Source organism: Myzus persicae, unplaced genomic scaffold (assembly GCF_001856785.1).
Source record: "Myzus persicae strain clone G006 unplaced genomic scaffold, MPER_G0061.0, whole genome shotgun sequence".
In the NCBI taxonomy this organism is placed as follows: Eukaryota; Metazoa; Arthropoda; class Insecta; order Hemiptera; family Aphididae; genus Myzus; species Myzus persicae.
In genome coordinates, this window is record NW_019102045.1 from 240288 (window position 1) to 312376 (window position 72089).

Here is a 72089-nt window from a genome sequence, read left to right on the forward strand (position 1 = left end):
CGGAACAAACAGCGTTGGTATTATGTAATATATATTTTTGTCTTGTTTCACTCTCGGGAATAATTTTTGCACAATACACTGCTGTAACCATCAAAATATTCGGGATATTAAACCATAATTTACGAATACTAGCTGAATGAATAATTCCAAGACTGCAGCCCGGGCTCTATATTTATATACAATATAGCTGAATATTGAAACACCGAGGCGCAAACATAAATCCACTTACACGTACTCAGCATATATATATATATATATATATACACCGGGGTCCGATCAAAGTTGTAATTTCATATTGTGTATCGCAGAAAACACGGACTACGCGTGTGTATTATTTGTGGGCGAGCATACATAGAGAGCCGGAAAGAGGGTTTGAAAATCCACTACGTGATACATTATATATATTAATGCACCCTGTCCGCTGATGATGGACGAGTCGTCGACTCTTTTGTTTGGACAAACTATATATATATATATATTATATCCATGATTTTTTTTTATCATCCGCCTCACACTAATATACACATGAAACACTGTCAAAATTAAATAAAAAATAAACTAAAAAGCGATTTTTCACCCAGGTAATTCGTCTCGGAGTTTCCATAACGACGAGAATATTGAAAGCTCGGTTTGGCGAATCATCGTGTGCACAATAGAGATCAATCGATGTTGTGGTTTTGTCTCTAGCTCAAGTGCTTTCGTCTTTGAACCATACTAGAGACATTTTTTATAGTCATTATTATTATTCTACCCGAGAGGTCGATTAGTGCAAGTCGTCATCACCCTCGTTGAGTGTATGTTTTTTTTTCTATCTTTTTTCCCCTATCTGCTATTGAACGATTGTCAAAACAGAATCTTTAACCAAACAAAAGACTTTTTCAACGAATCATTTTAAATTCAAAAACAACATAAATATTTTTAATTCTGTTTTGTATTTCGGTTTTATTGTCGTTTTATAACAGTGGCTCAGTTTTTAATTACACTAGAAAACCATTAGACTTTAGACATCAAGTGGATCAAAATATATTATATCATCAAATGTAACAAGCACATCGCGCATGCATGGTCAATTTATAGGCGATTTTGCTACACCCGAGTATTGAGAATTACATTGGTTCTAAACTGTTGATTATGAATGCTTCTACAAATAATGTTTAATATAATACTATTTTAACTTCGCAAAAATATGGTCAGTACAAAATCCCAATTCAAAATTTAATCTTTAGTCATAGTTATTATTCTGATATTAAAAAATACAATTGTTAAAACTTAATAATCTAAAATGTAAGACAACCATCGATTTATATTATAGTACAATATATAAGAATAATATTAAGTATTGTTTATTTGAAACATATTAATCTACAAATTCCCTATATTCTCTTAATGAAACTTGGGTTGAGTTTAAATCTATAATTGACCGTGATAGTTTGAATCTATTGTAATTTTACTACAAACCACGGGTTTATAATAAGGTATGTATTGTGGTACCCATAAGACATAAGTACACTTGTTATTTCAACAATTTTAACTATTTGAAAATATTATTTTCATAATTTGATTTAATTACAAATCATCATTTATTACCAACCTTATAAACTATATTTTTACAATTTTTAGAACTATAATTTTTAAGTTTTTACTTGTTTGATTGACGGCTTATATTTTTCATATTCCAAAACAGAATATTTTGCGCAGTACTTCGGTACATAAAAATCTAATTTTGAAAGAGTAGTTAATTAGTTGTAACTTATAACTTATAAATTATAAGTATTTAACGTGTATACATGAGTGGAGTAGTAGACCAACATTACAATATCCCTTGGTTTTGGGCCACCCATACTTCGCTCATTAAAACTTTAAATACTTATAAGTTATAATTAATTAACTGATCGTTTGAAGCTCGAGTCTTATGTATAACAGTCTGTACAAAATACAAGGTATTACAATTTATACTTTATTTAGGTGCGTTAGTAAATAATTGATTAGTATTTAAAAAAAGATTTGATTGAAATTAATTTTTCTATTTAAAACATTTAAGGAAATTAAGAAATAACAATATGTATTAGTTATAGAAAGACTGTAAATGAGTGTGCCAAAAGTGGCAAAACAAAATTATTTCTGTATTTCAAAACATCGGCTTTATATGAATAGAAGAAGAAACCAAGACATGCTTCCAGAAACCCCACTAGTTACCCATCTGGCATCCCACATCGTTTGTTGTGTCTTAACTTCTATACAAACGTCTGATTAGAAAATCCACTACATTAAGTTAACCACTAAAATTTGTTAACAGAAAAATTTAAATAATAGTTTTTACTACCGACACATTTTTTAAGATATACCAAACAAGGTTTAATTAACAAAATAAATTACATCAATCACATAAATTTTAAATACCTGTATAATATAACGGTCTTGTCAATAGTAAGTAATAAATAAAACATTTGATAATGAACTTAAATAATATTTTAATCTTTTACTCACTACCTCATTAATAATATGATATAATTCTTTCTAAATAATAATATGGTAAGACTAACCAAAAAAGAACAACCTAATAAAAAAATCATAGAAAATTAAAAACAATAATTTTATTTAGTAGCTCAAATAACTAAAAAAGACATTTTTGAAACTATTGAAGTACTGTACTTTTTTATGTACCATCATTAACCCCTACGTAAATAATAATTGTATTATTTATTCATAACTTTTTTAAATTCAATATATTGACTAATCATAATAAAATTTGACAGTAATACTTAAAAACCTTTATTTTACTGTACCTACTCAAGAACCCTACCTAACATATTATTATTTTAAACTTTGAAATTGTACAGTACCATTAAGGTTTATTTATTTATTAATTATTAACTTCCAAGGAAAAAAAATGTTTTTACAGTTAATGTCGTCTAGTTTAATTATAATATGTAGATCGTAATGAAGATAAATATTGAAAATACATTCGAACCAATCAAATTATTGTATTATGTAATGTTCCAAAACAATTAATTAGTCAGTGTTGATTTAATTAGTATTAAGTACATTCATTTTTAACAATGCTATTTTCCCTTAACACTAATTAGAATTTATAAGTTTTCATATTTATAATTAATTATTATTACTTTTTTTTTTAAATTATAATATATTTTCTAATTTAACATACAACACGCAAATTAAAATATTCTTATAGTGCCAATAGATTACACACTCAAATACATTTTTTTTTTTCATAAATAAAGTTAAAATATTAATTATGATATTGTATTATTATTATTTGTTGTTTTTTTTTTAATATTTCAATATTGTTTTTATTTAACATACATCAAAGTTAAATATGATAATATAATATAGTATATTTAATATTTATTTTTGATACTCAAATGTATAATATTCATAACAAAGAGTATAGCAATTTTGTTTCTTTAATAAGTTATTTATATAGCTATTAAATCGTATAGTAAATAAATTTTTATAAACATTGAATAGTATTTTAATAAACAGGTACCTAGGCATTAGAAAAATAATACATAAATATATGTTTAATATATATTTATAAATATTTAGCTCAACAACGTATTCTATTTTATTTTATTTAGTTTTTAACCTTCAAAAAAAATATTAAATTTTAAGATGTTTCTTAAATTACATAATGGAGGTTTATAAAATACATTTTTATTACGAACCGTATGAATATAATCCGGTGTTACGTATAATGCATAGGCGTTTTACTAAGTTACAAAAACCACCAGTTACCTTGTTTAAATTATAGCATATAGCCATAAAGGTAATCATATTTACAAAGCATTATAAATAATACCCAACGCTAATCACGCCTACCTATGTATACAAATTAAACGATAAAAAAATAAATCAATATGGATTTGGTGTTATGGGGCATCTTCATCAAAACAGCCAACATGGGCAGGTGGGAATTAAATTCAAACTAGAAAATCAGAGTTAGGTCGGGTCATTAATTTCACATTAAAAGCATATTTAGGAGGCGAGAAACACGATTTATATTTCCAAAAAATAAACAGTTTTTGCTCAGCATTTTTGGTGCAAAATCTAATGTTTTCAATTTAGGAAAATATCTGTTATTTAGAACAAAACGATTAACGAGTAATAAAGTTAGGCTTGTTGCTATAAAATAAATATTAGTTCATTTAGTAGGTGAAAACTATACTAAAATTATACTCAAGTTGTAATTTACGCTATATTAGTTGACTATTGTAATATTACCATGACTATAAAAATTGAACTTTGGAAGTGGCATTTTATTCTTATTTTTTATAATGCTATATTATGTAAGTAATCAAGGCTCCGCCCAAAATTATACTAAATAATTGCATTCTACTTAGTACTTAGGATTTAAATCATAATTTAAAATATTTTACTTTGTTATAATTTATAAATAAATATTACTACAAGATTTTTAAAAGTATATATAAACAAGGTTTCAATAAATTTATTACTTCTTACATTACAATATAAAAAGGTGTTTTGAGAAGACATTTTTTAATACACCTTGTTTTTTTCTCACTAAATTCATAGGTACCTATTTAATACGAAAAATATCATTTTTATATTATTATTTTGTACATGATATTATATTTTATAACAAACAACATATCAATATATCATACAATCATTCATCATATCAAAACTATAACAACTAAATGAATTATTATGTGTTTTTGTATTTTTTCAAAAAAAAAATATATATTAGAATAATAAATTATCATTTTTACAGATTTATTTTTTTATCTTAGTACTATTATACGACCACTTGATTGAGTTCTTAAACTTTGGTGTAAATTGAAAAATATGTGAATATTTAATCAATTGTTTTCAGCTAATTAATCGGAATTCAAGGATGAGATATTTTTAAATGACATTGAGTGCACTTGATGGTTAAGGATCTGCAAAAGGTGAATGAGAAATTTTCGTTTAACGACTTTTCTAAGTGCACTTCAGATTGTCTGCCTTACGTGTTGTCATAATCCAGAAAACGATTTTTATTGGCCCTCAAAATAACTTGAAACATTGGAGAAATTAATAATACATTTAAAGTTTTAGAGAATATTATTCATTATTTTTATTAGAACGTTTTTAAAAGAAACTTAAGAGAGAAAAACAAAAGAAGCCGTTCTATTATATATTATATGCTTTGAGTGTATTTCGACATTATATATGCCACTGTAATTATATATGTAATCATTGCATAGCCGCATAGGTACGAAAAATGGTACTGAACGGTGGTGGTATTATAAAAGTTAATTATATAAATTAATTTAATTATATTAATTTATCAGAAACAAACTTGAGAGGTAGGAATAATTGTTTAGTTTGTATAGTATTAAGTTACTAAAAATAAGACATAGAGACTAGATAAGTAAATAGGTTAATATTATAAAACCAAAATAATAAATATTAAAAAGACATACTTTTTAGTTTGTATAGACCTGCAACTTTTTAGTTTCCAGTTGAGTTTATTTATTTATTTCTCTCCGTTTCTTCTTTTACAACCTGCAGTCCATTTCTACGCCACAAATGATATGAAGGGTAGAAATTAAATTTTATATCATGGGAAACTATAACTTTTCAACATCGGGAAAAATCTATAAAAAGTAATGATCACTTTTTCTACTTATTTATTTGTATCATACAATTTCCAACTAGTTAAGCATCAGCCGTGTTTTTACACTAAAAAATAAATATTTAAACAATTTGATATTTTTCAAACACAAAATCGGTCATGTATGGTTGTAAGAGATCGTTGTCACACGTTGTACATCGTCAAAAACTATTGCATCTACGCATGGTGATATTATTATAATAAGATATTATAAGGCACTATCAAATTACGTTTATGCTTAAAACATTTCAATAATTTTATATTAAAAAAATTTGTTTATCAAAGATATCGATTTGTCGAAATTGTATATGCTTAAACTTGATAATTTAAGTGTTAAATAATAACTAGGTACATATAAATTGAATTCAAATGGTCGGTAACGTTTAAAATAAAATTAGATCTAGTTTAAAACTTATAAAATAGTATAAACTACCTATATATATGAATGAGTTATTATTCAAATAAAGCTTACCACACAAAATGTTTGTAAAATATTTAACTTAAATATTTTTAAGCCAAAAAATATTTTCTCTTATAATACACTTTTGTATATTTTACAAGTCATATGGATGTGAACATATTAAATTAAACCTTTAAAAAAGATTAATCGAGAATTCGAGAACTTTTTACTTATTACTACTATATAGTATTCATATATTTTAAACATATTGAAACGGTTATTGGTAATGATAATTTTACTTGAAATTCATTTTAAAAATAATTAAAATGTATGGCTAAGATTGCAATATATATATAGGTATGTAACATATTTATTCTCGGATAATTTCAACAGCTTATATTTATTATAGGTCATTAAAGGGCAATACAAAAACACTATGGCTTTTGTTTAGGCTGAATTTTAACAAGTATAAAAATCTATTGTGTACCCACGCTCTATTGTATGCTTAATTCTTATAATATCAAAACTTTTTCTAACAAAATGTATTTAAAATGCGGTTAACTAAAAATGTATATCACTGTTCAAGAAGTTTTACTATAGTACAAATAAATCTTTAAAGCAATACTTTGGGAAAACAAACAAATTCTTGTTGACTGTTACTACAGTACGTCAGTACCTATATAATATTTCACTCACAAAATTATATTTCAATAAAAAATGTAAGTGTTAAATACATGTTCACAAAAAATATATATATATATATATAAACTTATGAAATTTCTATAACTAAATTTTTGATAAAATTAATGATAATAAAACAAAACTATTATAACATATTTAGTACAGAAAAAACTGTAAGAATATGCTAATTATAATATATTATATAATCATACATTTTTATTAATATACCTAGGTATTATATGACCTATACAATTAATAATTTAAGTACTAGTCCAAATATCCATTTTATGTTACAATGCACTTTTATTGTCGCACATTACGAAAAATATTTCTTCCGCTTCCCGTGATAAAACCAAAATAATGTATGTGCACTGTCCTATTGATGGCATGTTCTGATAACCCGGCAAACGATATACGAAAACAAAATTATGAAATACCAATGTGGCAATGTATGCATAATATATAATTGTAATGTACATATTAACATTTATATTACCTTTATAGCTTTATGTGATATAAATTATATATACACTAGGCATTACATATAAATATTGCTGTTATTTTAGAAAAAAAATCTCAAAGCCCGTCGAACAACGCCACTGCTAAAACTGCAAATCGACCACTTTTACATTGATTACGGTTCGCAATACATATAATATATATAATTATCAATGGGGACGGGAAAGGTTTCATTTCGATTTTTTTTTTATTTGTTATATTTTCTTTTTCTTTGGGTGGACTTGCGGTGAACGCCTTTTATGCAGTAACCTTATAATAATAGTAACAATAATATACCAATTACATTTCACAGCATGCTTGCCTAAATAATTTTATATGATATTAATACACCGCGGTGGCGGTCAATGGGTTAAGAATAAAAGGGGTGGCAATGTAATATGTATTATTATTGTTAAGCCCAATTGTACGTGGTCCACTCTTAGGTTCCATTGATATGACATCGGTCTGTACTTAACCTCGAATATAACTGTACCACATACTATATGATAACCAACCGAATGATAGGCTTCGTTCTAATAATCTAACGATTCATATTATACTCTTATAATTATACAATATTAAAATAAAAATTACTCATTATATCTAACACGATAAATATTTCTACTCGTTAAAATATTAATTATTACCACAGTAGCAACGTGATAAGAGATGGTTAACTTTGAAACATTTGAAAATATAGGTATCTCATTACAATTTGTTGTTAAAATGTATGTATATTATTAGTGAAAACGTTGTGTAAGTCTATCATTGGCAAATTATAAAATAAGTCTAGTTTTACGTAGACGTTTGGACAAATTTTCGAATCAACCATCATGCCGCATTAATATTTTCACAATATAGAATATCAATTCCTGATAGTCTATACAAAGATGTACGAACTATATAGATATTAGATATACATGCGAATGTATTGTATTTTATAGAATATCGTGTGTATAAGACGAACCAGGGGTCCAAATGCGAAAAAATACGGTGAATCGATACGGTTTATATACCCAGTGATATATATAGGGCCGTAGAACGTAATAGTATAAGTAATGCGTGACGGGAATCAGCAAAGTTTGCTGTAGATAGCCATGATGTGAGCGTATGCATGAACATAGGCACGGTCAAAACGTATTATTTTAGGAAAATAATATTATATAGCCATCGTGCCGGTAGCTACTCAAAACGTACGCAATATTAGGTATTGTGTGCATTAAATTATGACGATATTATATTTCTTTAATATATAAGATTATTATACCGTAGTTTTTACCTAAGCGAGCATAGAGTACTCGTCGGACGAGACGTCGGCGGCTCCTTTGCTCCGGTGGCGGAGACGACGACGACGACGACGGCGGCGACGGCAGCAGCGGCGGTGGCGGCGTCGACCACGACTACCGCGGGGACGACCGATGTCCGTCGCACGATATTGTACGATAATATGTGACGATATTATGTCCGTTACCCGTGCGTTAACTGTCCGTCTCTCTTTGGCCACCAACCGCGGCGGCGGACGATCGAAATTCGCACGTGCAATTTATGCGATACACATAACGATCATAGCGGGCGCGTACGCGAACTGCACCGGCGTCCGCGAGTGTACATACGGCGTCAGAGTCGGATGCGGACGCCGCGAGGGCTATCGGTGGCACACGCCGCGCCGGGGAGGGAGAAATAGATAACGCTCGCGAACGGTTTATTACTGTGTTGAAACAATATGTGTTACGCGCACATGCACGCCTATAATACGCGTGTGTGCCGATGTTGTGTGAATTGTATCGTATTATCACTGCAATTTAAAAAAAAAAAAAATGATTTTTAAAATTTGAAAAAAAAAAACAAACGAAAAACCGGCGTTTACGATAACATAGATTAATATATTATATTATAACATGTGTAATATTATTTTTCTTGTATAGCGTACGTCATGCAGATGCGTGTTATTTACGTTTTGTGTGTATGTGCGTGTGCGTGTGTGAGTCTGATTGTGTGTTTGTGTGTGTGTGTGGTGTGTGTGTGTGTGTATGTGTATGCGTGCGAGTGTGTGTGTGTTGGTATATGTGTGTGTGTGTGTGGGTGAGTGTGGGTGTGTGTATGTGTGTGAGAGAGCGTGTGTGAATGTCGTGTGTGGGAGGGTAACGGGCACAACGCGCGTACACGGGACGCCGGGATCCGGGTATGCGTCGTCGGTTGGCCGACGGCTCGGACAGAGAGACTACCGCGGCGGCAGGAATCCGCGGAGAGAAACGCGGCGGTCGGCGCAGCGCCGCCGTACCAGAATCAATATTTCCCCTCTCGCGCGCGACACATCCCGTTTGTTCCAGTGACGTCATCTCCGGTCGTGCACATGGTCTTTGACGGTAACCTCCTCTTTCTCCTCCTGTTCATCCTACCGCTCATCTACCTACCACTTCTACACCCTCTTCTCGTCCACCACTTATACTCATTCTCCTCTGCCCGACCTCACCCCACTCACGCGCACACACCGACCACCCCTCAGTATCGACCACCTCCCCTCCAGTCGCCGCGACGTCTAAGCTCCCCAACTCTATACTATACGTACGTAACGTATAATACACCCTCCGTGGCAGCTTTTTTCAAATTTATACTCGTAAAAGTTGGCTAAAAGTGTGAAATATTTTTTTTCACCCATGTTTTTGAACAATTTACCCAGTTACGCAAATTGTTAAGCCAATGTTTATAATTGATGTAAATAAATGTACGAATAAACTGTTTTACAAAAAAAAAATTCTTACTTTTGAGCTTCGGTTTAAGCTTTCACTTTATTAACAATTAATATAAAACCATTACCCAGGTGCCCCCAAGAATCCCTTTTCGTTGATAATTTAAATGGGGTACAAAATAATCTATATACTTGGTGTGCCGTTTATTTAAGCTACCCACGTTTGCCACTATAATTTGGTTATAACTAAATACCCATGTTAACACAAATGTTATTTTTAGTTAATTTATACTCAAGCGTTATGCTTAAATTAATTTAAGCAGAGTATAGACTCATCAAAGCTAATAATGAAGTATAAAAATTGCAATTAAGCGTTAACAAATTAATCAACATAAAACGAACCCGTCGTTATCCTGTATCAAACAATAGTTGCTACCAATAAAAAAACATACCTAGAAGCAATAATTTTTTAAGTATGATTTTTTTATTTAAAAATAATTTAGTTTAGATCTCTATATTATGGCATTTTGAAAACATTGAGAACGACGATATTTTTTTTTATATTTATAAAGAGACTCACATTATATTGGACAATTGTTTTAAAAGTAATTATTTGTTTTCTGGATAAATTTCACAACCGAATTTCAATACACTGTTATCATTATCCCTCCTAATTTTATTTTCCACAATTGTTTTAGATAGCTACAACACTGGTTCCAAAACCTCCATTAGCTGAAGTCGTTCCTTCTAGATAAAATAATATTTGAACGGATGGAGAAACACATGGCACCATATAATATAAACCTGAAGGCTGAAATATAGTTCGACTCTTAATTTTCAGACAAAAAGAAAAATCACAGTTATCTAATTAACGTTTTACTCTAATAAGTACCATTCACTTTTTATTACTTTGATAATATAGGTAGGTATGTCTATTGTCTATATTCGTTAACGTTGTTTACGCGAAAATGCACTTTGATGAGAGTGCTAGTGACTTATTGTTTGAAACATGTTCACCAACACCATCTTAACGGTTGTAAAAATTAATTTTGGAAATTTCCGATTATGCGTACCTGCCAGCTAAACCATACACAATCATTATTCTTATCGTCACTTGACTAACTTGATCATTTTGACTTCTGCCTTGGTAGGTACCTTTCGGACATCGTTCGAGCAGTCGATCTAGTTTCAATATGATCTACTTGTGAGGAACCATATGTTAAATTTTCTTTGCAGCTGTAAAAATTGAATGTTTTATACATTTTTATCTACAAAATAGTTTGCAAATTTTCACGATTGAGATACCTACACTAAAAAAACAAAATCTAAAACTGGTATTGCATAAAGATGTGTTGTTTTTTTTTTTTTTTCTCGATGCTTTTGAAAATTACTAATTTTTTACATTTGATCGGCGGAGAGGGGCCTTCCCAAACTATACCAACTAGATTCACTTTTCTACCAAAGAAGATGGTGGAGATGAAAATCAAAGCATTTATACAGCCCCAAAACGTAATGACAAACAAAAAAATAAAAAACACATTGTATCATTGTAAAATCAATACATTCATCGATCCACTTAAAATCTAAAATAATATTTAATTTTTATAAAATAATACTTAATTATAATTTTTTTTGACTATTGTCTTTTGTAAAACACCCCCCTCCTCCCCACTCCTATTATGCACATTAATTAATATTACGGGACTTGAGACCTCTGCGACGTAAACATATACGACAAAAATATTATGTGCTAGAGAAAAGGTTGAGTATATAGTCCATTACCATTCCAAGAATTCGAAATATATTATAGTCTCCCACCAGATTACCTACTGCTATTAAACCACGTGTAGTATCTAGCCTAACCACCCAAATCTTTTTGGCTGTCAAATCACTATTCAAAGAATAGTTTATTCAGTTAAAAAGGCTTAGGTACGAATTAAGACTTTATTAGCAGCTAGATGTCGTATACTAGTATTATATCACTAAACTCTAATCAACATTCACACTTGAAACTTTCAATTGATTCGATTTCAAAAATAGAGACTAATAAATAAAATAATAAAGTATAAATAATATATTAATATACTCTTATTGATTATTATTATCTATAATTTATATTAAAAATAACTCTGCAGTCTGCACTGGATATCACTATATCAGTTTGAACTAATGGTACTAGGCTATTAGGTATAAAAATATAAAATATATAAAATATACACTATACTTACTATTACTTAATAAGTAATAACTATTAAAGCTGTATTTAATATACCTAAGTATAGTGTATATTTTGTTTTTAAATAAGTTGCAATTTGTTTTGTAAGTATAGTATTATAATGTGTTTAAAGTAAAAAGCTTAAAGAAATATGTATACCACGTAATGAAAACAATTTACACATAAAATAAGTGAAAGTAATGTTGTAGGTATGTAAGCGATAATTATTTACTTTGATATGAACCAGCCTCAGCTTTCATAAAAGCTTTTACGTATAACAGACTAAGTTATTAAGCCCCACGTTTGGCAATATATTTTGGATTTCTCGATCATTTTAATTCAAAATAATTGAATAATAAGTTATAACACGGTTCACTAAAGAAGATTCACAAAAAAAAAATCAAAGTAACGCAAACAATAACATTACTAAGCAGTTTTTTGAATTACAATTTTTTTATTGAACACTATGTTGCGAACTTTTCCCATTTTAAATCATATTGCATAAGATCACATTTAAATCTCATGTCATACGAAAAATAATCACCCAACTTTACACACGTCCTGATTCATATTGTAAACTTTAAATAATTTTTAGTAAAGTTATATTTTTAATGTAATTTACTAATACCACCATTATGCATGCGTTATAGATTAGATTGTCATTCAATAGTAATATAATCTGTAAGTGTTCATTAATTATCAAAAGCTTTAATAATCCAGACACTTTTAATACTGATTAATTTAAGATGCTATTTATCATTTTCATTGGATCAATAATCAAAATCAAACATGCTAAATATAAGTACTGTGGTATGTACTACCTTTGTCCTATTTTTCAAATCAGTATGTATTGAAAATCAGATATAGTTTAAGTTTTTCATAACATCTTCTTCAGTATGTTTTGAAAACTACTTAAAATTTCTTACAGAAAAGTACGTTTATCACAATGGTTTTCTTATTGTTCAAGTCTTCCTTCAAGAGCTCCAATTATGCAAAATATGGATAAGAATAATATAATTCAACTTAAACATTTTATTTTAAGCCTTAAACTTTAACAAAACGAATAAATATTATTACAATCAATTTCTATGCTAGTGAGTTTAGACTAACAATAAGAAGAACATTTATTGAAAGGAATTAGTATACATTATTTTTACAGGTAGTGAACACTTCGAGTAGGTAATTTAAAAAGATTTTTTTAATATGTTTCAACTGTCATTTTTAAATGAAAAGACTCATTGTAAAGCTTATAGAAATTGTAAACAATATCAAGGTAAATAATAATTATATTATATTGATATCTAGCATTGCCGTGTACATTAATATTTTATTAAAATTAAATATATTTTCCAACCAAACCGTATGATGGAAATGCATAGGCAATGTATGATGTCAATTTATTCCTTATGCAATTATTCTTATTATTATTTTGATTTAAAATTAAACTGTTATTGAACGAAAAGGATTGTAAAACCTTTGAGTTAGTCGTAACAATAGTAATTACCTTGGAAATTTCGGTGATAATATATAATTATAATATAAGCCTCTCAAATATATGTTAAATTTAATACCTCAAATTACATCGTATTACGTAGAGTATGGGGTCGTGTGTTTAGTGAAGTGATTAAAATCACGGAGTTTAATTAATTATTTAGAATCAGGTGAAGTCGGTTAGAACTATATATACTATAATAATAGGCCAATAAATAACAAATGTATTGTTATTGAACAAAACCATGTAAATCAATGTTATATGTTCCGGAAGTGCGTTAATAATTTTTTTAACTCAAGAACTTAATATCTCAGCTTAGTTTTGTGTTTTTACTAGGTGACAGTAATGATACCGGAACTTTGATTATTCGAGCACCAGTAGTCTCCACAACTCCAGAAACCATGATATAAAAAAAAACTATTTATTTCTGTATCAAAATAAATTGTTATGGACTATTGGTTTTAAAATGTAGCAGTTTTTATTTTTAAACTATATTTTGGAACCATAAAGAGTAGATTTATTTCAATTTCAAGTATTTGAGTATTTTCCTAATAACCTGACAGAAGGCTAAAGGATTGGCTATAATCTTGATCGACAGAATTTAATGAGGATCGTATTAAAAGAACGCTACCCAATCATATTATATTATATTAATTGAAAGGTAACTCTCAGGCGTAAACTGTATTGTTCTATAATGAAATGTCTCACCTACTCACCACTCAATTGTTGACGTTTAAAATAATTATCAAGGTTTGCGTGTACAACAACTCTGTGAGTTAAGTCTTACACTGACCGTCTTGGTGGTCGTTCTGTGATGTCCACAGTCCGTCAATACCGTTCTAGACTTATAGTCTACATAGAAGTTGACTTGAACACTAACAAACCAATGCAAGGTAAGAATAATTTATGTTTCAATCATAAATGTAGACATATTATTTTAAATTAAAAAGAGGTATAGCCAATAATATTATTAAATCACGCTCGGTTATACTGAAAACTGTGTTTAATCATTACAGACAAATTGTATATAATATATATATATATATTATATACAATTTATATATATATATTATGTTATATTACAACAACTCGCTTGGAAAATATTACATTGATGTATTTTAAGTTTTCACAAAATAATAATATATTATAATTTAAAATCAATATTATAATAATTAAGATACACAGAAAATGAACCAGCAAGGCCGTACACGGTATACATTTGTAGCTCAGATGCATATCCACAACGCCATGTTACAGTGGTAATATAATTGAAACGAGATAACAAAAAATATATATACATATATATATCATACGTATTGTCTTAGAACTATGTAAGTCACCTATAATATTAAAATGGCAGTATCGGGACAAAAAAAAATTATATACACATGTAGGACAGGTATAACTGTACAGGAAGCGTTTTATTATACGAAGACTTCCTATAGTATTATATTTCAATTAAAAGTAGGTATAATGCATTACTGATTACTAAGACTAAATACTAAAGCCTAAAGGTCAGTACGTACTCGTGCCGATAACGTATAATCGGGAGTACACGTCCAAATTATTAAATTGACCATCCCCGTGATTGTAGATGTTTTTGGGATGCCTTTAAAGTTTATAGTTTATTTTGCTACTCACGACAGTTATTAATATTTACTACTTCAATACCTACCTATACGGCTATACGAATATATTGTTATGGAACGTGGAACAATATTTACAGACAATTTAATACTTAGGGGGGATATAAATAGGACCATTCGAAGGATTCTATACGGTAGTAGGCGTCCCGTACCTATTATCATAATAACCAGTTCAATAAGCTTACAATTTTTATAGTAAAAGGATGTACAGCTAATTCAATTAATTTATTCGATTGCCTAGGTATTATGTATACTATTTAACGACCACAGTCGTAGTTCTACTTCGAAAATGTTGATTATCACATTGCCCTCCAATTAAGTAGTTTGAATAATGGTCGTTGTACAAAGTACTTATATGTATTATATAAATGGTATAATTACATTTTTGCAAAAGAAAACATTTGCTGTGTACGTTTTAACCAGACATTTTTTTTATATATATATTAATGTTGGCCATTTTTGTAATTTTATTTCTTAAAAAAATTTGATGTTATCATTTTGGATGTTCAAATAATCGAATATTAAATCAACATATAGTTTATTGTTTTTATGATGTAAGTACCTATTTAGAGTTAGAATAAGTGTAGTAAATAATAAACAACTCATGACATATATATGTCAACAACATAGGCGGAGATCTTGTGAAATATTGAGGGGGGCTCAAATATTGAATGACAAACAGACCCGTGGGGGCATTGCCCCCACACCCCCAACAAACTAATTTTTACATTAAATCACTCATAAAAAGTTGTTCTCATTGACTCGTTATTATAACAACTTAAATAGTTACAAACATAAAAAAAAGAATAATTAATAAACGATTTAAATTTAAATATTTTAAACATATTTGAACTAAATTATTTAAAATCTAAATCACGATCTCAAAAGAAATGTATTCCCAAGAACATCAAACAATAAGTAAAATATAATTTAGTATAAAATGGTCAATACGGTTAACGATTCATTCAATCACAATAAACTTTACGATAGGTTTAATATAGCTAAAGCGATAGTCCTATAATAGCTATCGCTTCTCGAGAATTAACAAAAATTAGGAAAAGAAATAATATTTTTCCCATCTAAAATAGAACAGTATAATATGTTATTCAATATAGATGGCCAATTGGTACAAAACTACAAAATGTGTACAATATTAGGTATATAAACGCAATTTAATATTATTGTGAATTGTGACTTAATTGTTCGGTATGTTACCGTTAATAATAAATTAATAAATTGGTAAATACTAAATAGTGTGTATGTTATGTACTAGGTACACTTATATAATTGTGGATATAAGAATATAAAATAATGAAAAAAATTCTGCAAACTGTACAAAATTACGGTATTGTTTGTTTAACATTCTTAGGGGGAATTTAACTTCAAATCACTTATTTTGGGGGACTAAGCCCCCGTAAGCCCCTCCCCGATCTCCGCCTATGGTCAACAACTACCTCTTACAAATTTTAAAAAAAACTGTGCAAATTTAACTTTATGTATTTTCTATGTTCTTTATACTTCGTACACCATAATTTTTAGAAAAATATTTTTCTTCGGAATACTAAATTAATATAAAACTCCTCGAACTAATGATATAATATAAATTGAATAGTATTTAATATAAAAAAGTATATTTATTTGTTATCGCGACAATGTAGAATGGTGTTAATAATAATTCCTATAAGTACTGTAACAAAACCCCGATAAAAATATAAAATGATTAAAATTCACTTACGTAAAAAAACATTCTTGTATTATACAACATTTCAGATACCTATGGTTTACAAAAATTAAAAAAATTAAATTCAGCAAAAAGCCAAAAATGTAATAGGTATTTTATTCTCTAATGTACTTGCCTAAATGTTATTTATGTAAAACATTTTAATCATTCAATTACCTATAAGTAATAATAAATTATTGGCACTTGTTCATCAATTGTGAAACACAAAATTGTAATACTTGTGCGGCTTCCAAAACTTTGAACCTTAAGAAGTTACCAATTTGAATGAACGGATTTGTTGAGGTTAGCTAGGTGAAGGTAGGTACCTCATAGTCATAGACCATAACATATTACTAGATAAGAACTGTGTATAACAATAGCATTACAAACGGCGTAACAACATAACATCTCGCAGTGATGTGGGCTTTCAAAATACAATATTAAAATTCCATTTATCTTACCCTACTACCCCGCACTACCGTTCGTACGAGTAATCGAGAAATCAAAAAGCGTCCTTTGTGTTGTTACGCTTTCCATGCACTCCTTAGTCCTTATTAATTTTCTAGTAGTTTGAGGTCTATAAGGTCCCTATAAGTTATAACTACGGAATGACTTTACTTGAACAATGCATTAATGCCCTAGTCGGGTAGTAACGATGAATGGTAAAGTATGGTAGATGGTATACCGTATGGTAGTATGGTACGGTACCCACTACCCACAGATATATGATGCAACAACAAAATATACAAAATATTGTATTATATATCCGTGAAGGTACCTATCTATCATGGTTTAATTGCTGATATTATTCGAAGAATAAAAGTTAAAACAATAAATTTTAACATTAAATACAAAAAAAACATATAGGATGCTTACATATTGACTTCAATGGCTTAAGAACCTAATCATTTTTAATTTTTGATAGTAGGTTAGAACCTACCTATTTATAATTTGAGTTCAAATACTGAAATACCTAATAGGAATTCGTATTTCGTAGCGCTAAAAAGATTATTAATTATATAGTAATTACCTACTCACATGGTTATGTATTAAAATCAATGATATTATATGAATTCCTCACAGATATGAATAATAATAATTCAAAAATTATTATGATTTATGCATAACAAGATTAATCCATATCTGGGGAATTTGTTTAGTTTATTATCAAACGTGGACTATAGAAAATTCCAAAATAATCTTGTTATCGTCACTTAACACTTACGTCATATGAATGATAATACTTATCAATATGCTGTTATCATAACGACATACTCTCATATTTTTTATTTATTATTATAATTTATTGGTGAATACGTGTAATATACTATTATGAAACTAATATTTCTGAGTTAAATTATTTTATTCAGTATTTAAGTCTGTAATATAAATCAAATTAATTATTTTAAATGAAAAATAAAGGCTGTGAAAATAATTACCAATTTATCAAATTCGTGTGAACTTCAGAACAACGTACCTAACTATTTAGGAATAAAATAATATGCAACGACATAATGGTTTGTCTTTTTAATTATTTGAAATAAATCATACACGGGTTCTGTACCGTAAAAATGGAAAATTCTAATACTTCTTCAGATGCACAAATGCAATCTAATGATTTGGATACACAACAGAACACTGAGAATGAAGTAGTTAAACCAAACCAGATATTAAATGGAAATAAAGTATTACCTAATGACAGGCAATTTCATCCTAGTAAAACTATGCACGAAATGACACCAGGCCCAAAAAAATATCAAAATATTAAAAAGTCACCTGATAAAGAACCAAAATTTGTTCCCTATGAGCCGTACAAGGCAGCAGTACGTTCAATAGTGCCTGAGTTAGGTCAACCTTCAGTAGCCATATTTAAAAGAAGACTATCAACAGCATCTAATTGCAGTAAAGTATCCAATGTAACTGAAGACAAAGAAGATGTGATAACAATGCTGACTCAAGAAAAACAGGTAAAAAAATTAATATTACTGAGTATATATTTTCAGCTATTAATTAATAATACATATCTTAACATTTTATTCTAGAATTTAGAAGAAGAGATTGATAAACTTAACATACAGTTAGCTAATATGGATCTCCAAATGGGCTCGCAGGCACAAGTTAATAATGAACTTAAAAGTATGCTTGTTGCATCTATTGGTGAGGATATCGAAGCCAAAATACAAATGCTGACCGAGGATAAAGTATTATTGGCACACAAATTGCTCAATTTTACAGGAGCATTAGCTGGTCGACAAGATCAATTAGAAACAGTAGCTGGAGAACGAGATGTGTTACGGAGTAAATTTTTAGCTGGCAGGTACTATAAAATATCACCTTTTTATGAAACATACCTATATATTTATTTAATTTAAAAAATATTTTTATAGTTTAATAATAGAAGATTTATCTAAATGGAAGTCATTTCTATGTGATAGAGTAGATAAATTAGAAGCTTCATTACAAACCGTACTGGACGAAAATCGAAAAAATAGACATCTATTAAAATCAGCACATGAGTAAGTAAAAAATAAAATGTATGAAGGATTTAGTATCTTAATCGAATTATTATGATTTAGGAATTTGAAGATATTGCAGAATTACTATAAACTTGAAGTATCGAATAGACCAAAACTGCTAGATAGTACAATAATAGCCGAAGATATCAACAGAATTTCATTATTACTTAGAAAACATTTATTAACTTCGCAAATTCAAGATCTCCAAGTACATGCTGCTATCCACCAGACACAAGCTGAATCCCAAGCTCAACAAGTATGAGTTTCTAATTTAAATTTTCACAAAACATCAATGGACATTAGGATAATAGTATTGGGTTAAAAAGATTCGAAAAATACACAAATTGTTTGAAAAAAATTGAATTATTTACTTATAATCAAAAAATAGAATAAAAGATAAAAACTGTATTGAATTACTATTGGCATAAGATACCTTAAAAAAAAGTTATTTATTTATAAAGTATCGAAAGATTTGACAAATATCATAAATCAAGACCTTATAAGAAATATGTACAATGTTGTGAAATAATATTTTGATAGCATTATTGGATATTTCTTTAGGAAGTTTTCAGAAGTAATTATTAATATCTAGTGCTTTTTCTAAAAAAAAAAGTTAAAAATTAAGAAGCTCTCGTATATGTTATCAATTTATAGTCAACCGCTAGTAATTTTTTTTCTTCATTGAATAAACATTCAATTGTTTAAATATATATACACATTTTTAAACATTAAATCAAAGGTAAGATTAGCATTAGTCTCAAAATTGCACAACGTGAGATCAAAAATCTCAGCAAAACAAATTTAAATATATTTTCAGATTTTTTATAGTATTAATAGTTTTTATTGGTACAATGAAAACAATATACTTATGATTAAGTAATTATTACATTAAAATATTTGTTATTTAATATAAACTAATAATCTGTCTTATAAATAATATTGTTAATATAGGTAGGTACTAATGTAAATTGTGTTCAATGACAATTAACAGTTAACTAGAGGTAATTAACATATTTAAATATTAATGGCAAAGTATTGTTCAAATCATGTTCAGAAAATAAATTATATGAGACTGTGAGTTTGTATGATTTTACACGAGACAATGATTTTGATTAAGTTAAGTAAAGTTAATTTTTGACCCAAAACATTTTGTCAAGTGTGCATCTATTTTTCAAACTCCGCAAAATATGCCCAAATGTTCTTTAGTCTTTAGAATAAGTCCTGCCAGTAATATTTTAATTAATTTTATTTTTAAAAATTATTAAATAATTTTGTTTTTTCAATCATAATGTTTTCAGACTTTTGTACTTTTTTATGTTTACCACATAAACATGCCGTGTTATATATTTTTTATGTAAATTGGTATTCTGGACATTTTTCTTCTGAGATATTTTGAATGATGTGTTTTGTTTTTATTAAATACTCAAATATGTAAAAAAGTTTTTACATTAAGTGTACTTTTGAAATTAATAAATAGCTTGTAAAGTTTGAAAAAAGAAACCACCCAGTTTTATATAAATAATTTTACTAATTTTATATTTGTAATCAATTTATAGCAAGATGTATGGTATACTTATTACTTACTATATAATATATATTTATTTTAATTATATTATACAAGGTGATTTTTTAAGCATGCCCATCCCCATTTTTCTCTTTAATAGTACATTTATTCAAATTATGATTTTTAGAATCTTTAAGTAGACCTAAAGACTTTTGTACTACTGAAAGAGCATCCTGTGGTGATACAAACTTTTATTTTTTTATTCTTTTTTACTTAAAATTATTGAGCAGTTGATTTTTTTTGAAAATGTTAAAGCATCATTTGAATCAAAATGTTTATACTAAAGATAATAATCTTTAAAAATGGTTTTATAAAAATAAAAACTACATGTAATGTTAGATGTAGTATTTATTATACCTAATTGGATAATTTTTACAAATTATTAATATTAATAAATCAAGATTGATTGCTAACTTTTTAAAATTGTCTAATCCCCCTATCTACTTAACCCATAGACATATTATACTTAAAATGCTAAGTTATATTACTCAACAATTACTAGCTTGAATTTTGATTTAGATGTATCTAAATTCTCAAAAAAATATATCTGCTTAGTAATTAAAAATTAAGGTTCGTGTTTGAAAAACTGAAGATTGCATTATCATTGGATCATCCTTAAGTGATTCAAAAAAATTTCAATGATTCAAAATATAGACTTGAAGTGTATTTAGAAATTCCAAAATTCTGAGTTTTAATACATGCATAATTTAATCATAAAAATAGGTTGATGAGCATGCTTAAAAAATCAAGAGACTAACTGTCTTGCCTGGCATTGCTCTTGCCAATAAAAAAAAAACTATCATTATATGCTGGATTGAACATTAAAATAGTTATTTTTGTGTGAAAATAGTTTTAATTAAATAATATACTAATATCGCCATCAGATAATTAATTATGCAACTAAAACTCATTTGTTTCAAACTGAAAATGCTCACTATAAATAATTGTTTGTGTGAATAATTTAAATATTAAAAAATTTTTCAAGTGGCTACCTATATGCTAATAGTTATAATTTATCTAAATTGTATTTAACATGATATCCTAACCGCAAAAATGAGTAGATTAAAGTTATTCTTTTTTTTTTAGAGATATTGTTTTCAACAGTTAAACTTAACTGTTGAAAGTTGCCCTTATAATTTATAAATATATACAAAATTTTTTTTGTTTTAATACAATTGAAAAATGTAAATGCATGTCCATAGATGTTATCATTTTAAGCTTTTGAATATAATATGATGGTTTATTCACATTCAAGTAGAGATGATTTTCCCTACCTACATAAAATATACTTAAATTGGTTAAAAAAATGTGTGAAACTTTAAATCAATTACAAATATCTTTAATAATAATAACAATAATAATAATATATTGTATGTCTATTAATACAACATTTCATTTTTTTGTTTTAGATATTGACACAAAAAATGCCTAGAGAAAAAATGAATAATGTAGATGCAACATGTAATGCCATAATGGAAGCATCACAAGCATTAGAATCTAATATTCAGTTATGTTGTGGTCATTGCACCGGAACTGTTAAACTTATTTAAAAAAGGTTATTGTTTACCAAATTTGAAGAAAAAAAATGTTTAATATTTTATTACTTGTTTTATAAGCTAGAATAATAATTTAATAATTTATGTTGATGTTTAAAATTAAATTAACTTTTATACGCATAATATCTTGTTTGGCCAAATAGGCTATGGAACAAATATAATATTAATTATTATTATAACATAACTTGAAAACTGTTAAAATATAAATATTTGTTATGAATTTTTCTGCACAGTGATTGACTATAATCAATTAAAAAATACCAACAAAATATATTTATAATTTCTAAATTGAAAAATATTTAGGTTTACTCAACCTTTTTACTGCTACACTATTTATGCTCTGCAACCTGTGTGTACTTCATTAAATACAATATTTTTAATATCTTAAGTTTCTATCTAAATTTTAATTTTAAGATTTACATGATCTAATTATTTAAATTTAAAATAATTCAAGACAGAGTTCCCTAAAGTTGCACGGTTAACGGCAAACGTATTATAAAATAGAGGGAAGTAATATTACGTATGGAGCAGTGAAAGGGTTAACCCATATTAAAGCAATTTCTGGAGTACCATGTAGCGATGCAAACAAAAATGTTTACACAAAGCCACTTTTTGACAAAATCGATATAATTACAAATGAATAACTTATAGAAACATGGAATTTTCAGAAAATCATAAATCATATTCTGTTTTACATCATTTAAAAGCAATAAATCTATTAGCTACTCGCAAGCCTGTTTATTGGAAACACTGCATTATGACAGCAACTTGACAAAAACAATGATTTAGTAATTAGGAAGAACAACTTTGTACTGTACATTTTTTAGTTGTAGTGCAATCACCAATCTTGTAAACCCAAATGGTTTTATATTATATACATTTAAAAAAAATGGTTATACCATCCCTGAGGTATGAATAAAAATTAGTACAAAGGAAATCAAAGAAAAACTTATAATCTTAACACAATATTAACATACTAAATAGTTAAAAGTATTGAATTGTGGATGATTGTAACAAAATGATACTTGTAGATCATAAAGCTTATCCATAATACATTTACATAAAATCAAATTTTAAAAACAATAAAAACATCATTTATTATTGACACTTAAATACTTAAAGTTAAAAGCATTGGACATAGTAAAAATATTCATATTTTATTATATAGGTACCTATATACTAAATTAGCATACAATATGAGTTGAGTAAAAATGGAACACAATATTTATCACAGACCAGTATTAAAGAAAAAATATATCTACAACAGTAAATAAAAAAATGTTATATGTTTAAAAGTTCAAGTAGTTCTGATACATTTTTTGAAATGTTCGATTTTTTAAATATTGATGAACAGCAAACCTGAAAATTATACATCAATATAGAATGTTTATTTGTGATAATGTAAAATGAGAATAAATACAACAATATTGATATAATGATATATGTACCTTAATCGTAGGAAGTCGTACATGCTCAGATTTAAACTCGTATTCGTCTAATATCAATGATTGTAAATAAATCCATACAAAATCGGAATGTTTTTCATACAGTTTTCTGTAGAATTCTTTAGACTTATTCTATCATACATGCATAATATTTTTAATATTCAGTTCTTAAATTTTAAAAATAAAATATATTAAATACCTGCAATTCAATTGGCTGGTCTTTTTTTAAATAATGTGCAACTGAATTGGACACATCATACATATCTTTCTCTAAAAAATTCAAATTTAATACAAAATCTGCTAAACCACTCAATATGGTATGCTGCATTTTATATTTATGACTAGTTAAGTAAACACTTCCTTTTAGAATATTATTACTTTGCTTTGCACTAGATGCCAAGCGGTCTATTATGGTTGGCAAAACTTGCCTAGAAATTTGTAAAAATCACCTTTTAATATTTATTTTGTATTTATTTTTCTAACCTACTTAAGTGAACGGGAACGAATAAAATCCTTAGCTGTGGATGCCATTGTGGTCAACACGTTGAACGCTTCACGAAACACTATATCATCAGTATTGTTATTGAATTTAGTACACAGTGGTGACCATATTTTATGAACCATTGGCAACAATTGGTTTTCATAGTTTGATATTACATTTAGACCTTCATTTAGAATCTACAAGAAAAATGATATGCATTATCTCACAAAATCTATAAATTGATTAATGAATAAAATACTTGTAAAGGAAGAGAATTGTGTTTTGATGGTAAATAATGCAATACACGTTTCATTATAGAGAGGACCATTTGAATATATGGTGGTAATGATTTTTTGTTATCTTCATCATCTTCATCAACGTTTTCACTGTTTTCACTGAAATGAAAATTCTTTAAGCTTATTTTAAGAGTTATTAATGAATAACAATGTAAATAATTGTACCATGGTGCATTGCTATCGGCTTCATTTTTCCAATATTCATCATCCAAATTATTTTCCAAATCCAAGGTCATCATTTTGTGATACCCCAAAATATTTTCTATTACACAGTTATTTGAAGATTTTGGTTTTTCTACACAATCAGTTAATGATGTACATTTTTGTTCCCGTTTTCTCACACACATCACGAATATATGAAACACTTTCATAAAAGAATACATATTTTCTGTACGATGAACATCACAACTCTGAACAAGGACCTTTAAATTATGGAATTTAATAAACATTTAAACTTTATTGAAACAAACATTTGTCCAACTCACATCAGTAACCATCGTGTGGAAGGATTGTAGTAGATCATCACTGTTGTTTAGATTCATAACCACTTTTAAAGCATTTAATACTTCAGGATGTTTACTGAGTGACCATAGCTTGTTAGTGAAATGATGAGATAAATAATCAGAATTTTTTATAACAAGATCGATTGGATTGCTATATCCTCCAGAATGAGCAAGTAATGCTATTGCTCCTTGACCTTAAGTATGAAAATTGTGTAAATAATCTAGTTAGTTTAAAAGGTATCAAAATATTACCAGCTAATGAAATAGGGCCATGTTCGGAGCCAACACGTTCTAGTATTGGATATAAACAGTGAATTAGGCACAAATGTTGTCGAGTCACAGGTAGTGATGAAACCAACTTAGCTAATCCCTCAGTCATGAGACAAATTTGTACAACATTTTTTTGTGCATCAGCTATATTTGTTGTAGAATCATTTTCAATACTAGTAGGCAAATACCAAAAATCACATTCTAAATACAAATCTATTACATCCCTCACAATACTGTAATGACACTCTCCACTGTCTAAAACCAAATAAAATAATTATTAAGATTATAATAAAATAATAAAATATATCATTTAAGATAGATACCTACTTTCTGAAAGAATCATATTCATTAATAGTGTTATCTCTTTTCGATACATTATTTTTGATTCAAATAAATCCATTAAATATCGACCAATAAAATTACAGTCACCATACAACCCAATTAATTTACAAATACATTCTATCTTATATAACGCTGAAGTATCGTTAAAATGTATCAGTTGTTTCCAAGGTGCATTTATAAACATATCAGTAGTTATATTTTGTATGCAATTTAGATCTGATTGAAAAAAAACACAATAATCAATTAAATATAATTTTTATGGAATTAAAATAAAACAAATATTTGCACGATTCATTATTAGCAGTAGTAGTATTTAAACAAGTACTGCAATGTGGAATAATTAATCATAATAAATTAACAGATTTCATTTGGGCATATTACACGGTAATTGGAATAAAAATCCCTAGACTACAATATTACTCACAAACACATGCAAATTATTGAACAAGTATTTCTTTAAACGATAATTAATGTACTTAACAATACTAATTATCATAATTATTAAAATTTAATAACAAATATATACTTTATATATATAATAATAATATTTTCTTTTAAACTGCAATATTATATATAATTCTGTAAAATTAAATCTCAAAAATAATTTTTTTTTTACTTTTCCTATATTATATCTGATATAAGAATTAAGAACTTCAAATGTTACCTATTGTCATTTACGGTGTAGTATTGTAGAATGTACCTATGATAATCCTTAATATAAGGTAATTATTTATATTATTTGACATATATCGATTATTCAAAATATTTTTATATGCTATATTTTGAACTTTGAATACCTACATTCATTAACTGTTGTTTGATAGTTATTTTAATTTTATAATTTTTTTATTGCATCTATATAAAGTAAAAGTTATAAAAACCCCTACTAATAATATTATATTTATAATTATCGTCAAAATATTTCAAGAAATGTAATATTTTCAACTTTCAATCCTTAGGTATACAAATTGAACATTTTCTACATTTTAAGTTTATATTACTACACTATACTGTCCCCTCCGCGCATTTAAAGGATCAATGCAGGAACTTCACTACGCTAAGGACAAAGCTATTAATTGGATTAAAATCCTCAACATTATACTCTAAAGAAGAACACAACACTATATTTTACCAATTCACAGTTACCAAAAACCATTCACATTATTTATTTATTTTTATTTTTATATATGTATTTATTCTGAATATTACTAATTTTATTTGCTTGCTTGTACTTATATACCATACAATAATAATAACTACACTATAAGTATATATTTGTAATTAAATATTAATAATGTTGGTAACTACACTGATATTAGAATTTAAAATAATATTTGTTCAATAATTTGCATGTGTTTGTGAGTAAAATTGTAGTCTGGGGATTTTTTTCCTGCNGAGTTGTATTAAACTATTGATTATAAATACATTTAACAATGATTAAACAAAACAAATTGGTTTAAATTCTTCCATCTATTTATTTAAAATATATTGAAATAATATTTAAGAAACTATAAATATTTTAATTAATAATATATGATCAAGATTAAACAGCACATTATAATTACCTCTAATTGATGATTCTTCTAATAAGGTAATTGTTTTATATTCTAGCTCTAATATTTGAATTAGGACTGTTGTTAAACGATCTAGATGAACATATGAATTGAGCACTCGTGATAAATGAGTCTTACCAAAAAGTTTTATATATCCAGACAATAAAGATAATTCGGTTTTTTGTTTAATATAATCTAAAAAAAAATATAACAATTAACTATAGAACAATGTTTAAGGTTTATGTTGAAGCAAATATCTTACTGGATGTTCTAATAAACCGTGGGATTCTAGATAATAAAATATAAAAACTTTCCTCTAATAATTCTAAAAGAGTCTTCTTATTTTGTCCATCAAATATTTTATGTAATTTATCCACAGACTCATTAGCTAGTTTTTCAACTTCTGGTTGTTCATCATCGGACAAAACAATTAATGTCTCAATTAAATTTGTTATTGAAGATTTCATAGAACTAATAAAATACATAAAATAAATAATGACCACAAGAAAATACCACAAGAATTAATAAAAATATCATGGATACTATTAAGTTTACAAGCTAAAAAATCTGAGACTAGGAAAAGCTGATTGTTTTATAGTAGTGATTTTTCTAATTTTTTTATTGAATAAAAAAACGTCAACACTTTTGTTGGTATAAATTTAAAACTTGTTTAATTTGTTTTAGTTTAATCAGCAGTAAAAGAAATAAGAACAGAATAACATAATTTATAAAAAGTAAAACTATGAATGACAATAATTTATTAAAATGTCAATGCTGAACAAATAGATTAAATTTTTTATTATGTTATTGCTTACCTTGCACATTTGCTCAGCAGCTCATCACAAGAACGAACCAATTGAAGTCTAACTCTCCAGTGTTGATGCTCTCTTGTTTTAATCATATGTGTGGCTACTAGATTAAAATTTGTACGGTTTTCCTGAATCCAATCATTTATTATTTTCTTGTCATCCTTTTTCACACTACTAATTGATTCTCCTAAATATGGATTGCAATCTTCTATCACATGATCGTCACAAATTATTAGAGAAGTAATTGTACTCCACAAATTTAAAGCAGCCTTGAAAATATTTATAAGATATATAGAATACTGAGAGAAGTTAACTTATGGTAATTATCTTACCACCGTTATTGAATGGTGCTGGATATCTGTAGCATTAACTATGATACTACTAACAGACAAAACACCCGGTACAAATTTAATTAATCTTTGAATAATTTGAAAACGACTATTAGAATCAATGTTTTTATCCCAAATAGATGATAGCAATCCAATGCATTTTAAGGCTTCCACTCTATAAAATTTAAAAAAATAAGTAACTTAGTTAATACATTTACAAAAGATTTAATCAGGATATCTAAAAACAATTTATTTTAAATCAAAATTAAGCCAATAAGTAGTTACATATATACTTTTATTAGTTTTAATATTGTTAATAAAATTACAAGTTATATCTAAGATAATAATTCAGATGTTAGTTACATTTATTAATATTAATATTTACAAACAGACAGATCATAAATATGTATCTTACTTTATTGAACTAGACCAGGAATGGCGAACCTTTTTGTACCAGCGTGTCAAATAAAAATTTTGGTTGGATTTTGTTTTCCCTGAGTGTCAACTAGTTCAATGACCCTTCAATTTTTTTTCAAAAACTTTAATATTATCAAACTTTTACACATTTGTGTGTATCACTAAAATAGTGTGCACGTGTCATAGAGTGACAAGCATGTCATAGGTTCGCCATCTCTGAACTAGACTATCAGAATAAATTATTAGGCTATTATATAAATGCATTCAATACATTTTTAGTTTATGTATAATTAAACGTACAAACCTAAGAGTATTCATTTTTTCCTTTTTTATAACTGTTGTGCATAAGTATATCAAATATCCAACATGTTTGCAATCTGCTTCACTATACATTTGATTCAATACAACAATATCAGCTTTTTCAACCAATAAGTTAAGAGCAATAATGATTGACAGTTTGATATCTTCATTCAAATTCATCGCTATAATATAATTGACTAATAACAATTAACAAATTAATACACATGTAAAAAATTCATACAAACCTATATCTGGTTTTTTTTCAACAGACAACTTTTCTACCAACATTTTATATATTCGCATAAACGTAGGCCACAAACTAATAGATGTTTTTTTCAACAAAGTTGTCAGCACATCCAACACATTTAACGTACAGTTAGATCTAGAAAACATATTGTGCGTGATCTTTTAATTGAAACAGACTCAAATAGAATATAATCATACGCACTTGTTGGTTTTTAAATGAATTTCCAGTGGGATTAGAACGTACGGCTGAAGTTGTGTAAGAGCATATTCTGGAACCATTAACAATGCATTCTTTAAGAGCTTGGTGTTTACATCATTGGGTTCAGTTATGAAAGCGTCACAGGCCGGTTTTAATGTGCTGAATGCTTTTTGAAAATGTGCCTTTTCCGTAGACATTGTATTGACAAGTCTGTCCATTTGACGAAATGAAACACATACGCTACCTAGGATAAAAATGTATACTAATATTTTTTACCTTGACATTGTAGTCTGTAGATAACTAAACCGACAACCACAATATTAAAATAAAAATATTTTACCTGTCCAAAAGTGTAGATAAACCCGAATTTGTTAATATCAATTTCACTTAAAAAATATGTAATGACTAATCTGAGTAATAAGTAATGACACCGATTTCGGGCGGTTTGATTTGAATTTCATGATATTACTATTTACCCAATTTTCCAGTCGCGGCTTGCGCTATCAGCATGGACTAATATACCTGAGGTAAATAGCCGTGGTCACGATTTGAGATGGTACTGTATTAATCCGTGGCCGTGGTATATTCTTATCTACCTCAGTGACAATCACAGATTGAATCGCCGCATGATAACGATTTTTCAGTTTGGATTTTTTGAAAATGTTCCGTATTGGAACTTTTGGTCGTTTTCAAAATCTTTTGATCTAATAAGTCATAAAAGTTAATGTAAATCATTTACAGTATGTATTATGTTGATATTTTTAAATGTCTAAGATTTACTGTTGTTACAATTCATTGTCGACGAGAGATTTGACAAGTATTTCGACAAACGACGGTGAATTTATCATAATACCTACCAATATATTATTATTGGCGTCGAATATTATTATATTCTCCACCCGATTATATGATGGACCTAATAAAGTGTTACAGTGGAGACAGCGGGGAAAGCGATGGCGAGCATGAGTAACTATATTAATAATATTATATAGTAATATTCTCACTGATTTGAAATTAAATGAAACAGATAATATGTGTCTTTATTTTAAGTTTAACTTAATCTGTGGTATTATAATTAAACTATCCTTATTTTATTATTGTGCCTGTGACTTGGGCGTTACAGACTAAAAATTTTGGTTGATGATAATAATTGAGTATAGACAATTGTTGTTTTACACCTTAGTGAACCTGTTCAAAAAGTGTTACCAGTACCTGAAGCCATTGCCTTAATGTTTGACGGTAGACTCTATCATCCAAAGCCAAAAGATGAACCTGATTCCCACCAAGGACGTGCTCGGTTGTTTGAACATGAACGTGGTAATTGGGCTACTTACGTTTATGTACCTTGTGAGTCTGTAGTTTTATATCTTGTATCTACTGTTGAGTAGTTCTTGAGTCGTTTCTAATAATTACGTACCTTATATATTTTGTTTAAAGGTCCAGACATGGATTTAGTGGAGATTGTTCAAGATAAATTGACCGAATTTGGCCTAGAAATTATTAAACATCCCCACATCAGCCTTACGAAAACAGTTGTACTTCAGTATCATTGGATACAACGATTTATCAATGATGTGAAATCCAAATTGTCAACAATTTTAAGGTTTTCATATACCTATTTTCCAATATAACATTAATGATTTATTTTTGATGCAATTTTAACATGTGAATAACATTTTTTTTAGATTTACAGTCACTTTTGGAAACTTAGAGGTATTTTGTAATGAAAATAGTAGTAGGACATTTATTGGTTTTCTTGCACATCCTGCAGAAGTTTTATCTCAATGTGTTGATCAACTTGACAATGTCTTGTCTGACTATAATTTGCCAAAATATTATGAAGTGAGTATATAGAAAGAAAAAATAGCACCTAATTATAATAAAAGCACAATAACCAAAATAAAGAGACACAATCAATAAGTTTTTTTTTAAACTGTTTTTTTAGCTTATTTTAAAAATTACAATATGTTACTCACAGTTACCAATTTTTAAAGTTATTGCTCGTTTTGATTTTTCTTCAATATTCATGCACTCAATGATAAATTTTCTTTTTCTCACTATTTAATATTAATATTAACTTTTTAAATAATATTAATAAAAGAGATTAAGTGGTTTATCTGGCTGTCCACATACTTAAACAATACTTTTTAGTTTTTATAATATATAGTATATAATATGTATATAATATGTTTTTATTTAATTAAACTGTTAATTTTTGTTCAAGGATCGACAATTTCATTTGAGTGTTGCTTGGTGTTTGGGCGATCAATCTAGTCAGCTAAGGACTAAATTAAAATCATTAGAATTAGAAATAGAAGTTGACACTTCTCGTAGTTTAACAGTTGACAATCTTATGTGTAAAACTGGTAATAAAAAATATAACTTTGATCTCGTTTAATAATGTCTGATGTGCATGAAAATAAATAATATTTACCTATTCATATAGTATAATATATCTTTTAAGGCTACACACTTTTTTATTTATAGCATATTCTAATAACCAAGTATGACGTCATTAAATTTATCTTGGTTGATCTGGTCCAAACTTTGACAATTATAATGTTTGACTAAAAGTTATATTTTATTAACTAATATTTTAACTAAGTTCAATCCAAAAAAATATACATATATAGTTATTATTAAGTATTAACATTATAACATTGTTTAGTCGTTAAATTTAGTAAAAGAGTGATTCAATCCAAAAAACACTTAGCACATTGATGTGAATTTTTTTAATGGAATACTTAGAAAATATTTTAAACTTTCAAGTACCTCAAAATCTGCTCCCTAATTATTATAAATAACATTAATATCAGATTTATCTATATGTTATATAATGCAGTATTAAACTATTAACTATGAAATCAAGTCATCAATTATTTGTTTATACTCTGTCCAGCGAGAGAATGTGCCGCTCACTGACCAAATCTGATCCCTCCCACCCACGTGTTACCATATCATAGGTGAACCGGTTTTATTGGCGAGATGATGTGGAAGGATGCACAAAAGTAGAGTATTCTCTCGCTGGACAGAGTATAATTAGATATAAAAATGTTCATTAAGTTATATTCAAATACAATATGTTAAGGATTCGGGTTTAGAATGTAAACAAGTTAAGTTTGTAAGAAAATAATCAATAGTGAAAAAAGTTAACATTCATATAGCAGGTAAAGTTAATGGTAAATAAATTATGATTAAATTACAAAATAAGATTTATTTATACTCTTAGATCTGGATAGAGGAATGAATGTATTGATTTTACAATGTTTTTTTCTTTTGTATACGAGGTATATGGTGCATACAATGTTGTGAACTTCTACTATGCGAGTGGCCTCTAATAGGAGTTAGTTGTTTAGTGAGGATAAAAATGAAAATTCCTATAATTATTCAAAATAATTGGAAAAAATATAAATAAAGGAATGAAAATAATTCAACATTTTGGCACATACATTTGGGGGGGGGGGCGTGGCTTCAGAGATTATTTTTAAATGGGTCTGTCGTCTGTGTGCCACAGAATATTAGGAACTTCTGACCTAAGTAGATTTTTTGATAAGTATGTTTTAAATACTTTCTATTTCAGATTAAGAAAACAAATGCATTAAATTCATATAATGAATATCTATATCAGTTTATTAATAATACATAATATTTAAATATTTATTATATTATGTATATAACCATGAAACACATCAAATACAAACCTGTTTAGTAACAGTAACACCCAAATTTAAGCACATTGTATATTAGATACATTAAAATTCAAAATGATAGATTTTACTCGTTACAGTAGGGTGTCTTGTCATTCATAAACAATTATTATGTAACGCTTATACTGACAGAGTAAAAACAAAATAAATAGAACATCATGTTATTGTGAATTTATCATCATGTATTTTGTTGAGGCCTTGGCCTAAGTATTAGTTTTCCAGAATCATCACAAGACATATTAAAATCAGCTAGCACTTGCCTCGCACGTGACGTTATTATTGATGTTGCTATAACTTTTTTGTGTACTCCAGTTAAGAGTAATATCACTATTTAAAATACAATTAAAACAATAAATTAAACACCATTGTTAATTTTTCAATATCTTAAGTTTTCTTACTAAGCATTATAGAAGAAATGGTAAACAATAAATGATTGTACAGCGATTGAACAAATGATACTTTAGCTGTTTGAGGATCTGTCAACCAATAATAGGCGCCTATTGAAGCACTTAATGTCGAAATAGCTAAAATTGCTGAAAAAAATAAGAAATTACATTTACATATTATCATAATACTTAGAAAAAAAATGTTCTTACTTCGCCATCGATTAGTTATTGGCTTGATGGAAGCAATCACCTCTGTTAGTCGCCGCTCAAAAGCTTTAAGATCTATAACAATTATTTTGATATATTAATCAAATTTTTAGTTCACATGTATGTGCATTTTATAATATTGTTTTAAATACAAAATTATTTAAACATTTTAACATCTATGCATTAAGATTTTTAAGTGTTATTTTCTGGTGATTTAAGGTTCTTTACTCTGATAAATTAAATGTATATGTATTTATGTTAAATATTGTAAAAATATATTGAGAATTAAATTTATTAATGTATTTTAGGCAAAGCTCTTGTAAGTAGGTATACAAATTAGTATAGTATATAACTGGAATAAAATTAACTACGAATTCCTGTTTAATTTGGAATCATTCTTTTACAGAACATCTCCACCCAGTGGGAATTGAGCATTAAAAATATTTGTTGTAAGCCTAGCCAACAATGACACTGCTATAGAAAATAGAATGCTCATACAGTTCTATGTTAAAAAAACTCGAGTGTCTGGTGTACAAAATTATTGACAATTGACCGTGCCCACGAAACTGTATCCAAATGAACAATACAAACAATGGTCGGTTGGTGTAGTATGTCGAAGAGTAAAAAGTCAACGGCGAGCTATTTTATTCGAGTGAGAAGCTTTTAGACTTGAGGGTTTAATCAGAAGTCGACATGACATATTTTACCGTCGCAAGCAGTCTGTTCGTACGACATTATTTCGTCTACCAGCGGGTTCAGTAACTCAGTCGGTGTCCCGGGTAAGATCGACCTTACGTTGTCCAACTCATCGCGATCGGGAAGAAGACGTCCGTCGTTCTCATCTGGCCACGATATATGCGACCACAGGTGTCATCGGTGTGTTCCTTACGAATCGCGTGTTAAGTTGTCCAAGGGTAAACAAAGTCGAATTAATCTGATATTCGAAAAATATTTGACAATTAATGACAGTGTTTACGAACGTATCGCGTTGACAGTTGTGTTTTTTTTTTTATCAACGATCTCGAAGAGTAAACACGACGTTGTCTGATATCGAAACGGACTTCCTATTAAAATTGTATGAAAAATATTCGACACTTGAGAAATGAGAAATCGACATCTGAAAAACGTTCGTCACTTCAAGCCTGATGATAATGTTTCTCCCGCCGAACGTTATTTGTAGGTTATGTTCTTATGTGACCAAATAAAAAAACAAATTTTGTGTTTTTCTGCCATTTTTGTATCAGATTTCTGGTTGATCGATGTTTGTAATATTTTCTATAGTTACGAACGCTCATAACACTTTTTCCGCTCGTGTCTCCTTGTCTCTTGAGTGACTTAAAAAAAATATCTGCGGATAGTTCCAAATCCGTTTACCTCCCTATACTACCATGTCCGTAAGTATTGTTGCGGTTTTTTGATATTTTGTTTACTTATCTATGATAAATTACCACAAATAATTATGATTTCAGGCAGCGGCGGTAGCCAAGGTGCAAGAAGTCCGGGAGATTTCCCGTGTAGAACGTATCGGTGCCCATTCTCACATACGTGGACTTGGGTTGGACGACAACAGGGAACCAAGAAATGTTTGTATTTCATAATAAGTGTATCCTGTTCAATGTTGTCTGATAATTTTGGTTGATTTTAGGTTTCACAGGGGCTGGTTGGTCAGTTGAAAGCTCGCAAGGCCATGGGCGTTGTATTAGATATGATAAAAGAGGAGAAGATTGCTGGAAGGTCTGTTCTACTCGCCGGTGAACCTGGCACAGGTAATTTGATACTCACTGACTACTTATTGTACTAACATTAACTGGACATATATTTTGGTTTCTTTTTCATAGGAAAGACTGCTATTGCCATGGCATTAGCACAAGCTTTGGGTTCTGATACACCGTTTACTTGCATGTCTGGTTCAGAGATATATAGTTTAGAAATGAGCAAAACAGAAGCACTGACTCAAGCCATCCGTAAATCAATTGGTGTTCGTATTAAGTATGTATTCAGTTGCTTGAATGTTTAGTTACACCATTTTAAACCATAATATTTTGTAGGGAGGAAAGTGAGATTATTGAAGGTGAAGTAGTAGAGTTCCAAATAGAGCGTCCAGTTACAGGAACAGGGTCTAAAGTAGGAAAGTTAACTATGAGAACTACTGACATGGAGACTGTTTATGATCTTGGAAACAAAATGATTGAAGCTTTGTTAAAAGAAAAAGTAATTAAAATCTGTTTATTTGATGTTTTTGAAATTAATTAATTAATTTTATGGCAAGGTTTTGGCCGGAGACGTTGTGACTATTGATGTTGCCAGTGGCAAAGTTAACAAAATTGGACGGTCATTTACTAGATCAAGAGATTATGATGCATCTGGCCCACAAACTAGGTAAGTTAATCAGTATAATTTGTAAATTTATACCATTACATTTGTGTCATATCAGTTTTTTCTTTTAACTAAATGAATGATACTAACAAACAAATTATGATTAGATTTGTGCAGTGTCCAGAAGGCGAACTTCAAAAACGCAAAGAAGTTGTACATACAGTTACGTTACATGAAATTGATGTGATTAATTCTAGGACACATGGTTTTCTCGCTTTATTTTCAGGTATAATAAAATATCATTAGTTATTCCATGTGTATTGAAATGAGTATAATTTTATAAATCATTTGCAGTTTTTTCTTCGGATATATTTTTTTTATTTTATTTTTAACAGGTATCTGTTAACTCAGTGGTTCTCAAACTTTTTTGTTTGTGGGGCATTTATGTTGCTGAGAAAATTCTACAGAGCCATATAAATTAGGAATGCTATAAAATATTCACAATTCATAAAACAATGCCACATGAATGATTTGCTTATTAATTTGGTTTTTCATAATATAATCATAAACAATTAAAACAATTCATCAAACTCGCAACTATTATCTTTTTTGGCTAGGAATCAAAATAATATGCAGATTATTATTATTAAAATAAACATGATAAGCCTAATATTATTTCATTTTAATTCAATTCAGATATTATGTTCACAGAGTCCTTATATTACTCTTACGGAACCCTAGGGGTTCGCTGATCACAGTTTGAGAATTTCTCAGTGTTAACTGTGTACAATTTTGGTTTTTGCTTTACTGGCCATTAAGATTTCCAGTTTCTACAAAGTTTCTCTATTTTTTTTATTGTCCATTGTTATAGGTTTTAATATCAAGTTTCACTGTCTGTTACCATTCTTATAATATCTTCATTCATCTTGCTGTCATTTCTAGGGTCCAACTCTAGGGCAATTACCATTTGGTTCATTTATCAGTATATTCTGCAGTAAACTCCCCTCAGATCACCATACACTACTAGTCAATTCTAACCAATCTGAGAAAACTTGATATAGATCTCCTAGAACAATGTTATTTTTGTAGCTGGATACGCTTTTCTTAATCGCCATTGATATGCTTGAACTTAACAAAATATTCAAATTAAAGTATACCTGATATGTTGAGTTTATCTTGCAATTATTTTTACCATTAATGATGAGTAGTCACTCCTACATAATTTAATTATTATTTAGTGTTAGCTGTTCCTTCATATTATAAATCAAATATTTAAATATTAGCATTAAACCATTTATTTAGGGCCTAAATGTTAATTCTATTCTTTTCTTAGGAATAACTATTAACCAAAGCTTTTAGTGCTGAGTACTTTCGCTGATCATTGAGTGTTAAAAAATTTAGCAACCAATGCTTTTATAATTAACATTAAATACTGAGTGCTCCTTTTAAAATGTTCAACATTTTAAAAAAAAATGAACATTATTTTTAGATAGTATATGTTAAGATCTTGCTCTAAAAAAAACTAAAATTCATTAATTATAGTATTATTTTAGTATTATAATTAATTGTTTTTGCTATTTTTTTGTTTGTAGGTGACACGGGTGAAATAAAGTCAGAAGTTAGAGACCAAATTAACTGTAAAGTTAGCGAATGGCGTGAAGAGGGAAAAGCTGAATTATTAGCAGGTGTTCTTTTCATTGATGAAGTAATTATGATTATTATTTATTATTATTGATACTACTGGCAGAGTGTTTCATGTTAAATATTAATGTATCTCATTTTAGGTGCACATGTTAGACATAGAATGTTTTTCATTCCTGAATAGAGCATTAGAAAATGAAATTGCACCAATTGTAATAACAGCCACCAACCGTGGAGTGACAAACATTCGAGGAACAAACTATAAATCACCTCATGGTGTACCACTTGATTTACTTGACCGCATGGTCATTATTATGACCCAACCCTATTCTGAAAATGAATTAGAGCAAATCTTAAAAATTAGGTATTTATCAATCATTTGTAGCTTAAATATAATAGCTATTATTTTTATTGCAATGAAACTAATTGTTGCTTTGATAAAATATATTAGGGCTGAAGAAGAAGACTGTGAAATATCCAAAGATGCCCTGTCCATTTTAGCTAAGATCAGTAAATCAACTTCGCTGCGATACGGCATTCAATTGATAACAACTGCCCACTTAGTATGCCGAAAACGTAAAGCGACTGAAGTGACTGTAGATGATGTTAAAAAGGTATACAGACTGTTTTTGGATGAAGAACGTTCAACTCAGCTTATGAAAGAATATCAAAAAGAATATATGTTTGATCATTATGCAATAACAGGTTAGTGTAAGAGTTATTGTTATAGTGTAATGCAGATGTCTGATGTAAATTTTTTTACATTGATAAATGTTTTCAAGTGCTGTACTAAACTAACATTAATTTAATTTAGATTGATAGATGGTTATTAATTCTTTTTTTACAGTGATATCAAAATTAATCAATAGCTTAAATATCAACATTTTTATCAGTAATTACTTAAACTATTATTATATTCAAATGAGACAAACCGTTTAAAAAATAATAATTATAAAATGTACAGTTAACTTAAAATTAAACATTATCATGTTTATGATCATATTATCATGACATAATATTATACTGCACAAAATTAAGCATAAAAATACCAGTATTGAATATTTCATTCACACTCAGATAACGAGCACAATATTATTTGTATAGATTATGTTTATTTTTATAAATGTACATTTATTACACAGTTCACAGAAAATTAATATGACAAATGGTTGACATCCCCTGGTCTAATGTATTAGTTAGCAATAATATGTTAATAATTGGCATAGGATATTTAGATTTATTACATATGTGCATACAACCCATGTACCCTTAATTAAAAGTATATTTTTATGTTTGACAGATGCTGAAAATGAAGAAGATAAACATGATGACTCAATGGAAGTACAAGATAACAGCGCATCGTCTACATAATTAAAACTTTTAATGTTAAATTGTCTTAGACTATAAAGTTTCTGTTTTGTAATTAAAATATTAATTATAATTTACTCACACAATTCCATATTTTATATTGCCTCAAATATTGTGTTCTTTTGAAAATATAATGTTTTTTTAATATTTTCTTATTTGATTGCTGTTTTTATATATTTTAGTTTTTCATTAACAATTTATGAGAAAAAAAATTCAATTTTGGGGGAATAATTGATTAACTTGTGTAACGGCCAATTTGAAACTTGTTTGTTGTTCATTAATTTAAAATGAAATGTAATTAGAAAGAAGATAGTTGACTGATTATAAATGGAAAATTAGTTTAAATTTTTCTCATTAATGGACTTGATCAGTCATATTTTTCATGTGAAAGAAATGTGTAGATTAATATATTATAAAAAAACTATGCAATTATGAATAAAATAATTCTTTTATCTAATAGTGAGGATTCAAATTGCTTTCAGTCCGATACATCAATGATAGAAACAAATTTATTTTTGGTTTCTTCAGAGCTATACTAGAAACCACCTTCAAAGTTAAAGTTTGAAGGTCTTTACTGCAATTAAAGGTGACATAGTTACATGATAAACGATGTAAGTAACGTGGTACACTGACAGCTGACAGGTTACCATCTAGAATTGTCTATTGGCTGTCAAGCGCTTTTTTAGTAATATTTCTTATATATTTTATTAGAAGCTACAGTATTAATCATTATATAATAGTACAGCAATATGTTGGCTTAAGGTTGTTTTAGATTTTAGTCAGAGCAATGAATAAATTGATTTTACAATAATGATTTGTAATTTGTGTTGTGTCATCGCCCTTTGGGGCAGTAAAAATGCCTCGATTTTTTTCATCTTTTCAGGTATGAAAATGAATCTATTTAGACATTTAGTACTTAGGGGGAGTCAAAAGTAAAAACTAGTTTTCAAAATCGTTAAAAAAAAAATAAATTTATGAAAAACCATTTATTTTGACAAATTCGATTTTGCTTTTTGGTGTAACTCTAAAAAAAATAACTTTGATACATGATATTTTTACTAAATGTTTATAATATGTACTATATATTGCTATAGAATTTAAAAAATACTAAGACTATAAATATGCATAAGGCAATTTGGACTTTTACTTGTTTGTTTTAAAAATAATTTTTTATAAGGGTTTGAAGTTTGTTATACAATATATTACACGTGTCGCAAAGATTTGAATTACGATTTTCGTTTCCTCACTTTCCTCGAACCGGTTGAACACACAATGCGCTCCGTTGCACAATTATGATGTGCATATAAACGTGTGGAATGCATGGGTGTGCTCCCTCACCCCCTCCATCACACGCAAATATAGTCAATTTATTAATATTATAATATAATACTTGAGTTGAAAGGCAGTGAAAAACAAACCAAAAATCCAGTCTTTTTTAAGACAAATAGGACACGTAAAACCGGTTAGTCCGTAGAATAATACGAGAAAACTAGAAAAGTCGTATAATATAATTTATAATAATATCATAATATAATAAATGAATATTATTATATGATGTATACTATGTCCTTTGAATCTATCGAAACGTTCTTACTCGGAGAAAGGACTTCAACGAAATCCACATCCCAATCAGTGGTCAGTCGTCACCGGGCAGGAATATTTCGTGTAAACATATAAATAAAATACCTACACTATATTTAGTTGTGAGGAGGGAGCGATCACCCTGAGTGCCATTTTTTCAAAGGCGACATTATAATTATTATACCTAAGTAACGGATAATTTTAAATTATGTTAGTAGGTAAATAAAAATATTAAAAGTTTTAAACTTATCGAGTGTAAAGCCGAGTTTCCAATACACCGTACGCGAAATTTTAAAACGTGTCACGGCGCATTCAACCATCCGACCATCAGATATCAAATATATGATAAGTGATAACAAGTTAATATTGATAACATATTTCAATTATGGTAATTTTTGCATTTGAATTTAAATTTTGCTCAGTGTAAAAAATAATAAATATGTTTATTCAGTTCATTCAACCATTCAAGTATACAATTGTTCTGTATAATAAATTATAATTATATTATGTTACTGCATAAAATATTAAACAGTAGTTTGTCTATTTTGTTTCATTGAAATTAATAATTAATAATTCAAAACATCAATAAAAAGTATAAGTAAAAAATAATAAAAATAAAAATGATATTATAATCAATAATACTTTGTATAATATCTTGATGTGCCAAAGCCAATTTATAATAGTCAGAAATTAATAATATTAGATATATAAGTTTATTTAGCATTATGTGTTGCTCCTAGTCTTTTATTCTGTTCAACACAATAAGATAAATTGTGTGGCATTTTTTGTGGTTTCAGATGAACACTTTCAGAATTAAATGATTTTGGAATATGTGGCAGAACACTAGAATTAGGTTGGCTCCCATAACTGTGTTCTGGAATGCGTTTCCACTTGGGGACCCTTCCTGCAGCTAAATTTTTTCTTCCTTTAATGGCAGTTTTACGCCTGGATCTAGCTGTAGGTTGTGTACCAATGCGCTTGTTTCCAACTAATTTAAGTGTCTTGGAAGTTGGATCAAGACCAGAATATTTACCAAATGTCATCATAGCAGAAAGAAGACTAGCATGAGTCTTTACATTTTTCTTGAATGAATTACTCATTGCTTTAATACCAGGTGTGAAGTAGCTTTCATCTGATTTTATGACATCTCTCATTTTTTGTACCATCTCATCAAATATTTCTAGACCATCGCCAACAGTTTCACTTGCATTGGTTTCCATGTTATCATTTTCTTCAATTATAACTTCATTCGATATTGTATCTTGTTGAACAAAATTCATATTAATATTCTGTTTTGAATTCTTTTCAGTATTTATTAACAAAGATTGAGGTTGCTTGAGAATTGAACCATACCACCCATTTTCAATTTCTGAGCTTCCAGTGGCGAAAATTGATTTTGTTCATAGGGCTTGATATAATCAATCACATGAAATAGGGACATTAACATACAAATTAACAATATTTTGATTCACAGTTTAGCATAAAAACGAAGAACACAAAAAAAAATACATTAAAATAAAACATACAATTAATGTCTAACATAAACATTAAACATTATCATGATAAACCTATAGAATGTGCGATACACTTATATAGTATGTGGAGAGAAAACATTACGTTGAAGTTGATTGAAAATTTTGGTCATTGCTTAGGTGACGATAGTTTTTGCTGCAATGAAATCTAATGGCAGTGATGAGCAGTCACTTTATACATGTTATGAATAAAATTCACACTGTGCAAGTTAATTGTTTTTTTAGCTTATTAAGTTAAGATAACATAGAAAAACATAAATGGTCAAAAAATGTAAGTTATTAATAGTCTTTAGGACGTACTAACAAAAAAATGTTAAGCATGTAAATAACGTGGTTCATCCAATCAAGATATATCTACGCAAATTGCACGGAACACGGTTCACGGGGTATTGGAAACTTGGGTTAAGACTTAAGACATTGAAAGTTTAATATGCGATCAAATGAACGAAGTCTTCACGACTAAAAAATGTCAGTATAAATCCAATTTATAGTACTTATATAAGTTCTAACCGAAAACTAAAACTTAGCTAAGTTTATGATTTTTGCATTTTTAAACACATCGCAAGCCCAGAGCCCCAAGGACACCTATCAAATATTGGTGCACTACTCATCTAAACGTACCTATAGGTAAGTAAGTATAGATACTAGTTAACTATCATAACTCAAATTATATTTTTCGAAATTCTAAGAAAAATATTTCTCTTTGAAATATCGAAACATGTGAAATAATGCGGTATTGCTATCATTAAATAAAAAAAGTAAAAACTTATACATTTATAACGATATAAAAGTAAGTACCTATATAAATAATAAATATATATACGTTATATGTATAGGTACATTGTAATGGAATAGCAGGAAAAAACTATAAAGAACTACTGAAAAAAATTTAGATGTAAACATAAACATAAATATGTATACACAATAATATATTGTGTTATAAAATATAAGTTATAATTTATAACTGTAAATTGTTTTATATTGAGTCATTAGGAGGTAGTTATTAGTTAATGATATAATATATAGAATTATAGAATCTATAAAGTAAAAAAAAACATCAGTCTTGGCCCTTTTATACAAAAATTACACAAGTATAAAAATAATAATATGTTATACAATAAGTCAATACTAAACAGGCCATAGAACTCGTATGATATTAGTTCGTTACTTATGTTCAACGCAAGGGCAAAGGATACACAGCTAGTACATATACCAATGGACATACTATTTTTTTAAAATTATTCATCTTAGTAACATCAGCTACTAGGTTATTAAAGTCATTATTATAATTTATGATTATTATCTTTTATCTATATTATAAACTAATAAGTATCATTGTATTATACTTTTTAGAATAATAATCAACGAAATATTTTAAAAATATAAAATAGTACAATTGTACTGCACTCGCATGGACATTTATTCCCGTGGGCTTTTTTTCCTCACTTACGAATTTTAATGACTTAAAATAATGTTGAACAAATGTATTTCCTAAAACAGTAATTATTTCCGATAAAAAAAATATATAAGAAGATTTTACCTTCGCAACAGAATCGTATCCTGCAGTATTACATTCTCTATAATATTAGTAAATTATAGACTTTTGGGATTCACCCTGCGGTCCCGCTCTCAACATTTTTTATGTTAAAAAGCAGTTGCCAGTGTCGAGAAACGATCTATGCCCACATTATACGCATAATAATAATATTATAATATTATTGTTTAGGACGGCAGCGGCAGCTGGACAACGCGGATAGCTCGGGCCGGGTCATCGCCGAAAGGGTGTAAACACAAAACAGACGTACTCTGATAGGTACCTATCTATCTATATATATACATGGACAGTGTGTGGAAAGACTATGCGGATGTGGCCTATAGGTAACTCTGGTAATACAATGCGCAATTGTGATGAGGGTATTATAATATACAACGTGTGCCCACAAGAAAAGGAACGAATATACTCATAACGCGATTAGCCGCCGTTTATGGCCCGCCGAAGCAACACAAAGTAGTACAAACAGCTGACCAGATGTTTGTCGGAATCCGCTTTTAATTATTATATTATGCCGAGCAGATATTCAACCCTCATCGAGATTCGTCCGTCCGTTATAATATTGTATACCTACCGTCATAATAATAATAATAATAATAATAATACAATATGCATATTATTAACATATTGTAAATGCCCACTAGCGAACGGACAACGGACCTGCGTTATTATTATATAGTAGGTATATACACTATTATTATTATCATCATCATTATATTATTATATTGTCCCGATGATGTTGAGTAATAACAAAACAATGAATATTGTTCGTTATCGCTTCGAAAAATCTTAATTACCACATATATACGATGTATATACAATATTGTGCTACTGTATATTATAAAACAAGTATTAACTACAATTATAATAAGGGATGACTAGCTTGAAACACAAGTTTAACGGCTGAACTATCGTTACAATATATAAAGCCTATAAAATCCACACAGCACAATCATACTTTTAAAATATATTGTGGGAATATTGTTTTTACAAATTAAAATCTTTCATATAGACTGTCACAATATTGTAGCTATATGCCTTACTATTTTCACAACATTTTAGAACATCTACTTGATAAATCAAGAACATCATTTCAGGACTTGGAGTGGAAAGCAGTTAGCAGATTATATTTAGGAACCTTAAACTAAATCCACACAGCTCGATTCGCTTTCAAAATACTTTGAGTTTTAAAAGCTAGTACCTATCACTTAATCAACAAAACGAAATGAAAGTACCTATTAAAGTTATATTTTTCTATGTTTGTTTCTTCATCAGTGAGTGCTATAATTGATGGCGAATACAACGATTCAAAAGTAATTTGCTTGGAAAAAAAAAATAATACACTTTATCATTGTTCCATAGACAGCAATAACTTTCACCGATACAAAATTAAAACTTTGGCTGTTAATCATTTTTCCGGGCTTTCAAATGTCAAAGGGACCAAAATATCTACAAAGAATAGTCAGTAGATATATGTATTTAAAAGAGAGAATTTAAGAAAAAGAGCAGTAACAAGTATGACAAGTATGATATTATATAATATTTTTACACTTTTACAGTACATAAAGTAAAATAAATTTCTACCTTACCTTCTACAAAGAATTCTTAAAAAAAATCAAGCTCAAATAAAGCATTAAACCTACTGCAGCCTCTCGGGTCATTACAAAATCATGTATGCGTAAAATAGAAAACCATACATACACAATAAATAATAATGAATAATATATGAATAGATTGTGCAATTTAACGAAAACTCGACGAACACAAACGGATTTAATGCGCATAATATAACATGGCAATCGAACAATATATATACAGCGTGCACAGAATGCAGAACGGGAGACTTAAACACCGGCGCTCAAACATACGCACTATACTATAAGTATATGTATACAATATACATTATAAAGGTAAGTACGAGCTATTATTTTTTTTATAAATATTCATCGGCTGATCCCGTGGAGAGACCCAAATAAATATTAACGCCTCTTATATTATATTTTATATTATTTTATACACATTGTCCGTAATCACCTCGTGAGTCGCGATTTGGTCATCTGCCACCGAGGCCGTAGATGACGCGCCGACGGTTCACCCTTCGCCACCACCCCTGCCGCGGCGGTGGCGTCCCGCGGAGCCGTTAAAACAAAGCGATCATTGTTTCCGGACAAGTGAACCGGTTGTCGCGTCCAGGTGGACGGGCGACCAAGACGCACGCATTATAATATTATATTGTAACCATATACGCGGTACATAGTACCTACATTGTTTTATAACCCATTTATATATATATGTGTATATAATTTTTAAACGCCGCGGAGACGTTATAATTTTTTTTTTTCATTAAAACATTTCCCTCCGCGTAATATTTTAAATACATGTGCGCGCAAAGCACAAAAACAAAAGGAATAATAATATTATAACAATGTGATGGATGGAGAGTGAAAAAAAATCGTTTTCGCCTCGGACTCGCTTACAACAATATGAACATTATACGAGACACGTATTCTGTGTAGGGGCTGCATGCTAATGTGTGCATATTATTCGTGAAATTATAAATAACGCTCTGACGATATAGGTACTATGCAGAATGTATCCGATCCGGACCGCCGCGTAAAACAATGGGTGACCGGTTTGTGAAAAGAGCCCGTGACATCTTTTGTCTTAGGATCATGGTGGCGGTACGACATGCTGCAGCCAGCTAGCAACCCTTTTGGTGGCGTTCAAACGGGGAACTAAATGAAAAAAAATGTGTTCTTCCCGCGGAGGTCGTGAGAAATTCACGTATAGTCTACAATAATAATAATAATAATAATAATAATAATAAAAATAATAGTTATGTCATAGGTAGAGTATATATAGGTACACTTATGTGGGGATTGTCACGGCAACCGGTTTCCTTCGTAGGAATTGTACAGCTACACGCATATAACATTATTAGAGCCTCATTTTAGGCGAATTTATTCACTACCCGCTTCTACTTACCCCGCTCAATGTGTTTCGATTTCTTGCTACGACTTGAGTAATAGCAATTAAAGTCTCCATCTAACAACGTATTCGCTGACTACTCAGGTTATTCACAACTTCGAATAGTAGTGGCCCGTGGGTTATGGCAATAATTGTAGTATAGAATTATTGATCATATTCGTCGTAGAAGTCGCAGTGTGTGACAATCAAATGTTGGCACTCTTTACTAGTTATCGCTATTATTTATCGGTGTCAACTTTGTTTATTACTATAAGTCGTAGTTTATTTCTTTAAGTGCACTTTTATTTATTTGTCATTAACATATTTTATAATGGGCGCAGACATTAAGCAAAAGGCGTCAAGAGGACGCCACACCCGCATGTGTTGTGTCCGTCTTACAAACGTAGAACATAGCAAAAACTGTTTTGCTTGAAATAGAACCCCTCAAGGCTCAAGCTGTCCAAGCTAAGCAACCAAATTTTCATACTATTAAGAGAAGAACATTTACTGTGTAACATCGTTTTTATTTTTTCGACATCATAAAATGTGTATTTAATTTAAAAAAAGTTATTCAGGTTTGAAATAATGAATTTTCAAATAATAGGAACTTTTCTTGTATTTGTGAAATCGAAAAAATAAAAACGATATTGCACAGTAAATGTTCTCTTGTTTATAGTGTGAACATTTATTAGCTAAGCTTGGACTACAGCTTGAGTGGTTCTATTTTTTACTAAATTTTTGCTGTTGTACGTTTGTAAGACGGAGACAACACATGCGGGTGTGCCGTACTCTTAAATGAGGAGTATTTTGATTCAGTTGGCTATTGATTCTGCCAGATACTGTACATATCAAGTACACCATATCAGTTGCCGATTCCATCGAACCTAAATTTTTTTAAATAAACAAAAAAATATATAAAACTTGTTGACAAATATTAAATATTAATACAGCATGTAGAATGTAGATATAACAAATTTATAAGCTGCAGTTGCCAGGGGCGTGGAATCAAATAATTGATATACGAAACTTAAATGATCATCTGGTCATCACATGACAATACGACATAATGTTTACTTGTAAGCTGAAGATACTAAACATTATAGGATATGGCACTAGGTTTGCCAACCAACAAGCGTAATATTTCACTTCCATGGGCTTAAAAAGCCGGTTGTCGGTATAAGCCATATCAAAAAATGCACTTCAGAACAATATGACTAACTTGAGTATGTAATTAACTGAAATGGGTTTTCGAATTCCAATTAACGATAAGCTTCTGAAGAAAAAATTATGGACAATAATTAAGGGTGCACGCATTCATGCAGACATGAATCAAACAAAGTTATGAAGTCTATTAAAAGTGGTCCTGGAACTGAAGATATCTATAAACCCAAGCTAAAACGGTTTGATGAAGCTGATTAATTTTTGAACAACGTCATGCGACTGGTCGAGGATATAGTTCAAATTTTCTGGGTAAGTACCGTATAATTTATAAGTTAAAAATAAAAAATAATTTAAAATTGTATAATTATAACGATAACTGATAAGTGATAACACTAATACCTAGTACCTATCTAGTGCCACCCGGTAATGTATTATATTTATGTAGGTACTATTGAAGCTGAGTTATAGCTTAAGCCTTTAAGACGTATATATTATCATTTGAGTCATAATAATTATCAAGTAATATTTTAAATTTCTTTGCACAATCTTCATACTTTTATTTTAGCTGCACTTCAGAAAAAAATGTTCTCATTTTGTTTTTTTTTAAAAATGTTCGTTTATCGAACAGCTGAATATGATGTAGTTTAATATATCACTTTTTTATTTTTTAAACCTTGTATTCTTCAATATTATTTCCTAATTAACTATTCTCTAATAAATTGTGTGCTTACACATTTTATCACCAATGTATTTCGACTTTTTCATCTATCCGTTGCTGTAAATTATATTAATTGCTTTGGATTCGACAATTATTACTTCCCTATTTTGGACGGATTACCCTAAGTGGCTAAGTAGCAGGCAGTGGTTTGATATAGATAGGTACCTACGATTATTTTGTATTATATACAATGAGTATTATATTGAACATAATATGTCATACCTGATACTTATAATTATTAATTACCATGTAATTATTACGCGTAAAGTTATCAAATGTGAAACCATCTATAATCTACATTCAATACTGTGAATCAAGTAGTGTGCTTTATTTAAGAGTTTTTTTAGAATCATTTTTAAATTAAAACCCCCTGCATGAATGTGGCCAGTGGGTTCTTCTATAATAAAGTTTTATTGTTACAAAATATATTTTTCCTAGACAGGTTAAAAATGTATACGATTTAAAGCCAGTGATAAACATTATTTTTTAATTACATTATTATAATAGTTTTAGGTATTCAATTTATTACTGTAAAATATGACTGTATCATTTGTTTCCCACAATCGAAATATTATTCCATTGTTACATATAACTTCAGGTAAAAGGTTTTCGATGTATTATATGTATTTTTGGTTAAATCATACAATAAAAAATTATTTTTCAATTGTTTCTCTTTATATTACTAACGATATAGGACATAGGTACGAGTATATGAGAATGGACGCGATTTAAATCTAAAACTCCGATGATAAAATATAGACAAATGACTTTTAAGACTTATGTCATTTATAACAAGTGCAATGTAGGTAATGTGTGAGTGGTGTGACGCATTATTTAGTAATATATTATAAATGTTAAATCACAGATTAGATTTTGGTTTTAAACATAATATTATAATATTCTTATAAACCATGTATTTTTTTGGTTGTACTTTGTGAAATCGTTGTCGGAAACGATTTACATCTTTATATCTCATCTCATCAAAGATCCAAAACCGAAATACAGTGAGTGTATTATAATACATACTAGAATAGTATTATTATAAATCGATATTATTTTTTCATACGCGTACACAAAGATGATTTTCTCCATCGCGTTTTTTCGCCACACTCTATTCTTCGGCCCCTGCCTGCAGTATTTATCATACAATGCGGAGGGTGATGCACTCGTGTACCGATCTGACGTTATTATTGTATACACAATATATATATATATATATTATTCATGATAATATAATCGATAAATACGAATCACGCGACTCTGATGGCGATGGCGGCCCACGCGGATTGCTGCTGCCCGCCCATTCGTCGGCCGCAGAGGGGTTACATAATATAATAATAATAATATCTTTCTCTTCTTTTTCTCCCCCGACTGCACTACATATACAGTATGTACATTATAATGTATACATGTACCTATATATATATTTTATCATCGACCACCCTCGCCCTTGAATGCGCCCATTTCACCCCGCTCGTTTTATATATTTACTCCCCACATTTTCCTACTCCCCCCCACACACAATATGTATATATATACTAGAAGTGTGTACGCGAGTACGCCCTTGAAGAAAAACGAGTACAACTATATATATATGTACATTTATTTTAGGTGTATAATATTATAAATCCTTGCATATCAACGTCAGTTGCGCCTTGACGTTCCTCCCAGAATTTCAATTAACACTCGGCGGCGGCCCTCCCGTCAATAGTACATGTCTTTCCCCCTTCACGCATAATATTAAATTTATTAAAGTTTCTCGTTGGTTTTTACTTTGATATACAATTTTCCCTCTATCCTATTCGCTACATATACAATAATATAATCATACTGCAGATTTTCTATGAATAAACCTTACTTGTTGTGACTGTAAATGTGGCCAAATGACATAAACGTCGACGTGGTCAGGCCGGGTTTCACATAGAAAATTAAGCACAAGGGCGAGTGATATGCAACCGCCGTTAGTTGCTGCCTCGATTTTTAATATTTTTAAAATAAATAATATAATAAACTTAATACGCATATTTTTTAATAATGAAAAAAATAATAAATATTAAATGTGTGCTGTAAATTATATAGTACCAATATTATACATTTATAACCCTACTAATTTATGTTTAAACAATTTCTGTTGGTATTGTATAGTATTATCATTTATTCTAACTTAAGATAATGGGATCTGTGCTGTAGAGTCTAATTAAATATCAGAAAAAAAACTTGACTTTAAGAATGTATTTGATGATTTCGTAAAAAAAAGTATTAAGTAACCATTTAATTTTCATTTCCGCTTCTTATACTATTGCTTTCACTTTGAGATAATATTTAAATAAGTCTTGTGCATTTAAAACGCAATTTACTAAGAATGAGATGACATTAATTTTCATTTTTTTTTTATAGCACAACAATTTAAAATCTACGTCCAGCTGACAGATTATTTTTTTGGTTGGAATTTTGATTTATTTTTATAAAACGTATTAATAAATTATCTGTAATTTTATACTTATTTAGGTGCACGCTTAATATCATCTCCCTGTTTATTTGTTTAAAATAGCTTTTACAATGGTATCCATGTAAATGCGTCATACATGTGAATTTTGAAAATTCTAATTTTTGTACCCGACAGAACCCTCAAAATCCCTCTCCCTGAAGTACAAACATACAAACAAATAATAGTACAACGTCATAATGTCTTATAGAATAATGATTATAAAGTAATAACCAATAGAAATAGTGAAATACTCACAATTGTCGACCAATACAACTGTAATATTAATAACTTGTATATTACAAAATCAAATGATTTTCGTTATGATGACCAAAAAATACATTACCATTTTTAACCACCTCAATTTTATCCTGTACCAAACATCTATAAAAAGTTCTTGTTTTCACGTTATTTGAAAACATTTTTTCGATTCTAATAATTCGAATGATGTCAAAATAAACTAAAAAATATTATTGGTGATTATTTTTTTCCAGAAAATCATACTATAAAATGATTAAAAAATATTGTGATATTATATTTGTTTTATTGATTTTATATTTTGTACAAGTTGGATATTATAGTAAACAAAGATGTAATAACGATGAACGATATCAATTTATATTTTATACTTTAAAACTTTAAATACTATTTGAAGTATATAAGTATCAAATTTTAGTGAAGGTGGTACACAATTTGTTAAGTATAAAAGAAATAAAAAATATGTCTCCTTGCAGAAGCAGTTCACTCAAGTTTCTTTTTTATTTGTGGTATGTTGGTGTTTCACCCTAATTTTTTCCTCTAATAAAAAATCTATTCAAATTTCTTTGGAATTTATAGTACACCTAAAAACCATATTTTAAAATTCTGTTATAGTATTAACTGGTGAGTGACGAAACAAACTTTTTTTTTAAATGAAAATCACCATTTTTATAGCGAATTGTTAAGAGGATGTTTTTTTTTTATTGATAAAAATTCATGTTTACATCAAAATTATACAATAAACAAATACCAAGTTATTAAAATAAAGTATAAAGTCAAGTAGAATTATTAAAGTCTGTGGTAACAGGTTCAGAAGTTGGGAGATATGATGATAATTTCAGATTTAAAAATTGTAGCAAATAATATTATTATAATTTTATTATTTATAAAACTTGCCTGAGTGGCTGAGTATATTAAGAAGTACTATACTAAATATTAAATACTAAATATTGTATGAATTATAAACTTTATGTAAAATCATTATTAACTCAATATTAAGGATTATAATATATTAATATCCTTGGTATACAAATTAATAGCTCAGATACCACTCGTTTGAATTTCGATGAATTAGATGCGTTAACATTTTAATATTTGATTATTTTTACTATCATTTTAACATGTGATTAGCAGTTTTCAAGAAAACAGGGTAGTTTTCTTTGGAAAAGAAGTTTGTATCATACAGGATAGTTTTTGAATAGTAAAAAATCTTAAAATCACAAATCAGAATTTGTATAAATGCGCAAGCAGTGCAAGATAAAAATTGGTTGTGTTTGCTTGGTGAATCTCTCTGTATAAAATAAAACATACTGCAATGTTGTAATTTTATTGATATATTATACAAAGATGAATAATTTCTATGACCAATATTACAAATCGATTATTATATCTGCTATACAGGATATGGGAAACACCGCACAGATATGACTGTGACTTCCGTTCTAGTTTTGTCTTTTGAGTATAGATAACAAATAAATTACATAGTGTTTTTGTTTATCGTTTTATTTTACAGTTAGTGTCTTGATGATATTTATTTTGATCTACGTCCAAGACATTTGGAGAGTTACACACAACACACTGTCTTCATACATTAAACATCATCACCTTTAACTAGAAAATTAAATATCTATGTTACTGTCAGCAATATCTAATCGTTTACTGATTTTGAACAATTAGATAAAGTTAAAATAATGTATACATAATATCGTTGGTGGTTAGAGTATGAGTGCTATGGTGCAGGAATCATGAGTGAACGGCTATAAATCGTTTTATATCAACGAAAATAAGAGAATTTGTAATAGTAAAAATAATTATTTTCTTTTACAAATAATTAAAACTCAATACTTTGAAACAATTATAACGAATTGTAACTATTGTTACGAACGCATGATTTTTCATTCTTTTTCTAATCACTTTTTCACTAATTACTCATAGCTTATGAATCAATATATTTTTCAAATTTAATATTTGGGTTATGTTACAAATTACAATTATAGACAGTTAAACAATTTTCCTTTGAGGCAAATCATCAAAATACTACCAAAAAACGAGCTGCAAATCACAATATTTGACAAGCTTTTTCAATAATTTGTAACTAATTTTTTTAACTGATGAACGTGTATCACTATACAAGTGTTGTACTACAAACTGTATTACAATCGCACTTCGAACAACTGTCAATCATAATTGTAAACCTATTTAGATAACAGCTAATTGTACTAATATCTGCATTAGCTTCATCATTCTTTAATATCTGTGACGATTGACGACATAATATTATTATAAAATTGTGTTGAATTAGTGTACTTACAGTTTTGTAATGAGAACACCGGGACTCGAAGATTAGTCTACTTGATAGTTCATTTGGATATAATGTTTATTATTTACAATAGCTTTCTATTAAATTTTTTAATACGTTATTACATATGTCATTCATTAGTTCATTACTACAACACTATTCCAGTTTTTATTTGGCTTTAAATGTAAACATTGTAAACGAACATTAGATTGAATAAAATTATACTTTTATAATGTATAACGACCTATAATAATATAATAAACTAAAAAATAACAAAAAATTAACTTTTGCTGCCCTATATCTTAGTCTCATATGTGCGTTGTCAGAACAGTGAGAATTATATTACAATAATTCAATATCATACAACATTGTGCGTCGCATATAAATAAATTTAAAAATGTATACACCGTGAGCTCCTATACCTACAATAGTATATATTTTGTGTCCAGCCGTGGTGTTCTGGGGTGTTCCCCTTTGAAACAATACCGTAGGTAGAAAAAAACTCGTGTGACAATCTCATCGCGTATATCCGCGAGTCCAGGTTGTTATATTATAATGTTACACGTGCATATATATTATACATAGGTACCTACCTATCTACGGCGGTCACAAACGGCGGGGTGACGTGATATGAAAAAAAAAATAGATTGTTATAATAACTGAAACAGCTATGTAAAACGTGTTTTTTTCTTCTTCCAAACGGAAACAATAACAGTAGTATTGTTTTTAAAGGAGAACAATTATTCGGGAGAAAAAAATTAATTTATCCCTTTGTTTCGAAATCTCGTCCGGGGGGATTTTACAGTAAAATGAGTGTGCATCATTGTACGATTCGTTTGAAATAATATAACTGTCAACGTTTTATCGCGTACCTAGTACTCTATAGTTTATAGTGTTCAAATGTGCATTATATACCTATGTGTATAGGGCCGTAAGTTGTACGTTTATTAACGTTGGTGTAGTTAGAAGAGGAAATTCACCGGGTCGTTCAATGTTTCAAAGGTGTCAATTAATACTATTAAATTAATTATAAAATACTATTAATTAATTAATATTGGTATAATGTATAGTTTATAATATACATTTATATATATATTATTTTTATGGGTCAACGATTAATTTGTATTTATGTAAATACTTAAACATACGTAAATGCTTACTTTTTGTAATTTTGTAATGTAAATATTACTCTGCTGCTTCTAGGTAATGTAACCTCGGGTGGCAGTATTGTGCTAAACAGTTCCCACCCGTTCCCGGTTTCAGAAGGAAAAAAAAAAAAAAAAAAAAAAAAGGTAATGTAAGCATGAATGTCATAGCATTGAATACTTTGATAGGTAGGTGTTGGGTCAAACGCAAAGGCGTTTATTGATTTCACATATTTTGTATCGACTTCACTGACTACTGTTCTCAAAATATATCTTTCAATTCTACTTAGTAATTTGAATTTAAAAAAATTTAGAAAGCAACCATAAATTTTGAAGTGAATTAACATTTATATCAATTAATTTTAACCAGTCATAAATTTTATTTTTTATCTTTTAGTCTATATATATATATATATATTACCACCAGATACTATTTATACTTCATACTAAGTACCTATTGATTCCACTGAGTTTTAAATTTAATAAAATGTATTATGTATATCAATGTTTAGTATTTGCTGGCAAAGTTTAACAAACGTTTTTAGCTATACGACTACATACATTTTAATTATACTACATTTAGTATATTATATTAGGTATACATTAATAGGTTCAACATAGCGACTACCATTTAAATAAATTAAAAGCTCAGTAGAATCGATAGTCATTATAATATAACCACACAGTTATATTATATTATATTTGAATATTGGTATAGTTATTCAGCGAAACTTCCACATAACGAAGTCGAATAAGCAGCAAAAAAAAATCGTAATATGGAGGAATTCGTTAAATAGAATTACGTATTTTTTTCAATTTTTTTTAAAAATTGTATTGTATATATGTATATACTTCTATGTTGTATATGTTATGTAAAAAACAACATCAAATATTATATTACACTTTAATTTAGTTTTTAATTTTATAATTCAAAAGAAATAATTAGTGAGTTTTGTTTCCTTATTATTTTTATAAATTGTACTTTTTTCGTAAAAAGTTTCTATATCATTAAGTTTTAAAATACTGCAATAAAATTAATCAGTTTGCCTACCTTCGGTGTCTTATCTTTATCGGATTCATTGTTCATGTACAATTTTAGAACTATGTTTAAAATTTGATAGTGACAACATTTACAAAAACCAGTTTTTATCGAATAATTATTTGTTATATAGAAATATCAGATTCGTTATTTGGAGATAAATTGACGTGTATTTAACAATGAAGGTCATGGTTCTCAAAAATAATTAGTTAAATAGAAAATTTTGTTGAATGGAAGTTCATTATATGGAAGTTCCACTGTATTATCTTTTCTTGTATTAACGATTAACGTGCTTAATTTCAATACATGAATTAAAACCTGGATTAACATTAATTAAAGGTAAATATTGCGTATTATACTAAATCAGAAATAAATCTGCTCTTACCAAAAATATATTTATACCTTTAAGGTTAGTTACTGTTAGCAATAATGTAAAAACTTCGGTAAAAGCAATTACCTATATTATGTTAACTTATTTCATAATAACCTCAAGCTTCACTAGTAGGTACACTATAATAATTAATATTATAAAGTTACAACTGATATTTTAATTTAGGTTGTTTAATAAAATATTCTATAACTTGTGACTTAAATATTTTATGCTGTATAATATTATATTATGTTCATACTTTGTAGTGACAAGAAACTTTAAAATTATACCAATTACAAATTAATATGTAAAATATATTCTTAACAACTCCAATTACATGGAACTCATAATTCACAAGCTTAGCTATATTAATGTCATTATTATAACTACCACGTATTTTGGGTATATTAATATTATCCAGCACACATAGTAAAATATTAAAATTGTCTTAATACTCTTGTTAAGTTAAACACAATAAATCCAAATAATTGTTAAAAATTGTAAAATAATACATTTGACAATAATATTATATACATATTTTATATAGATACCTACTAGAGACTAGAGTATTAGACCATTGAAGTTTTTTTCGAAATTCAACCATGTCAGTTGCACCATTTAAAAAGTAAATTATATTTTATTTATATTCATAGTTTTATACAAGCCATAATAATTTATGGTAAAAATAATTGTATTTTTTTTTACCTAACTTGAGTTACCATAAAATGTACTCGTTATTAAATATTTGCTTGAACACGAATAAATTTAAGTTTAAAAGTAACCACGTATTTTTCTAAGACTCGTTTGAACAATATATATGTATATTAATAGAATGCTTAAAAAAATATTTTTCCTTTGAGTACCTATAGTGAACTCATTAAAATCAACAATTTCTTTGACGATAATTAAAAAAAAAAAAAAATGTAAATTAAATATTTAGCTTGTTCAAAAAATAAAGGGTCTCACACGAGCGTGGATAAAAGAGAAAAAAGAGAGAAGGAAATCCAACCAACATCTCCTTCGATAAATAATAATTATGTAGCATAAAATCACCCTTCGAGGGTTTTATAAGATTATTAAAAAAGAAAAAGAAGGGGGAAAAGTGTAAACTTTTTGCCAGCTTTCAATAATAATGATAATGCAGACCCGGAAACTCGCGGGGGGTTCTTTTTTATTTATTCTTTTTCCCCTTTTTGTGTGTTCATTAAACTTTTTTCTCTTACGCCCAGTTACATTCTATCGTCTGAAATTAAAAGACAAGGGTGGAAAAGGGAACAAATAATTCGAAAATACTTCAATCTCCCCAACGTTAATATTCCGCCAATCGCAACACGTTTCGAAAATGCCCTTGCGCAGAGTGAGTGTATGTCTAGAGATTTACTTGGTTGAAAAAAAAATTGCATATATTTTAATGTTATATATTTTATATTTATATTTGTTTTGATCTGAAATATCAAGAAAAACTCTGTCAAATATTTTCAATTCTGCAGCTATAGTACTTAGCGAGTAATCATAGGTTTATAATATTATAGATATGATGTCGAAAAACTAATTTTACGTAAATGTATGTGCTTAAAAACTTAAAAAACGATAAAAAAAAAATATTGTGTACAACGTTGTCAGATTTTCACTAGCACTTACGTATGTATGGTATGCAGCTGAAAGTTTCCACAGGACATACAATTCCCAATTTTACAAGGCACATCCACATATACACTTGATTATTATAGTGCTACAAGAAACTCAGACTGAAACGATCACGAAAATTTAATCCATAGCAAGTAATAATCATAAAAAAATTAGTGTTATCGAAAACCAAAAAATAAACTTCACTATAAAGTCTTATCAGGAGTACTCTGAATTAAAACATGTTGATAACCTACTTAAATACTTATTTAAAATTGGAAATAAGTATTTAGGGGAAAAAATTTAAATTTTTGTTTTTAAATTTATTTTATTGGTATTTTTCAACATTTTTCAACATTTTTTTATTTAATTTTTAAATTTTATATTTTTTTATATTCAGCCTTTAGCGGAATAAATTGTAATTGTAATTAAATATAATAAACTAACTGACGTACATATGTAATAATATGTGATTAAAATCCAATAAAAGATTTTTATTTTTAAACATTTACATTCAAATGTATCTTATTTTTTAAAAATAATATTCTATGATACACAATGACAATGTCGCACCTATTTTCGTGCTCAATCGTGTGGTTTTTGGGGTTTTTTTGGGTTCCTATTGTTTGATTCCAACCATGCTCAATCGGGTTGTGAAAAAGGTCTATCGTGCTCAGTCGGGTTCCAGCCAAATAAACTTTTAAGTCTTCGAAACCGTGAGTTTTTTGTTTTAATTTATCATAATTCTATAACATTTATAGACGATGTTAGTCATACAAAAAGTATCGATTCAAATGTTTCAATTTCTATTTTCGATAGAAACTAAGATACCTATTATGCATTTTAATTTAAACAATATAATTGACTTAATGTACCTATATGTTCTTTAAATAACAATTAACTGTAATTTGGCGATTGGAGTTAAAACTGAGAAAATAAAGCAATACAGACAAATATTATTCAATTGAAATTGTTTCCAACCCATCAATATTAATAAAAGTCAAATGTTGGATTAAAAAACAACTTACATTACCCATTCGAGTTGGCATTAATGGTCGTTATTATTGAAACTCCAATAAGAAAATATTTATTGTTTTTTTTTTTGGTACTTTGAAAGTTTGTATCCAAGTATATAGTTTAAAATGTTTCAGGTTTTTTTAAACTGCAGTGAACTAAAGTTATGAGAGATTCAAATCCTGAAAAAGTCTATTAATGTACATTATTGTTATTTATAATTTTATTGGTATTATCATTTCTTTTATTCATAAACTATTTAGTTTAAGACGAAACAAGAACTTAGGCTATCATACTGGCATAGCAGTTTAAATGTACAGATATAGTACATAGCCTCGTAGGTATATTTTAAACACTGCAGGCGGAGTTTGCATTTGACTTTTTAACTATCTACCTTTTTATTTACCTGTTATTTTGTCCAAATTGATATAACATGCTTTCAATTACAAGCCCAATGGTAAAATATTTAAGGTCTGCTCTTCAATCCCGCCACACGTTTAAGCGCTTTCTGAATAACACACACACATATTATAGTAATATATATTTAATGCACATAATATAAATATTAAATACAAATGATTAATTTGTCACTCTGGTAGTCTTACGTTATTAAACATATGATATTATTATTAACTAACTATCATATTTATTTATTTATTTACAGGATATACACGAATTCTTCTGTCAGATGAACATCGTCAGAATGACCGCGTCGGACTCCGACATGAGTGTGCGAAACTAGACTTAGTATTGAGGGTAAAATATAACTATCAGAGCAGAGGACGCATATAAATATATAATGTATAATAATAGGTATAGGTACATTGTACACGTTTCCATCCAACCCTCAGGTCAAACCGGTTCGTCCACGAACAGCATTGTCTGTTGGGGTGTTTTTTTATTTTTATTTTTTTGTTAATTAACGCACTCGTTATTTCGGACAGTTTTTATGATTACGAGCATGAAAAATACGTGTGTAAACTGTTCGAAGCACCTCTACTTACTTACTTTTAGATAATAAAAAAAATTGTACTCACTCAATTCGTTCCAAATTGAAAATTCAAGTTTTGTGGCACACACTTCGGATGCTGGTAATATTATTATGTTACAGCCTAAGGTAAGTATAGTAAGTACGTAGTTGACTTATAATTGTACACAATCAAAGTCGTTCGTCATTGCACCCGTATAATATGTACGAATTTCGTAATAATATTATAATAATTAAAAACGTAGTTTTACAGTGGTGCGTGTATAGGGTCAGATAAAGGAAATTGAGTAATAATTATTACGGCCGGGTGTGCCTCTTTATGTACATTATATACCTACAAGTGTGGTATGTACACGTATACCTATGGTATTTGTATTATTTGTGCGATATTCGTATAATAATACAACAGAAAACAAAAGAGTGAAAGGCTCACAATAATCCTTATATCTATGCTGTATAATATTTTTAATATGTAAGCTAGTACAGCCATATTATACAGGGTGAACACAAACAACTGGCAAACGTGATTAATTTTAACTATGTCTATACTATACGTAATGATACTTTATCAGAAATATTAATAATACTATAATATGTAATAAAATAAAAATTTTACGTATTGAACGGCCACACAAGTTATTATATCATTAAATTACATAACTAAATATTTAATCATTTATTTATTTTACACTTTGTAGTCTGTATACCTACTTATAGATTGACTTTATAGTCTACCAGTATATTAAATATGTATTGATGTATTGTAGTTTACCACATGACTAATGATAGAAATCGGTTAAAAAGTATTTAAGAGAATTAAGAAAAAATAATTTATAAGATGTTACCGATTATTTAGTATAAACAACTATGTATTTATATTTTGGTCTATTCGACAAATACATATGATACTTTTTTCTTATATAAACGTTGCAATAACACAGTAGTTGTTGTTTTTCTTAAACATTTTATTTAAACTGTTTTGTAGTATTATATTTACACACAATTATCATGTGTTGTTTTATGAATTTTAACGAACGTCGTCTGTTTCCAATTAACCATTGAACAAATATTTTGTGAGCAATATTTTATTGACGCAATATAAATATATAATATTTTATGCCAATAAAAATTGTAATTGATTAATACGCCTCGCTAGTTGTGCTCAATCTTGTTATCTTAATTATTTCTGGTTCGCAAAATCGTATTTTCGAAAATAATTTGTATCATTCTACTTCCTATTCCGTCGATAAATATTGTTATCATATTAACCACTATAATATTATAATATGCTGAAAATTCCGGAACTTGTACAATAATTATCTTACGAATCCATAGTACATTTTATATGTTCAATATTTTTTATCATTTTTAATACTGTGAAGTTGTAGTTATACAGTCTCCATTTTCGTAGTCAGTATTGGTGGAAAATTACGAAAATAGTTTGGCCATTGTAATAATTGATGTCACTTAATCACCCACGCTTCATTTACCATAAGAATCAATAAAAAATATTAAACCGTTTAGAATTTTAGCTACGAGTCACCAAGAAACAAAATAAAGAAATACGACGGATGGAGAAAAACAGATTTGGTTTTCTAAATTTTCTATCACATTATTTTTTAAAAAATTGTTTTTTTTTTAAAGTTTTGACTAATAAGTAATAATTAATAATTATGTAACTATAATCTATATTATACATATATAACCTGTTTATTATAGTTTTATATTTGATATTTAATTTTGAAATTTAGCTCTCATTTATTTATATTAATAATAATCACGTGGTTGTTTCCCAATATTCCCTGTACCACCTTTTAAAAATGATATATTTTATTCGTGGCCCAATAATATTGTAACTGGACGGCCAAACAAAATTGCTCGTTTTACATGATGTGCAGATAAGACTAAGTCTTATATTCTTTGTACCTTCTATCGCGAATTTAACAGAAAATGTAAAGATCTCTGGACATGACAACTGGTTAAGCATATTCATCTCGATTTTATTTTTAATCCATTAACCGTACTTCCTATTTTTGAAATATTTAAAAATCTGCATATTTGCATATTATATTTCCGAAAAACAGAATTCAAACAAATGCTTAAACAAATGATAAAATACTGGTGACCATGTTTTGTGAATTATTCTGTGTTATATTTTATGAGTATGAAATATCATAATTTTCACCAAAATTTCATCAGGTACCTACATAAACATATAGGCATAAGCTAACCCAAAAATAGACGGAGTGTAGACATTTCGAAAAAACGAAAAGATCGGTGGTATATATAAAAAAATTATTTTGTTTCGTGAAACCCAAAATATTCAAGTTTTTCGCATAAAATAACCGACGCGAGAAATTTGAACGGTTAATAAAGCGTATAAAAAACATTTCAGGGCGTATTTCGAGAGTCTTTTAATCATCGTCGCTTAATCACTTTTACACATGTACCACAGCCCGTAAACGAAGTATACCCCACACCACCCCCTCCAAGCCTCACATATTGTGCCCACAAGACTCCACGCTCTCGGAAGTATATAATACGAGTATACGACACACACCCATCATCTACTACACCGCGTACTAGGGTACACCAGTCCATACGCCGGGGGCGGGAAAGTCGATTAAAATCTCAAATGATTTTCCGGTTCGTTTCGCCGGTATAATATTATATATGCGATTATTATTTCTTCGTCGACTGCACAACCTGCAACCCCGCGGGTTTTCGTGTCTGCGCCGTGCCGTACGCACGTTATTATATAGTAATATGTACATTATAACACAAAGACGTGGTTTTAATATAGGGGTAAAAAATCGTGAAAAATAAAATATATACGAGTTACTGCTATATACGGGGCACGCGATTTACGATACGTTGTGTGTGTGTGTGTGTGTGTGTGTGTGTGCGAGCGTTAGAAATATTATTTCGGTAATGAACTCGGTTTTTGGACCGCCATGTTTTCGTCCAAGGGTGAACGTTGTGCGGGGGGTGGCGAGGCTCCACCCTTATTTAGACGCCTCGAGCGAGGCCCGTCGGCGGCGTAGGTACAGAGTTTTCGAAACCACGCTCACGGGAAGTGTATTATTATTAGACGGTGATAAACATACAATCGCATAATACCTACACGCACCACTGAAGATAGAGAGAGAGATAATGACAGTACCGTTGGTGATTCACAAAAACTTCCGATAACGATACACGATGAAAACCGTTTGAAATACTAACGACACAATTTTTTTATTACGATAAATAATATTCTATACAACGAACGAACGAAAACATCAGTGTACAGTGGTACAAACCATACATTTTACCATGGTTGTATTTAAGAAAAACTAAATATGTATGTATGTTGCATATTGTATAAAGTTATGTATCTATTGTATAAATTACTACACAGCGAATAATAAAATATTATGTTTGAATACTTACAAGCTCCGATTGTTCCGATAATATTGAAATATAATGCTGTATTTGTTTGTCTCATATTTTCTACTTAGCATTTTAGATTTTTTTTTTAAATGTTTTATTAAGCCTTTTTTACGGTTTTCGTTTTACGCCTTACTCCGAATTTTGTTTATGCACTTTTTTAATCTTTTAAAAGCCAACAGCCCACATAAATATCAGAACCTGGCTTAAAATTTAAAAAATACGGTATCAGATAGTTGATTTTAGCAGCTAGCCGAAAAGAATAATTTAAAAGATCTTCCTCGGGGCCGAAGGAACTTCATTTTTAATGAAACAATAATATAGCGCAAAACAAATTTATAATACTACACAATATTACGTATTTATATATTCTGTATCTATGTGTATCTATGTATATGTGCCTTTAGGCAATAATAAACACAAAATTAAGTATGAAGTAATAGTACGTAAATCCAAATAATAGTACTAGTGAGAGTCAATTTGTCTCAGTCAAACCGTACTGTACCTCACAAATCGTATTTTTTTTATAGATTTTGTGTACTTTAATTAGGTATAAATACAATAGCCAATAAGCATCAAACACGTTATACGGTTATTGTTTGTGGTACGTATTTTGTTACCCTGACAGTTTAACGGGATTACTTCTAATAATATATCCAGTGTTAGGACTTATCTAGATAAATTTATCTAGATAATTATCTAGATGAAAATTCCATTATCTATTATCTTATCTAGATTAAAATCTACTGGTCATCTATTTTTTTATCTTAGATGAAAACTTCAGTTATCTATATCAATTTATCTAAATAATTTTTATACATAGGTATTTTTAAATATTTTCGTATACAAGTATACATTTTTACATTTTTGTTCAAAATAAAATAGCAATATAATGTAACAGAATAGGTATGTAGTACAAATTTAAAGCAGTCACAAAGTATAAAATATATCTTGAATCTAATAGTTAATGGTCGTTGGCTGTTGTGTTATTTCCGTTTATTAATTTAATGTTTCTGCAGGTTATTACTTATTACTTATTAGTTATTTCTGATCGACCGTGGCGATGTCCCATACTCCCGGGATTACCCGTAAAAACATACGGGTCTGTTTCGTACAAGACCCGCTTGCGTCACGCACTACTGCAGTTATAAATGGAGTCTAATCTAATATATATGATTATATATATATAAAAATATATTATACATTATATATAATAAATATTATGATCCACCAATAATATCCATCTATACATTTTATTGTTCTGTAATAATAATATACACAAATACACTACAGTTAACATAATAATATGATTATACCTACTTCAGAGTTTTGATTATCAGAACATTCAGAACGACAAAACACTGTCACAGTTTATTATACAAGTATACAACGCGGACAGTAATAATTGTCGTCAACTGTGATTTTCTAATGTTCTAGTTGTTTATACCTATTATTTTATTTCGGTTTTTGACTAGCTATATTTAAGTATGAAGCGATTTTTAACTACAACATATATGGATGATTCCAAAAAATCCAGAAGTGTATCAACAGCAATTGATTTAGCTCAAGTAACTATAGACGACCCAGGTCAGTTCGATGACGCTCGTCCCCGGTCCCCCACATTAAAATATTTCTGGATATGCCACTGAATAGTTATTGCCGAGTATGAAAAAAAACAGCAAAAAAATATTTATCTATTTTTTTTATCTAGATAAATCACATTTATCTATTATCTTTATCTAGATTCTAGATACTTTAATTTTTTTTATCTATTATCTTTATCTAGATAAATTCCTACCAATAATCTATTATCTTTATCTAGATAATATTTTAGTTATCTATTCCCAACACTGAATATATCTGTATTTCTAAATATTGCGTTATTTTTCATCTCACACAAAAAATACCGTTCTCGTTTTATAGTGTTCGCAAAATAAATTCTATTCGATTACTTAGAATCAAGTTAGATCAACTTAGATTAAGTATCCATGTACAGAGAGTAACGAAAATAACTTCAAAATGTGGTTAATTATATCATAAAATATTTTAATTCAAGATATTTTTCACCAATTTTGTTTTTCATATAATCGGAAAGATTGAGTTAAATTATTATACATTAAATCAATAAAAATTATTTCTCTGTGTTTCACTGTGTATATTGTAATATAACTATAATGATAACTATATAAATATGAAACGAATGTATATCTACAAATAAGAAAACAATTAAAATGACTGTGTAAATAAGTACCTAATGTATTATTTATTAAGTACTTGGTACGAAGTGATCAGATAGAGCAATAACAAAATGTTCTATGAAACTAAGTGCATAAATGTTTCGTGTTTGATTTTTGTATTAGTATTTTGAACATTAAATGAAATATAATTTGATCAAATAATCAAGATTTAAATTATTGAGAAATATAACTATAATTTAGTGTTATTTTTAGTTAGGTTAATTTTTACGCAGTAATACTCAATTTTTTTCTTCAGAGTAGGTAATGTTGTTTTAACATTGTAACTTTATTGGGTGCTGACAAATTTGTATATAAGCTAATATCGTGGTTGTTCAAAAACGTAATATTTTCTGTAAATTAAAATATATTACGTTAAACAGTTATTTTCACAAAAACGAAATAAAAAATATTGAAATGTGGTAAATATGGCAATTTGTTAAATAGATGTACTTAACAACTTATGATTAATAGCAAAGTATTTTTAAAAACTATAAAGTGGATAAAAAAAAAAACTGTGGAACTCGTTCTGCTATACAGAAAGATTCTAGTTTACCTCGTTTTTGAGTATAGGTCACTGCAGTAATGAATAAGTCTTATTTGAATTCATTTTGATAAATCATTGTATGTACAAAAAAACGATTTTAACCGGAGGTAAACCATCAACATATATTTCTAAGGATGTTTTATAATTCCTATATATATCTATACTAATATCGATTTTATATTATTATAGATAGTTCACTGTGGCTTCATCCAACAATATATAATTTATGCTATTAGTAATTAATTTTTCTATATGTGTACCGTATTTTAAACCAAGGTTTTCCTAAAACATCGTGTGATGTATTATTTTTCTTGCAAGTTATAAGCCTATATCACCGTACTTTAGCATGGTGTGACTAGGATCATTATCTAAATATTTAATATAATTATGTATACAGAAATTAATAATTTCCGAAGTTGTATGATCCTTCGATTTTTTTTTTTTTTAATTACAATAAGGTAGCTAAAACTGTTGAAGGAAAAACTGTAATTTTACGTAGTATCCGATTTCGTCAATACCTCGTTACAATAAACTATATTAGAATGTTTTAAGTGTCTACGACTATTTCGCTTTCTTATTTATAATAATAATAGTAATAAGAATAACTTATTCACTTGAATAAAATCATAAAATTGTTTGAGGGGAAATTGTTATTTTACACTTGAACTTCCAACGATTGAAAAAAAAAATAATGTGGCTTTCAGCTACACATTTTCTGGTCTAAGTAAAAACAATTTATGATTAAACATATAATACATTTTCATTCATTAAGTTTTAGAGTTCAAAAATTATGAATTTCGAAAATACGAATAATTTGCTGTGTTCATGATTTTAACAATTTTTTTTCAAAATCTGATTTTAAAACGGCTTAGAAGTGTCCAACTAATGTAATTTAAAAATGTCTCTTACAAATTGTAAAAATTTAAAACAAGCATAATAGTAATTGTTATTATTTATAACTAAACATATCATTTCTATATTATATTATTGTCTATAGTACTATACTATAATATTATGTGCTAATACGTAACCTATGTCAAAATTAACCAAAACCGTGTTGTGTATGTAAGGATTACCCATAAAATCATTGTGTAAGTATTTAGTATATTCATTATGGAAACAGTTAAAATTAGTAATAATTAATAACCATCATTTTTTTTTTTTTATTAAATAAAATAGAGTATTTACAATCTGTAATTTATACATACAATAAGTAAATATGATAACAAGAAAAGGTAGGTAACATGAATGGCGTGAAGAGGGAGGTCCACCAGTGTGGATACCCCCTAACTTGGGGGGAACCATCATAATAATAAAACAATTTATCACCTTACATATACAGAGTGTAACATTTAAATCATTCATCTGATTTCAGTCGGTAGGCTATATATTTGGAACCCGTAGTTTGTAGTGAATGAACTACCAACCATCTGAAACAAGGGAGATTCTCAAGATGGGGCATCAATATATTTGGTCCTCGAAGACCTCAAGATGTCTTAACGATAAGATACCACAGCGATGGATAATGGATCAGCCTTTGCTGCGGCCACGATCCAGCACTTTGTCCTTGACCCCCCCCCCCCTATTATCAATATCTTCAAATCTTGATTTTTTTTCTTCGGGGGTTCATAAAAGTCATTATTTGTGTACACCCGCTTTTGAAAAGATCTTGATGAATTTGAAAAGTCACATTACAGCAGACGCCATAACGTTGTTTACGATCTACTTGCTTCAACAAGTCTGCAAAGAATTTGAGTATAACTTAGATGCGTGCAGTACTGCCACGGCCGTCACATTTAACATTCGTAAACATTGAAACAAAAAACTTAATGTAAGTATAAGCCTTTAAACATGTTACAAACTTGTAATGAATACAATTTCGCAATAAATATGTTTTTTTAAATCGGTTGATTATTTTAAAACACCCTGTACTATTATTATTATACCTATTTGCACATTTTTTCATTCATAAATTACTTAAAAATTATACTAGATGTTTTTGAAACAGTTTCATTAAATTATAATGCTTGTCTCAATATTGATTTTAAGCACGAAAGTAGTGTGTTCAGGTGACCATTGCGGCCACTGACTAGGTACATTGAATTCGAGAATAATAATAAATATTCAAATCAAATTGTTCTTAGTGGATCATCGACACAGATACATAGAATAAACTAGATTGCTAGCTGCGGTCTGCGATACAGCACCTGTGTAATTATTTGAAGCTATTATTTTAATCGAGGCCAATGTTTGTTATCACTCGTATTTATGAGATAAAATTAAATAGTTTATATTTGTAAAAATTACCTGTTTATTGTCAACCATATTATCATGTTATCAACATTAAATAGGTGTGATAAAACCATAATGGCGTCTTTTTAAATGTCAGATTCACTCATTATCACAGTTAGAGATCTAGTTTATTGTATGTATATGTGATCTTCGGTTATCTCATAATATTATTTTTCATTGCAATTCTAAGATATGAATAATAATGACATAACCTATAAATATTAAATATTAATTATGTTATTATCAAGGTGACACGGCGTGTTGGATAGGCAATTTAGCTACATTACGCTACCGAGGCCGAGGGTCTGCTTTTCTCATATTATTCATATAATAATGCTTTATGAATATACATTTATTGCTTAAAACAGTGGTTCCCAACTGGTGTCCGTGGACTCATCTCAAGTGGTCCGTGATGCCAAAGAATTTTTTTCAATATTATCAATATTATCAATATTTTAATTTTTTAATTTTTAAAAAGATGAGCGAAATTGTAATCTATATTATTTACGGCTAGTGTACGTAATTTGTTCATCATAATGTCAGTGGCTGACAGCCAGATTTACTTATGCGATCGATAACAATTTATACACATACTGATATAAATAATATTCAAGTATTATGATAAATAATTATCTGTGTTTTTCCACTGTATATCTCATAATGTAGCTGCGATTATGTTACGCATATAGTTAATTATTAGGCCCTAGAATAACGTACCTATACATTATGTAAGGTTTTGGTAAATCTTTCGATATAATATAATGTTAGAACTCTAATAAGTATTTAGCATGCATGCGATCATAAAAAATTTAAATTGATTATAGATGTGTTTATTTATTATAAACATATATTTTATTAGGAAGCCGACTATATAGGTAATGATATAATATTTTTATTGTATATTTTATGGTATTATTGTTATTATGGCTATTGAAAGTGGGTTGTTATTTCGTAATTTTTTCATGAATTTACACCAATAAGCAAAACAAAATATATACTTCTAGATGCCAAATTCAAATCCATTTCTTACATAACCTAGAAAGCTATAGAAAAGAGAATAAGGAATTCAAATATGTTTTCAAAATTAAAATCGGTCTTTTGGTACTGAGTGAATTTTTTTCCCCCTTTTGGGACTTAAGTGTTGAAACTTTTTTTATCGCAAAATATAGTGACTTGTGAGTTGTGACTGCACATATGTACAATATAGATTTCCAGGAATCTTAGGTGTAGTTTAACTTTAATTACATATAAAGTGTTAGAGGAATTCACGCCCACTGATCATCAGTCACTACACACGCAGTCACATATCACTCACGATGTATATAGGATACTGCCTAAATCTGATCCCTTAAAAATGGTTCGCTTTCAATAGGTAGCCTTAAAGTAATTCATTTTACAATAAGTTGAATACATTTTTTCTGAAAATTTTGCATTTGAAAATGTCATAATATGCATAAAGTAAAAAATATACCTAAAATATTTCAAATAGGTACCTAAGAATTATATTTAAATTACAAAAAAATATGCAATCAAGTAAAAATATATTTAAAATAAAATAATAAAATAATACAATACTACTGTTTTTAACACATGACCATTTTCCTGAAATGTTTACTCTTTTTAAACTATTTATAGAAATTTGATAGACATCTGGATATGCATTGAACAATTATGCGTGTGAAATAAATCACTCATACATACATATTATAAATGTAATATGCAAACTTATTATTCAGGTACTAAATAACCATGCATACAAACTACTATTAATTAATTAATTAATATATACACTATAAATAATATAATTTCATTACTAATAATTATGTTATACATGCGATGTAATTATTATAATATATAGTATGTAAGTAACTTTATTTATATATACAGGGTGATTCATCAAGAATTTTCACCTGCAACCTGCTTTTTCCATCAATAATGCAGTTATTTAAAATCTGATTTTTGGACTCTTTAAATATTCTCAAAAATCATATTTTCAAATTTTCTGATATTTCTTTTATTAATTGAAAAGTGTCCTATAGAGGTACAAACTTCTGTTTTCCATACGAGAACACCCCTTTTCAACTGTCAGTTATATACAGTCGATAATTTTTCTGAACATTTTGACGTATCAGATTCAAAATTCGCACGAAAAGTTTTTGAGTTATGTTTAATAATAATATATAATATATATACGCCCTATAGTGCTCAGTACAGTACAACTAATAATATAATACTCATCAACCATAATTGGATGATAAATTAACGATATTTTATAAATTAAAGAGTGTATTAAATGTCAATTTAAATTAAATTAAACTAAACTAGACGCTTTAACCTGATTGAGTCGTCATAGAAAAGATCAAAATTGTTTAACGAGTTTGCTATTGTCAGCATTCTACTGATCAGAGCAAAAGACTGTAATTTTGAAGGCAAGTAATGGAGTAATATGTATTTGATACACGAGTATTAACAGGAGGGTCATTAAAAGGAATGAAGCCCAGTAATTCAGGGCAGTCGATTTTAGAATTTAATAATTCATGGAGCAAAAGTACATTGTTCAGTTTCCTACAGTTAACTAGAGGCTCAAACTGGGCATTCTGTATATTAATGTGTTTAATGGATAAAAGTCAAAAGGTTAAAATTACTATTTTTTTTGTTATTTGATTATAATTTATAACTTATTTTAATTAAAAATGTGTAGTAGTTATTATAGAGAACAATGTACTTAGGGCGCCTAATCTCAAAGGTTTAAATGTTATGGTCTCGCTGAAACACGTGAAATTAATACAAAAAGGTAATTTTAAGTTATTACATAAAATTAAAAGCTTATAGAATAGTTCTTAGTGCCTACCTTATTTTTATACCTATCGTACTTAACAAATTAATTTATAGATTGAATAAAAAATAAAATAGGTTGGTATGCATACGGTATTACGGTATTTTTTTTTTTTTTTTTTCATTGATCTTAAGCTTCGGCAACTGAGGCCATTAGCTGTAGTAGGATTTTGTATTGTAGGTTTGTATTGTATATTTTGGGACGGTAGGGGGGAACACGTGTGTGTTTGTTTTTGGCAGAATTTCGAATGGGGCACCCGTAGGTTTCTGCCATGCNACGTGTGTGTTTGTTTTTGGCAGAATTTCGAATGGGGCACCCGTAGGTTTCTGCCATGCCCCGGGGGTGGGGGATGGCAGCACTTGTTCTCCGGTCAACGAAACATATCCGGAGAAAAATGCCGCCCGGTAGCCGAGGATCGAACCGCGACCGGCTGCGTCGCAGCGGAAGCGTCAGACCACTCGGTCACCTCATCCCCCTATTACGGTATTATTAGCTGTTTTTTAAGTATTTCAAATCAATAATAACAAATTAAACAACATAGGTCTTATAAAAAAACGTACAACGTAGATAAATAAATTATAGGTGT

At 28.5% G+C, this 72089-nt stretch overlaps 6 protein-coding genes and 1 long non-coding RNA gene across 12 annotated transcripts in view; 3 read left to right on the plus strand and 4 right to left on the minus strand.

Annotated features, from left to right (window-relative positions):
* Positions 1-9453, minus strand: part of LOC111031072 (two pore potassium channel protein sup-9-like) — a 65203-nt gene extending 55750 nt beyond the window's left edge. Inside the window, exon 1 of one of the 2 annotated variants that reach the window (XM_022310857.1) lies at positions 8497-9453. The gene's annotated coding sequence lies outside the window, so the exon portion shown is untranslated. Of the gene's footprint in view, positions 1-8484 lie in introns of both variants that reach the window. The other variant, XM_022310858.1, reaches the window with a different exon arrangement.
* Positions 9454-18288: 8835 nt separating this feature from the next.
* On the plus strand, positions 18289-22794 carry LOC111031081 (golgin-45). 2 transcript variants are annotated; one of them, XM_022310868.1, is made up of 6 exons: positions 18289-18496; positions 18576-18946; positions 19022-19296; positions 19367-19495; positions 19556-19751; positions 22469-22794. In XM_022310868.1, the coding sequence occupies exons 1-6, from the start codon at positions 18481-18483 to the stop codon at positions 22607-22609; spliced, it is 1128 nt and encodes a 375-aa protein (XP_022166560.1). In that variant the 5' UTR covers positions 18289-18480; the 3' UTR covers positions 22610-22794. The 2 variants fall into 2 exon arrangements, with proteins under 2 accessions (XP_022166560.1, XP_022166559.1); XM_022310867.1 differs by having other exon boundaries at positions 18304-18946.
* A 758-nt stretch (positions 22795-23552) lies between these two features.
* On the minus strand, positions 23553-30347 carry LOC111031078 (TELO2-interacting protein 1 homolog). 3 transcript variants are annotated; one of them, XM_022310864.1, is made up of 17 exons: positions 30146-30347; positions 29809-30049; positions 29606-29742; positions 29365-29542; positions 28647-28818; positions 28321-28583; positions 27768-27976; positions 27518-27700; positions 25938-26168; positions 25593-25865; positions 25323-25534; positions 25003-25259; positions 24801-24936; positions 24548-24738; positions 24260-24488; positions 24064-24192; positions 23897-23974 (listed from the first exon to the last, which is right to left on the minus strand). In XM_022310864.1, exons 2-17 carry the CDS (start codon positions 30021-30023, stop codon positions 23897-23899), a joined length of 3093 nt encoding a protein of 1030 aa, XP_022166556.1. In that variant the 5' UTR covers positions 30024-30049; positions 30146-30347. The 3 variants fall into 3 exon arrangements, 2 of the variants coding, with proteins under 2 accessions (XP_022166557.1, XP_022166556.1); XM_022310865.1 differs by lacking the exon at positions 30146-30347 and having other exon boundaries at positions 23553-23974; positions 29809-30023; XR_002604163.1 differs by lacking the exon at positions 23897-23974 and having other exon boundaries at positions 24076-24192; positions 24260-24330.
* Positions 30348-30444: 97 nt separating this feature from the next.
* LOC111031082 (U6 snRNA phosphodiesterase) lies at positions 30445-32268 on the plus strand. The gene is made up of 5 exons (XM_022310871.1): positions 30445-30771; positions 30989-31152; positions 31243-31408; positions 31491-31647; positions 32030-32268. Exons 1-5 carry the CDS (start codon positions 30713-30715, stop codon positions 32201-32203), a joined length of 720 nt encoding a protein of 239 aa, XP_022166563.1. The 5' UTR covers positions 30445-30712; the 3' UTR covers positions 32204-32268.
* Positions 32269-33417: 1149 nt separating this feature from the next.
* LOC111031083 (nuclear envelope phosphatase-regulatory subunit 1) lies at positions 33418-35185 on the minus strand. Its single transcript, XM_022310872.1, has 4 exons — positions 34813-35185; positions 34109-34180; positions 33911-34045; positions 33418-33839 (listed from the first exon to the last, which is right to left on the minus strand). The coding sequence occupies exons 1-4, from the start codon at positions 34838-34840 to the stop codon at positions 33691-33693; spliced, it is 384 nt and encodes a 127-aa protein (XP_022166564.1). The 5' UTR covers positions 34841-35185; the 3' UTR covers positions 33418-33690.
* Positions 35186-35291: 106 nt separating this feature from the next.
* Positions 35292-39507, plus strand: LOC111031080 (ruvB-like 2). The gene is made up of 11 exons (XM_022310866.1): positions 35292-35499; positions 35575-35688; positions 35751-35871; positions 35944-36094; positions 36154-36316; positions 36375-36484; positions 36589-36707; positions 38014-38126; positions 38206-38426; positions 38514-38767; positions 39363-39507. The coding sequence occupies exons 1-11, from the start codon at positions 35494-35496 to the stop codon at positions 39431-39433; spliced, it is 1443 nt and encodes a 480-aa protein (XP_022166558.1). The 5' UTR covers positions 35292-35493; the 3' UTR covers positions 39434-39507.
* A 17976-nt stretch (positions 39508-57483) lies between these two features.
* Positions 57484-60509, minus strand: LOC111031075. 2 transcript variants are annotated; one of them, XR_002604162.1, is made up of 3 exons: positions 59783-60509; positions 59584-59685; positions 57484-58285 (listed from the first exon to the last, which is right to left on the minus strand). It is a non-coding gene; the product is annotated as an uncharacterized LOC111031075 (long non-coding RNA). The 2 variants fall into 2 exon arrangements; XR_002604161.1 differs by lacking the exon at positions 57484-58285 and adding an exon at positions 58654-59359 and having other exon boundaries at positions 59783-60508.
* Positions 60510-72089: the final 11580 nt, after the last annotated feature.

What these genes read in the sequence shown, in the direction of transcription:
- LOC111031081 (XM_022310867.1), top strand. Translation starts at nt 18,551, where the DNA reads ATGGAAAATTCTAATACTTCTTCAGATGCACAAATGCAATCTAATGAT. An exon ending in TGCTGACTCAAGAAAAACAG is followed by an intron (nt 18,947 to 19,021) that starts GTAAAAAAATTA and finishes ATTTTATTCTAG; the next exon opens with AATTTAGAAGAAGAGATTGA. An exon ending in CTGAATCCCAAGCTCAACAA is followed by an intron (nt 19,752 to 22,468) that starts GTATGAGTTTCT and finishes TTTTTGTTTTAG; the next exon opens with ATATTGACACAAAAAATGCC.
- LOC111031078 (XM_022310865.1), bottom strand. Translation starts at nt 30,023, where the DNA reads ATGGACAGACTTGTCAATACAATGTCTACGGAAAAGGCACATTTTCAA. An exon ending in TGGCCCTATTTCATTAGCTG is followed by an intron (nt 25,535 to 25,592) that starts GTAATATTTTGA and finishes TTCATACTTAAG; the next exon opens with GTCAAGGAGCAATAGCATTA. An exon ending in GCCGATAGCAATGCACCATG is followed by an intron (nt 24,937 to 25,002) that starts GTACAATTATTT and finishes TTTTCATTTCAG; the next exon opens with TGAAAACAGTGAAAACGTTG.
- LOC111031082 (XM_022310871.1), top strand. Translation starts at nt 30,713, where the DNA reads ATGATGGACCTAATAAAGTGTTACAGTGGAGACAGCGGGGAAAGCGAT. An exon ending in TACTTACGTTTATGTACCTT is followed by an intron (nt 31,153 to 31,242) that starts GTGAGTCTGTAG and finishes TTTTGTTTAAAG; the next exon opens with GTCCAGACATGGATTTAGTG. An exon ending in ATTTGCCAAAATATTATGAA is followed by an intron (nt 31,648 to 32,029) that starts GTGAGTATATAG and finishes TTTTTGTTCAAG; the next exon opens with GATCGACAATTTCATTTGAG.
- LOC111031083 (XM_022310872.1), bottom strand. Translation starts at nt 34,840, where the DNA reads ATGTCGTACGAACAGACTGCTTGCGACG. An exon ending in AATAACTAATCGATGGCGAA is followed by an intron (nt 34,046 to 34,108) that starts GTAAGAACATTT and finishes TATTTTTTTCAG; the next exon opens with CAATTTTAGCTATTTCGACA. An exon ending in CATTTCTTCTATAATGCTTA is followed by an intron (nt 33,840 to 33,910) that starts GTAAGAAAACTT and finishes TATTTTAAATAG; the next exon opens with TGATATTACTCTTAACTGGA.
- LOC111031080 (XM_022310866.1), top strand. An exon ending in ACAACAGGGAACCAAGAAAT is followed by an intron (nt 35,689 to 35,750) that starts GTTTGTATTTCA and finishes GGTTGATTTTAG; the next exon opens with GTTTCACAGGGGCTGGTTGG. An exon ending in GTGTTCTTTTCATTGATGAA is followed by an intron (nt 38,127 to 38,205) that starts GTAATTATGATT and finishes ATCTCATTTTAG; the next exon opens with GTGCACATGTTAGACATAGA.